Here is a 72089-nt window from a genome sequence, read left to right on the forward strand (position 1 = left end):
CCGAATATGGACAAAGAAAATGTTATTAACAGTTTGCCATCGCACACCGCAGGGACATTTATTTATGCTCTAGAAAAAGAGATGGCAGGGATAACTTTGGCCGTGGGCAACATGAAGAGTATGTTCGCCATCCTACTGGAGGAACAGGCTAATGATGTATGAAGAAAGGCAGTGTGTGAGGGGGTGGCACTAAACAGTGATGATCACAATGGTGCGCTAGTCAATAACTGCAGGACGAATGTGTGGAAGGCACTGGAGGAGTTGTACCCAGACATGACCAAAATGCAGTCTATTCTGGCTCACACAATGGGTTCAGATGAGATCCCCGCACACTACATTCAAGAAAATAAGGAGAAGCAGAGTTTAGAGACGTGACAAACGTGGAATAGGAACATACCTGTTTTATACCACATCCTAGGGAGAAGTCTCCCAGCAGATGTACAGAGAGAATTGGGGAAGGCCTTGGGGATAGAGAATAAGGGGTGGTTAGAGATAAAGGCACACATAGTACATCAGTGCAGGGCTAAAAAGAACGGAACAAGGAGGGGAAGAAGATAGAGGACTCTCAGAAGGCAGACATGAAATTGGTGAAGAAGAAGTTGGCTAAAATCAGTTTGAACGTGGCTGTTCCAAAGAGGGGAGTAATACCACAAGGTTTCAAGCAAAAAGGGGTGTTCCTCCTGCAGGGAGGAGGGGTACCAGAAGGTGGAGCAGTTCAGTTGGGAGGTTTCACACCACGGGGAGTCTTCGTAACACAGGTAGGTTTTGCATGACAAGGAGGGTAGGTGCAGCTAGGAGGATTTGCGCCACAAAGGGGGTTTCCCCAGTAGGAGTGTTTGTCACGCAAGGGTTGGGGTTCCCTTGCAAGGAGGACATTTTCAGAGACCAAACAGGGATTTCATATTGGGAGGGAGTTTGCAAGGGTGTAATATGGGGGACAATGTTGGGCTTGGTTAGGGAATGTAGGAACAGAAACCAAATCATGTTGGCCTTGATGGAACCCTGCCTTACCACACCATGCCTTACTATCCACAGACACAGCAGCTAGCACACGCCATGCAATACACGTTTCCCAAGAACAATCAGAGTATACTGCAGCAGCAGCCACTGTTTGTCCTGCTCTGAATGAGCCAACAATGCCCCAACAGGAGTCCACACCAGGTCCAACTGCACCAGTGGCTCCACAGTTACAATCACCATTTGCCCCACCCCCTGGCAGTGCACCACATGAATACCGATCACCAAATCATTTCCAGGAACAAGCAAAGGCACAGATCCAGGTACAGACACAAGCGCAGACAGAGAATCAGCAATGGGATGCCAAATTGTTACATAAGCGCACAGTATCACACTATACGGGAGCAGCAATGTTGGGGGTAACCCTTAACTACCACTAGGCACAGAAATAAACACTAAACCAGACAGATCACACAGGGCTCTGGTGTGCACAATCCTAAATGTGACTGCAGACCCGGAAGATGAACCACAGCTGGCAGTGACTATAGGCGTCAAGATATTCTCATTTTTGGCCAACACGGGGCTACCAAATCTTGCATAGAGAAGCAAGATTCTCTTTGTCAGTCAGCATAATGGACACACAAAGATTCTCTGGGGCTGTTGTAATGGTTTCTTTCACCAAAAACCTACCCCTTACCATTGGCACTGAGGAAATAGTTGTGCCACTATTGTACCCCAAAGATACACCGATTACCATTTTGGGCAGAGACATTATGAGCAAATTGACCATGACCATTTCGTTCACCAACACATGCATAGTGTGTTCCACTCCTGGGGTGTACTACACCTGAGCATGTGTAGTGCGTCAAACATTTTGTACCCACAACACACTTCAGGGGGTCCCAATATACCCCCAATTATTCCTCTATCGGGTAAAGGTGCTGTTAGGATAGATACCTAGGAAACCACACCTTCTGATGTCCCACAGAATTTCTGTTCAGATCAGCAACACACAAGGAAGTACCACCAGGAACTGCCATCATTATACAGCTAGATGTAGTAATAACACAAAAGGATAAGATGATCTCGCAGTGGTTGGATGAGGCTGGTATTGAATGGAGCACAATCTTGGGCACTGATGCCATCCAGCGCTTGAATTACTTGAATTACTTGACTTAAAAACAATATATTGACAAATATAAGGAGATAGAAGAGATGGTCTTTGAGGTAAGTATATTATATGATATGATATTATATGATATGATATGATATGATATGGCATTTATAACGCACCTATACAAAAGTGTTTCAATGCGGGATGAGGCTAGGGTGGGGAACAAGGGAAGACAGACAACGATCCACCTATTACGCTAAACTGCTCAATGCAGCAAGACCTTACTTAACTACACAAAACTGTCTCACCATTGCCAGGGCTATTATCGGCTCGAGGATTGCCTGCTGCAATGCTCTCCTTGGAGGGACTTCAGGTAAAAACATTGCTAAACTTCAACCTTAGGGCCACTACAGGATTCCCCAGAAGGGACCACATTTCAGACCTGAGGAGACAAGTCCACTGGCTTCCCGTAAAACAAAGAATCATATTCAAAATCCTTTCCCTCACACACAAATGCCTCCATGATCTGGCCCCCCCATACTTGGCTCAGCGGGTTACCATGCCCACCTCCGGAAGGCCATCCAGACTTGCCTATACCAACATGATCACCAAACTCATAACATGCAGAGTACGCGCAGGTGGCTCCAGCTTTCCCGCTATTGCAGCTACCCACTGGAATGCCCTACCAGCGCACATCAGGGGAATTGACTCCCACTTATCGTTCCGCAAAGCCATCAAAACAACGCTATTTGTCTAAACTGCTACTTGTCTGTAACCTGCCAATATGCTGTAACCACTGCCTCCTATGCAATCTTGTTTACGTACACCTTCTTGTAACAAGTGCCTCAATGCCTTTGGGCTGCAGTGCACTATACAAATGTAAAAAATCAAAAATAAATGATCCTAGTAGGCCAGGTGTCATTCAGATCACGAAAGTGCAGGGTAAGCACAGATATCAGGTGTCAAGGGTTGGTTGGTATACAGAAAGAGTCCCCAAGTGCAGGGGTTGCCAGGTGGGCAGTACAGGTGTATGACGCTGGCGGGGGAGGGAGCTGGGAGATCAGAGGGTGTTCAGGTAGCCAGTGAGTTCTGGTTTCAGCCAGGAGGCCAGCAGAGCAGAAGAGGAGAAAAAGCAGAAGCAAAGAGAAAGGTTTTGAGGTGCTTCCGGAGATGGTTCTCCTCAGGGATAAGGGAGGCTGTTCCAGAGGGTGGCACCAGCTGAGGAAAGAGATCTACCACCAACTCGTTGCTTGGAGAAGCAACTGACCCTGAGGGAGTTGGAGGCAGAGGAGCGAAGATCTTGAGAAGGAAGGTGTTTAGGAAGAGAGAGTTCTAGGTATTGAGGCCCCAGGCCCCAGAAGGCCTTGTGGACAATGCAGAGGGGTTTGAACTTAATCCTTGCAGCCACTGGGAGCCAGTGCAGAGATTTCAGTCCCGGAGAGATACGATCCCTGGGCTTGAGGCCAAGGACAAGTCTCGCAGTCCTGTTCTGGATGAGTTGCAAAGGGCAGAGAGTAGAGGCAGGCAGATTTATAAAGAGGCTGTTGCAATAGTCTAGCCTAGAGAGAACCAGAGCTCTGGAGACAGTGAGCTTCTGGGGGAAGGAGAGGAATGGAAGAATATCTCTGATGAGGTGTAACTGATAGTGTGACTTCTTAAAGATGTCGGAGATGTGAGGAGAGAAGGAGAGTGTGGATTTGAAGATGATTCCAAGGTTTTTAGCCTTGACAGTGGGAGCAGGAAGGGGGCCAAGAGATACCATGTACCTTGCTTGTCCAACATAGGGAGGTTCCCCAATTGATATTCCTTAGGAAGGCGATGTCAGCACACTTGCAGGAAGACTTTCAAAAGACACCTGAAGAGATGGGGACCAGCAGGGTCCATGATGAAGGTCTCATGAAAGGGATGGGGCAGTTTGCATCCAGTTAAAGCAAGGGGCCATATTGCTCAGGGTCAAACAGTACCCCCTTGTCCAGGTAGGCGGATGAAGACATATATGACACATTTTAGCAATATGGCAACACAGCATAATACAGCACTCAGACTCCCCATGTAACACAGCAGTGTACCCTGTGTAAAAAGCAAAGGGGGGGGAGTCTTGGAGCATGGAGTACAGGATATCTGACCACTGAATAACATAATGGAGAGGGAGTTTCCATTGGTGCCCAATCCGCCCACCATTTTGTGTAATGTTACCATTTGGGGCAATTTTTATCATGGTGATTGAGCTTAAGAATGCCTTCTTTTTGATATCATTACATCCAGATTCCCCGTTCTTCACTGTGTTTACTTACCACGGTCAGTGATTCCAACATGCCAGACTCCCACAAGAGTACTGTGAGTCCCTGAGTATATTTAATAGGGTCCTGCAGGCAGACTTAGGACATTTACAGACACAGAACACACTGATACAATGTGTGGAACACCTACTAGTGTGCATCAGCACAGAGGAGCAGTCAGGGAGGATTCAGTAACACACTTGATTTTATTGGTAGGCAATGTGTACAAGGTGGATAGAGAGAAGCTGCAATAATGTCAGAAGCAGGTAGTTTACCTAGGGCAGATACTATCATCAAAAGGGAGGAGATTAACGCCTAATAGGACTGCAGCGGTACAGAATACACTCCAGCAAAACACAGTAAAAGAGATGCAGCAGTTCCTGGGCTTGTGCAATTACTGTCGGGCCTGGATATTCGACAACTCCAGTTACACTAAGCCACTACTGCAGGGGCTCAAGGCAGCACAGAAGGGTAAGGGTTCCATTACCTGGATGGCTAAAAGGATAGAATCATTTAAGGAACTAAAAGGCGCACTCACAAATACAAAAGTGCTAGCCACTACAGATTACAACAAATAATGATGTCTTTTTTCCCATTCCAGCAGGGAAGTGATGACTGTTCTCAACCATCAAAACATCACCAGGACACAAGCCCCTGCCTTCTTCCAGTGGTAATGTGGACCCAGTAATTCAGGGACATTTTCCAATGCAAACAAGCACCTGCAGCAGAAGCCTTCACAATTGAAAAAACATCTGCCATAACAATGGGCTGCCCAGTGATGCTCTATGTGGAGCATGCAGTGTTCACTATCCTAGAAAAATCAAAGTCAACCGTCACTACCCAAGTGTCAAGTGTGAAACACCTGAAGGTGTTTCCTGACTCAGTGCCTGGGGATCCCTTATTCAGGTGGCCAGGGAAGGGCCATCGCTATTGGATCCCGATCCAGGGGGTGGACAAGCGAGATAGGATCATCTGGGTAGGGGGTCCTTGGGGAGTGGAGAAGAGGCACTGTTTGGTGAGACATGGTATCCCCCATTTCCTGACAGTTATTCACCCCATATTCCCTCTACCATTATGGCATACTACAACTCCCATAACTCCCCTGCTTTCCTAATCACCCAACTACTGAGAAGAGGATGAGGAAGACTAAGACTAGGAAGATTACCACTAGTTACATGTACTGTCCTCATCCCACTAATAAGGCCAGGCAAGGTCAGGCACTCAGTCACAATGACAAACACCGGAAACCCATGGACCGTTTTTCAAACTATAAAAGGTGGAGTACAGAAAGACACAGAAAGGGAGGCAGGGGCAAGAAGGAAGGCAAGCTGGATGGTGATATGTATGAGCAGCTGAGAGAGAGCTGCCGAGAACCAGGCCAGAGAGAACGGGATGCCGAGATGCTTCAGGCTGCGAGTTGGGGCATTAGAAAGCACGGCCAGGGAACCATGTCTCCAAGAAGCTGGGAGAGTTCAGAGAAGGGAGCTGAGGTGTTGACCATTTCCTCCATTCACAAGAAAATTGATAGTTTCCTCCCCTGGGCTGCGAATCTACCAGGGAGTGTCTGAGGGGCAGGTGGGAATGACCCTGTCCTTGATGAGCTGGAAGCAGAAGGACGTGCAAAAGCAATCACAGCCAGTGAGTACAAAGGAAGGGAGAGCCCAGTTTGTAATAGCTTCATTGTGGAAAGCTACAGTGTTACAAGCAAGGCTACACATTGAAGGATAAAGACATTTAACTGAAAGCTTGAATCTGTTTAGCCGGCCGTGGGAGCCAATGAGAAACACAGTGACGGAGCAGTGCCGTGTGAGAAGGCATGTTGTTGAACGCTTCTTGAAAGATAACAGAACAGTGAATAATGAAAGTGAAATGTGTTGAAAGCCTTTCAAGCAAAGGGCACGAGGGAAAGAGAGTGTGCAGAGATCCTGAAAGGCTAATGTGAAAGTGAATGTATATTTATGTGAAACGAGGAATAGAGTGGCTGGGTGGCCCGTCCTGATGAACGCTATGTTTTGTGAAATGAGGAACATAGTGGCCGAGGGCCTCTTCTGCAAAAACAAGTGCAAGAGGCATGGATATTAAGAAACCAACCCTATTGTCAGATTGGTCACGCATAGGGGTGAGAATACTTTGCGGTTGCGAACGTCTCTGACAGGTGAACATTGTAAACAAGAAGTACAATGGTTGGGGAAGGAAGTTCTCCCTGAGCTCTGTGAAGCAGAGCTGTTTAGTTGGAAAAATTGTCAGCCATGTTTAAGTGTTTGAAGACAGGAAAGGGCAGCCTGTGAAAGTAACTGCCAACGAACTTTGTGAATATTTGTCTGTTTGACAATTGTGAAGTGGGGTAGGGGAAGGCTGAAAGAATCAATTGAAGAGAGCTTTGATGTATATTGAACTGCAATTGAAACAGGCAACGGAATCCTAACAGATTTATGGGAAATATTTGAACTGTGCGTACTACTCACCTTGAAGGAACATTGTAAGAATCCCATTCAAATGAACTTTGGGTAGGGAGTGGTGAGCCACTTTTATTACCATTCTGACATTCTGTTAATACAGTCTTTATTTCCATACACTTTCCATAAGTTAGTTATTGTAAAACGTGAGGGAAAGTATAGGTTTCTCACAAATACTTTTCCTTTGTTTGACTGACTGACTTGGACCATATTGTTTTACTTTGATGGCTGAAACTACTCCCACTATAGAATTAGGGTGAGTTAGGAAGTCTCCAACCCCAGTCAAACTTAATAAAGGTGTTGAAACGGATGTATACTAATTGACCTTTTCACAATTCACCTGGGGAGAATAGACCTCGGGAGAATGTACCTAATTTAAATGTCAATTCGGACATATATAAGGGGGAAACCCCCCACAGCCCCCCACACATTCCAAAACTCCCTGCAACTCCCCACCCAATCCCCTTATATGATTTATAATCCAAAACCAACCCAATACATATATGAAAGAACTAAAATAATATAAAGGTCAATTGTGCAGAAGGTCAATTAGGACCACTATAATTAGGTCAATTAGGACAAAAGGTTAATTGTAAAAGGTGAATTTGGTTAATACCGTTGAAACGTGTATCTTTGTATTTGTGTACTTACTTGTGATATCATCCCTGCCTCACACAGGTTATGAGGTTTATCTTTTCTTACGGACCGTAGGGCTAGGGTTTGCTCTGAGAATATCCGGGCTGAGGATTTTTCTGTGCTATGTGGGGTCCCCCAAGGCTCATGCATGGCACCCACCCTCTTTAATATTTATATGGTTCCGCTGTTTGAACATCTAGACAGACTGGGTGTGATGTACGCAAACTATGCGGGTGACACTCAGTGTCTTTTACCCCTGACTGGTGACTATGCACATGATGCTGTTTCTCCTATTTCCATACATCAAATCTTGCAGGCATGGATGCAAGCAAACAAGCTAGTGCTAAATAGCTCAAAGACTGAGCTCCTGATTTGGGTATGGCAACACAACTAAAAAAACGCCTGCTGACTTCACATCATTTAAAATTGCAGACTGTGTGATCCATACCCAGAATAAGTCCAAGACACTTGGGGTGGTCCTGGATCAGGAATTGAACATGAGAAATAAGGTTAATTTCCTTGTGTTAAGCACATGCTATCATCTCAAACATTTGGCACAGTTACAGCCATTCCTGTCCTAAGAAAACTGTGCCACAGTAGCCCGCACCATTATTGGTGTAATATCAATTATTGTTCAAGTCTGCTGTTGGGTATCTCCAAGCAAGATTTGACTCGGCTGCAGGTGATCCAAAATAAGGCGGTGCGTATTGTGGCAGGGCTTCAAAGGATAGACCATATCACTTCAGCTAGGAGAGCTTTACACCGACTCCCTATTCAGAGTCGGAGCATTTTCTGGGTAATGTGCATTACGCATAATTGCCTTTTGTGGCAAGCTCCAAAGTACCCGGCCAGTCGTATTTCATGCCTACCGGCACATAGTGTACTTAGGTCTAACTCTAGCATCCTCCTCGAAACACTGAGAACACATTTGGCCTATGCAGAGCGTAGATCATTTCCACATGCAGCACCACAGCTGTGGAATATGCTTCCGCTAGATGAGAGGTCATGCACTGATCTGCAACTTTTTAAAAGCAGATTTAAAACACTCTTTTTGAATAAATGCTCATCAATAATCTGGATCTGTACTCCTTGACTCTGAACTCATCCGCTCCGCTGTCTGTTTCTGTTGCAGTAAATTCTTGTTGTCTGTTTGTCTGTTCACGTGGTGCGCTATTATGCTTCTGGGCGTGTCTGCCAGTGTGGTACAAATAAAATAAATACAAATAAATAAATAAATGTGTTCTCAATCCAGCGACCTTCCTCACCCAGTCAGTGCAGGTGGGTGATGATGTTCATGATGGCACCACATACCAAGAGGGACTAGAAGGTCTGTATACACTAAGAGAGGATACCTTAGAGGAGGAAGAGATGCTCTTTGTTGAAAGCTCATCTTCGATTAACCAGAGCATGGGATGTAGACATGCTGTTGTAGTGCTAATGTGCTTTGAGGGGGACACATTTGAGGTGGCATCAGAAGTGAGGTTACCATCACATTACTCTTCGCAAGCTGCTGAATGAGTGGCATTAAACAGCAATATAGATGTGTAAAGGATGCTGTGCTATTGTTTATTCAGATATGGCCTATGTCTCCTCCACAGTACATTCAAGGTTGTCTCCATGGAAGAGGAGAGGTTTCAGGAAAGTATTCGGAACTCCGGAGCAGCATATGAAGTTAATATCAAGGTTGTTAGACATGCTACCCCCTACCTTCAGTTCTGGCACTGGTCAAATGTGCTGCCCACATGGGGGTACATACTTTGTATTTCATGGCAACAAGTCAGGAGATTTGGTGGCCAAACAAGCAGCATATCTGCCATATGTTACCCATTTGCCTCCCATGTTCACAAGCATGTTACAACAGCAGGTGCAGCTAGAAGACTGCTATAATCCTGTACTAGTGACCTAGATAATGGAAATACAGGGTAGGGCCTCCATCTGGAGCATGAATTATGGAAGAAGAGGTGGTACACCCTGTCCCCCACTGATTTCATTTGGTGCCAGAACAGCTCAGGGAAGCTGGTCATCCATGTAGATTTACTTAGCACGGCTGTTGAACACCTATATTACCCAGCCCATACACCAAAATAAAGAATGCATTGCAGATGTTGTACAGGCACAGTGGTTTATTCCAAATTTGCACAAGCATGTTTCCAAGTTCATTGCCAACCGTGTGACCTGTCAGAATTTTACAGTGAGGCGCAGACTCAAAATGATTAAAGCAATTCTACCTTGCCAGTCATGGCCCTTCAGCCATCTGCATATTGATTACCTTGATATGCAACAGAGGTGTGCTAACTATCGCTTTGTAATATTTGTGACCTGCCCATTCTCCCACTGACTTCAGACCGGACCATGTGTCCACCCTGTGTTCACCCCTGTGCTAATTAAGCAGCTAAATTCCTTGTGTGTGAGGTTTTCCCCCCAGTGGAGAGCATGCAAAGAAATAAGGTCCAATAATGGCCTGCATTTCTCCAACAAGCTCTTTAAGGGAATTACATCACTATTTGCAATCAAGCACACACTTTGTTCCTTTTACCACCTTCAAGCCAAGGGTCTTGTGGAGCACCTTAATGGCCTGCTTTAGGAGTGCCTTGCAAAGTTATGTGATACACTTCACAAGAGCTGGCACCACTGCTTGTTGCTTGCATTATTTGCTTTGCACAATCACCGGGGTCCGATCACATTTCACACCTAATGATATTGTGACCGGCAGACAGACGCTAACACCACATGCCCCTTTCCGCAATGCCCTCTCTGTCTCTGATGCTCACAATTCTGTGACATGCTGGGGTAGGAGTTTAGAGCCTTGGGGAACTTGCCAGATCTCTCAGATTTATATCATTGCAGCCTGGAACCAATGACACCACCCAGCACCACCATTCACAGAGGTGTCACAAGAGCAAAAAGAACAGAAAATACTGTCCCCAATGCAACTGTACCCGGGAGAAACTGTGTTGATAAGGAACTTCACCAGGAAAAAGTTGAGCCAGCCATGCCTCATGGAGCTCTACACTGGCATATACACGACTCCAACGGCTATCAAAGTAGAGGGCTGCCACCAATGGATACACTTGACAAATGTCAGCAGGGATAAAGTCAGCACTCCCTGCAGGAGATAAAGGGGAGGCCAACAAAAGGGGAGTGCCTGTCATTTGAGTATTTCCTTTTGGTCCTAGTTTTGCAGCATCAGGAGGTCAAACTGTCTTGCTTGGTGGTCGCAGCAGAAATGAAAGAAAGTATTGCAATATGTGGTGCCTTCTTTTGTGTATCTCTTTCTTTTTCTCTTCTCTTTCTTTCTTCGTTCCTCCTTCTTTCGGTTTACTGGGATGGTTTTTTGTGTATTGTATATAGTAAGAGGAACAGTGCAAGAGCTAAGAGGGACATTTCACACTCTGATCTGTTTTTGGGCAGGCCTCACACTGATTCAGGCAATATGTGGTCCAACCACATGGCAGGACTCTCGAGAGAGAGAGTTCATGGAATATGTTATGTGTGCCCCCTTAACCCATATGTGATGGGGCACCAAGAACATGTATTCCAAGATAGATGCAGGTGCAAAAGGCGAAGTGTTTACTTAGTATGGCACTGTGTAAAGTTACACATCTTTTCCAGGGATGCATATTCATTGGCAATGTGTGGAGGAAGGGGAGATGGTATATGATGCAAACTACATAAAGATAAAAAATATAGCATTGGATCCCGACACAAGGGACAAAGTACTGCACTACAAGAAGAAGGGACCACAAAGCAGGGAAGTTACATTCGCAAGGCACCATACACTTAGCTGCCTGAATGAGTGGGGGCAGATAAATAGAGTATCCATAGACAACACTGTCGCTGATCTCATCCCAGTCCCCCTCGGTGTCCCCCAAGGCTCTTGCCTCTCCCACACTCTTTACAACACCTGCACCAAACCGCTCTTTGACATCCTTGACTCCCTTGGCATCACCTATACAAACTATGCAGATGATACTCAAATCCTTATCACTATCTCAGCCAACTACATTGAGGACTCTTCCACCATAAACAACATCTACAATGCTCTACAAAACTGGATGGCCACACACAATCTTTGCCTCAATGATGAAAACACGGAGTTACACATGTTTGCCTCATCCCAGCTCCTCAAATATCTGGACATCTACTACTTCTTCCACACCCTGGGGCTCTGTTGTTTGGCGTTCCTCACAGCAGCACGTTGTGACTTCAATTAGCTACCCATCAAAGGCCAGATTGACTTTAAGACCCTATTAATTGCCCACCGGTGCATAAACAATGAAGCACCACTTTACCGGAACAACACCCTCACAAGGCAACAAGAAAAATGACTGCTTCAATCCTCCAGTAGCATCTCACTGTACACCCCACGCTTCAAACATGTCAGAGCAGGAGGTGTGAGTTTCTGTGTCATTGTGTCTACCCTTTGGAACGCCTTTCATTCAACCATTAGGAGTTAACCGTCCTTTGCAACATTCAAGAGACTGCTAAAAACCTGGTTATTTGACAAATACGACTACGCTTTGAAGCCGGGCTGAATTTCCGTGATCTCATATGACATATCATTTGCATGCATATCTTTCACCAGACCTCAACTTCTGGTGCATGACGTTTCACTAATATACTCTCACTTACTGTTTTGTTTTGTCTTTACATCTTTTTCTGGTAAAACACTGTGGTACCTTCAGGTTTGGGCATTACATAAATGTTATAAATAAAGAAATAAATACCTTGGTGTAGGACAAGGTCACAAAAGCTTATGGAGGGGGCGATTTTCTTCACAGATGAATGGGTAGAGGGGTTCATGAGCTGCAGGGCAAAGGGTTTGGCGGGGTATGGGTATGTACTGGGGGCCTCCATTAAAACACTTGGTTCAAAGACATGGGAGGGAAATGTGCATGCCCTCACTTGGACAGCTGAAATCAAAACACTGGTGGCAATAGAAACACTCTCCCATCCTTCTTTGCTTTACAGATCACGAGGTACCATTACAATAGGAGAGAACTAGTCACTTACCTCCAACAAACAGAAAAATGAATGTAATTCAACCCTTTCTGATAAGACATCCAAACAGAAAGACTCAGAGCACTCTACTGCCTACGAGGTTAAATTTGCTACCTACAAATGAAATCCTGCACACAAGGGGCCTCTCGCCAACTAATACTTGCCGCTTTTGTAACAACACCGAACAAAGCGAAACATTACGGCACCTCTTATTGCTGTGTCCAGGTACAGACAAATTCAGATCACCATATATTCTCCATCACCTAAAGAATGCCTACCTGAGGGAAGAAGAACTCTGATGGGAGCGTTTAATAGGAGGCTTGAGACCATCTTGGACTATTGCAGCCACTAAAATTTTGGACCAGATCTTTGCTCACGTACCTCCGTGCTAAAGGGAGTGGACACAAATAGATGGTGGGGGTGGGGAGTGTTCTCACGTTGTGCTTTCGCTTTCGCTTTCACCCTCACTATTCTTGTTTCCATTTTTACCTGTATCCTCATCTTCATCTTCATCCTCATCTCGTTTTTACTTTTGAAACTTCATAATTTCTTCTTTCTTCATGTCTTTTTCGTTTCATTTTTTTCGATTGGACAAATATGCTGTGAAATTTAACGTTCATCTTCTTGTAAAAATCACTTTGGTGATTACATACTCGTATAAATAAAAAAAATAGGAGAGAATGAGGACTGCACCAAAATGGTGGAGCTACCCAGAATGTGAGACAGGACCTACACCAATATGGCTTTTTATTTGGCCTGTGGGCTGAATGCATATATACAGTTACCACCACGTTGGGCCAGCACCTGCTTCCTCGTTACCCTGCACACACCAGCATTGGTTGTGCCCATCTCAGACACTGGCTCTTTCAATTCCCATAATGTTGCTGAACTGTAAATTGATGCATGTTATTGTGCTGAACATTCGGATAATGCTTGCTTGTCTTTCCAGTAAAATATCAGACTATCGCAGCCTAGACATTCTATTGGAGGACTATCGAATGCTAGGCACGGAAACTCGCAACCTAGGCACATGTCAGTAATTTTTGGAATTATAGCTATGCTGGTGCTAGGATGGTGAGCAAAGAAGGAGGTTTATGCAATGTGAGTATAAGAAGGAGAAGAAGTGATAATATTCACCGAGTTCAGATGTTTTCTTTGGTGGCTATGTTTTTTGCATCTCTTTTAGCACCAGATTTTAAAGCAGCTGTAAGCACTAAATTGCTTGATATTACATGCTGGGGTTGTTACAATTAGCTAATGCAATGGAGAGGGGGTTATATTCTATATGAGAGGAGATTAGGGCAGTGAGATTAATGACCCTACAAAACAGGGATGTCTTAGACTTGTTGACAGCTATGGAAGCATGGGGTATGCACACAAATTGGCACAAGTTGCTGTAACCTGTAACCAGCTAACAATGATTAGAATGGTAGTTTGACCACAACTATAGATACTTTACATATGTGAAGGGGACTGTATCATTATGTCCAAGTCCGAGTTAAATATGCAGATCTGTGCTTCAGCCTGAAGGAGGTTCGTAAGATGTGGGTGAAGCAGGAGGTAGAGAAAGGTGGGAAGAGGGAGGAGTTGTTTGTTTGTTTATTATTTATAGAGCGTGCCACACCCTAGGGTATCTGGGCGCTATGCAAGATAATTTATGATACAGAAGTACATATGAAAAGACATTAACACAGAGTAGAATATAGACAGATAGTAGAAGCAATGTAAAACAACATAACAGTACAATACAATGGCTGCAGGAGCAATAAGAACTAGGTGTGCATAGGCCGGTAAGGGGCTTTTGACATCTGGTTTATAACATGAGGTTTATGCACTCAAGCATTGTATGCAGTGTCCTTGGTGAGGGGCCATTTTTTGGTGTTGGACCTAAAGCTGTATAGGTTGAAGTCAGTGTGTAGGTTAAGTGGGAGGGCATTCAATGCCAGGGATGCTTCTACCGGGAAGCTGGTGCCTCCAGCTCTTTTTAGGTTGAAGCGCGGCAAAATAATGCAGCAAGAGTAAGCTTATCTCATAGGTCTAGATGATGTTTTTTAAGCTATTTTGCCCATGAGGTATTTAGGGACAGTGTTATGAAGACATTTATGAGAAATGGAAACAAGTTTAAAGTAGATTCTATCCTGGATAGAAAGCCATTTGTGACTTCTTCTAGTTCCAGAAATGTGATCCTTTCTTGGGATGCCCAATTCAGTCCTTAGTGCATTATTTTGCAATGCTTGGAGTTTGTTTAGTACTTGTTTGTTTGATCCTGCATAAAGAGCATTGCAATAATCAAGTTTGGACAAGATTAGTGCTCGTGCCAAGATCATCCGGCTATTGGTAAAGAGGTGGTTTTTACATGCATAAATCAGTTTGCAAGTATAGGCAGTAGCTGACTCAGTGGCATTAGCTTGTTTCTTGAAGTTTAAGGCAGAAACTTGGGTGTAATGATCAGGTTGCCGTCTATGTTGAAGGAGGTGTATTTTGGGTTGAGTTTTTTTAGATAAATAGGGGCGCCAAGTATGAGAATTATAGTCTTGTCGTCATTCAGGCACAGGCTATGGGTGGCCAAACGAGCTTTTATTTAGTCGGTCATTGTCCAAGTCGTAGTTACCAGATAGTGGGATTAGTATCTGGGTGTCACCTGCATAGTTGGTGAAGATGACACCGAAATGGTCCATGATGTCGAGTAGGGGTTTGGTAGGGGTTTGGTAAACACATTGTATAGTGTGAGGGAGACGCAGGAGCCCTGAGGAACTCCACAGGAGATAGGGATGGGGTTGGCTGCGCCTGAGGGGGAGAATACTCTCATCATTCTGTTGTTTAAAAAGGATTTGATCCAGGCTTTAGCCTAAGGTGAGAAGTTTGCTGCCGATAAAAGATGCTTGCAAAGTATGTCATTGTCAACCAGATCGAAGGCATCAGAGAGGTCTAATAGTAAAAGTAGTGTGCATTGTCTGCTATCTTTTATTAGGTCTATTTACATTTTTAGATCTAGTAGCGCTGTTTCAGTTGCATGAAGGGGTCTAAAGGAATTGTCTGAGTCCTAGGAGATTGTTCATCTCCAGGTAGCACTGGATTTGTAGGTAGACTGCTTTATCAATGATTTTGAGAAGGAAAAGGACTGTAGTTATGGGCCTGTAATTAGTTGGGATGGTAGCGTCGAGAGAAGCTTTTTTAAGCAAAGGTAGTACCCATGCGTCTTTCAGGTTGGTGGGAACCTGGCATGATTTAAAGGAGGCATTTATTAGCCTGGTAATGAAAAGGTTGAGATTTCTAGCTGCATCTTTTATGATTTGGGCAGGGCATGATTAGTTCCTCAGGATCTTCAGAGTTATTAGTATTTAGTATTTGTCACAATTCTCTCCCCTTCTCACCTGTTTTTCCTTGCTTGCGACCTTCTTGGGTGATTTATTTCGCACGATCCGGGATTTGTATAGACCCGTGTGCGGGTCTTCGGGTTCCAGCGTGAGGATAGCAGTCCTACACCAGGAGGCGTTCAGATGTCCAGGACCGGGAACCAGGAAGGAAATTATGTCTGAGCTCGGAAGCACGGAACGCCGTGACCCGAGCACAGGCGAGGATACAGGAAGAAGCTAGAAGGTAAGTTCAATGAAAGGAAAGAGAAGGAAGTGGAATCAAGGAATCAGGAAACTGGACTCTGTAGGAAGCCCCGAGCGAACTCCAGCAACACACGTCAGACTACTCTGAGCGGTAGCGTTGAGACGCACAGAGCCACGGGTGCGTGTCTGTTTTGTAGAATGTTGAATGTAGCGCATAAAGACTGGCAAGCTGCGTTCTGCACCAAACGGCCATGTTGGAAGGATCACGGAATTCAGTCCTCTATGGGCCAGGGACCACGAAGTCCAGAATGGAAGCAGGCGGCGGTTCATGACAGTAGGCCTCCTCTGAAACCCAGCTCCTCCGGGTTTACCTGGATGGATGAGATGGTATCTTTGTATCAGCCGGGGGGCATTCATGTTTGAAACGGGTTCCCAGGTGCGCTCACTGGGAGGATACCCTTTCCACTCGACCAAATACTGTAGTTGACCACGTCGGTACCTATATTCACAAATTCTGGAGACCTCATATTCGAGTTGGTCATTGACAATCACTGGGGTGGATCTTGAGCAGTTCGAGAGGGCTGAACATATGGTTTTAATAGAGAAGTGTGGAAGAGTGGATGAATCCTTTTCCATGACTCTGGTAGTCGGAGTCGAAAGGCCACTGGATTAACAATTTATTTTATAGAAAAAGGTCTGTAATACCTGGGAGGCAATTAATTTGGTCGTAGGTGACGAGGAAGGAGTTTTGAGCATAGCCAGACCTTATCGCCAACTGAATCGCCAATTGAATAGGAAGGCCCAGGCCTTCTTTTGGAGTCTGCATATTGTTGCACTTCTCTTCAGGCCTTTTATAGGTGTTCCTTAGCTTCTTCTAGTGGTTCAATCCAGGAATCAACCGCAGGAACTGGTCTTGATAGCAGAATGATCCAAATTGTTGTATGCGAATTCGGCCACAGGCATTAAGAGTGACCAATCATCCTGGACCTTGGTAGCGAAACAACGAAGATACTGTTCCAGGGTTTGGTTTACTCGTTTGGTAACTCCATTCATCTGTGGATGATAACCCGAAGACCATGCCTGCTGAATTTCCAATATACGACATAGCTGTTTCCAGAACTGGGATATGTACTGGGGTCCTCTGTCGGAAATGATTTTGGAAGGTAGTCAATGAAGCCGGAATATGTGTTCAAAAACAAACCCAGCAAGTTCAGATGAGGATGGTAGTTTGTATAGAGGCGTACAATGAGTCATATGTGTGAACAAATCAATGGTAACCAATATAGTCGTGTAGCCTCTGGAAGAAGGTAGTTCTGTGATGAAATCCATGGCAATGATTTCCCTGGGTCTTGTTGGTAGTGGTGGTTGATGTAGGAGACCTGCTGGTCTTTTACTATCATGTTTGTTTTTATTACAGACTACACAAGTCTGGACATGGATGTTGATGTCAGCCTTCATCCTTGGCCACCAAAACTGTCTTTCTATAAAATGGAGGGTGTTGGTTATGCCACGGTGTCATGAATGGAGAGTATCATGGCATAAGCTTGTGATCTTTTGTCTCAATCCTGGAGTAGGGATGACCAGCCGATTGTCCTTCAATAGATATCCGTCTTTTGTCTTGAGATCCCACCGATTGTTTCTCTTGAACTCCTTCCAGGGTTCCGAGGACTGAGTTTGGGCTTGAATATCCTCCAGGAGAGTAATTGCTTCAGCAACAAATATTGTGTTGGGAAATATTTTAGGAAAGGTCCGGTCTACAAGGGTTTCATAATCAGGACATCTGGATAAGGCATCGGCTATTATGTTATGTGTTCCAGGAAAATGATGGATTTGAAATTGGTATTGGGCAAAAAAGAAGGCCCAATGGGCTTGGAGACTGTTTCTACATTCCAGGGATTGTAGGACTTGAAGATTCCGATGGTCTGTGTGTACTTGCCCTGGGTGTTTGGCTCCCAGAAGGAGATGACGCCAATCAGTGAAGGCTTGACGAATGGCTAACAATTCCTTCTCCAGGACAGAATAATGAGTTTCACTGGGAGTCAAGGTGCAGGAGAGATAGACTATGGTGTGTTCTAACTTGTCGCCAAGTTCCTGTTTCAGGACTGCCCCGATGGCGTAGTTGGAGGCATCAGTTTCAACAAGGGAGGATCGGTCAGTGTCGGGTTGAGCTAGGATGGGAGCTTGTGTGAACTCCGACTTCAACCGTTGAAATGCCGAATCTTGGGCTGTTGTGCACTGAAAAGGGGTATCTTTCTTTAATAATGTGACAATGGGGTGCACAATCTCAGAGAATGCGGATATACATTTCCTGTAGAAATTAGCAAGCCCAGGAAGAATTGAATTTGTTTTACAGTGGTCAGAACAGGCCAAGATAGAATGGAATTAACCTTGGATGAATCCATTCCAATCCCCTTTGGGCTAAGAACGAATCCGAGATAGTGAACAGTTGATACATGGAAAAGACATTTCTCGGGTTTGGCCAGGAGCGTGTGTTCTCGTAAACGTTGTAAGACTGCCCTTACGTGCCCTTCGTGTTTCAGATGGTCCTTGGAGTAGATCAGGATGTCGTCTGAGTATACAATGACGAAGAGGAACAACATATCAGAAAAGACCTGATCCATAAAATGTTGAAAAATTGCAGGGGCATTAGCAAGTCCAAAGGGCATGACCAGGTATTCAAAATGTCTGAAGGGTGTTCTAAAGGCTTTTATCCATTCATCACCTTCTTTTATATGAATAAGATGGTAGGCACCCCTGAGATCTAGTTTTGTGAAGATGACTGAACCTCTCACTGCTTACAGGATGTCCGAGATGAGTGGCAATGGGTAACAGTCCTTGAGAGTGCATTGGTTAAGGCCACGGTAATCCAAACATGGCCTAAGCTCCTTGGAACCCTTCTTAGGGACGAAGAAAAGGGAGGCGCCCGCTGGGGACTTGGATGGTCGAATAGTTCCATTTTCCAGCTTGGTGTCCAGGTATTCCCAGAGGGCCCTTTTTTCAGGTTCTGACAGAATAAACATTCTTCCGAAGGGAATCACGGCTGAACAATTGCTGTTGAGAATACATCTGTGTATGCCTGGTAGGCCCTGGGAATCTGGAAGATGTTAGAGACAGTGACCGGAATTTGCTGAGTTTCTTGAGAGTCTTCAGAGGAACTTGCTAAGGTGATTGGAGACAGACAGTGGGACATACAAGGTTCTGAACCAAGAAATAAGGAGCCTGCTGCCAGTTGATGTAGGGGTTATACTTCTGTAACCAGGGCAAGCCTAGAACCATAGGATAATGGGCAGACCTTATGAAGTCAAATGTAATCCTTTCTTGGTGGTGGTTTATAGAAAGAAGAATCTCTTTGGGTGGAATGGTTATGGGTCCTGAAGATAAAGGTCTCCCATCAATAGCTTCAACAGGTTGCATTGTCTCTCATTTTTCGTGGGGGATGTTGTGACTAGTGACCCAATCATGATCTATGAATATGCCCATGGCTCCGCAATCCACTAATGTCAGTATGGGTTAGGATTCTTCTAGGAAGGTAATAGGAATGCCTGTAGAATCACAAGATTGTTTTGTCCAGGAGAGTTCAAGGAAGGAATTGATGTGGAGCAGACACCTTTCTTCCGAAACTGTGCCCCATCTAGGATCGGGAGCTGGCGTTTCCCGAACGCCGTGGTGGAGCGATAGGGCACTCCCTCACAACGTGTTTATCGGAGGCACAGTACATACACAGTCCAGTGTGAATCCGGCACATCCTTTCTTGTGGGGTAATGGGTCCACGGAAGCCCCCAGTTGCATGGTTTCTGGATCTGAGGTTGGAGAAGCTGCGGGCTCTGGTCTGTATGGATGGTCTGTGCTAGCCTTTTGGGATGTGGACTTAGACTTTCTTTTCTCTGCCTTTCTTTCCTGGATACGAAAGTCGATTTGTTGGGAGAGGTCCATGAGGGCCTGGAAGGAGCTTGGGCAAGCTACCCTGGCTAACTCGTCCTTTATTTCTTCATTTAGGCCTCTTCGAAAGAGGGCGAAGCTGGCTTCTCAGGACCAATCAGCCTCTTTTACAAGTTGTTTAAAGCGGGTCACATAGGTAAGCATATCCTGGGATCCTTGTTGAAATTCAAGTAGTCGTTCTTGAGCGCTGTAAACAAGCTCTGGACGATCAAACATAGCTTTTAGGGCTTCCACGAACCCATCATAATCATCCAGGAGGGCGCTGCCCGAATTGACTAGGGGGGTTGCCCAGGTCAAAGCGTTACCAGTGAGGTGTGAGATCATAAACCCCACCTTGGCTCTTGGGGTGGAAAAGTAGTAGGGCATGAAGGTGAAATGCACCAAACATGAATCAAGGAAGGCACAAAGGTTCTTTGAAGAGCCATCATATTTGTCCACTATTCCTCCCAATAAGACACTTTCTTTAGTAGCAGAGTCACGAGACAAGACTACCTGCTTTAAAGCAGCATTCTCTGCCTTAAGGTTCTGGACTTCAGTGGATAATTCCTGCATACCTTGCATGAGGTCTTGAACCGTGGCTTCCATCTCTGTATTCGTATTGTTTTTTAGGCGTCTCAATCTGTCACAAGTCTCTCCCCTTCTCACCTGTTTTTCCTTGCTTGCGACCTTCTTGGGTGATTTCTTTTGCACGGTCCGGGATTTGTACAGACCCGTTTGCTGGTCTTCGGGTTCCAGCGTGAGGATAGCAGTCCTACAGGAAGAATCCAGGAAGAAGCTAGAAGGTAAGTTCGAGGAAAAGGAAGGAAGTGGAATCAAGGAATCGAGAAACTGGACTCGGAAGGAAGCCCCGAGCAAACTCCGGCAACACACGTCAGACTACTCCAAGCGGTAGCGTTGAAACACGCAGAGCCGCAGGGGTGTGTCTGTTTTGTAGAATGTTGAACGTAGCGCGTAAACACTGGCACGCTGCGTTCCGCACCAAACGGCCATGTTGGAAGGATCACAGAATTCAGTCCTCTATGGGTCAGGGACCACGAAGTCCAGAATGGACACAGGCGGTGGTTCATGACAGTATTGGGATTAGCAGGGGGGCTAGTTTTTTAGCTGTAATGTTACGCTTGTTTCTGGTAGGTAGTGGAGGCACAATGGCCTTTGTTTTTTGTGCTGGACGGTTAGCGTTAATGGTAAACGAGATGAAGGAGTGGTCAGTCCAGGATTGAGGTTCAATGGCGGTGATTACCGTGGCAGTTATGGTCTGCCAACCAATCTAATGTTCGTCCTTTCGTGTGGGTAGGTTGGTTAATTCTCTGTGTAAAATTCAGTTCACTTAGGGATTTTTCCAGGGATCTAGCAGACTGGTCGTTGGGGTCAGATAGGCCTAAGTTGAAGTCGCCAAGTATTATGATTTGTGACTTTAGTTTGGTATTGTCAGCAAGCCGTGTGATAATGTCCTCCTCGAAGTCTCCTAGGGGGGCAGGAGGTCTGCATATGAGATGAATGGTCAGGGTGCTGGTGTGGGAGGTTGTTATTTTGGCTGTGAGCAGTTCACATGATTTGAGTGAGAGGGTGGTTGACGGTCTGAGTGCCAAGTTAGATTGTGCTATGAAGGCAAACCCTCCGCCTTTGCCATTTTTTCGGTCTGATCGGGTGATGGTATAAGAGTCTGGGATGGCTAGCATGAGAGAAGGCCCTGCTTCTCTACTGATGTAACAAAAAGGGGGCGTGTTCAGATACAGGTGAACCCTAAAACATGAACACAAGTATGGTCTGAGAAAGGACGTCTAGCAGGGCATCAGGAACCCAGCAGTGACATAGTGTTCACGTACCACAGAGAAAGTACCAGTGCTGATAACTTTAGGTTAAGTAGCTGAGAGGTGGCACAAAATAGCAATAGCAACTAGTAGTATATTTTGTTTTAATAACACAGAGAACTAGTTGCATTATAGCGCCACATAACATTGTATTCCTTGCATGAACTGCACCTCACAGAGAGAACACAACATGTTATTTTTCATTCAGCGCATTGCTGACATCTGCAATTCGCAAGCAGCACATTGACACCATATCTATTACGCTTCACCTATACTACATGAATGCAGAAAAATACATGGTACATGGCACTGCATTCCTGCATGCATCATACTTCACAGAAACCACACAGCGTATTGCCCACATTCACGGACATGGCACTACATTTTCGGGTGATATGACAGCTGAACAGAAGGTGCACAGGACATACAATCATACTTTCACCATATGGCAAATAACACACACAGCCCATTGCGTTATATATTCTTTCATGGCAAACGTGCAACTTTTGTTTTTTGGTATATTTTAGAACACTTCACATGAAACACACAACACTACATTACTGTGTCTTGTGTCTGTAGGGATATTATAGTGTATTGGGATCACTTGATTGAATTTCATCCTGTTCTACAAGCAGGCTAGGCGCTCAAGGGAAGGTCAGGAGGGTATGAGATAGTTGCCAACATATTATTGCAAGGGGAGTGTTTCTCAAGGGATGAAAGCTCAGTCCCAGACAGAAAATGCTGCTGAATTAGATAAGGAAAGAGTACATACAATTTGTGAAGGCCATAATGAGGAGTGGGAGTAGTTCTCAGGCAGCCACAATGTGTAATTGGTTGAATAATACAGATATATTTTCAGAAATTATGGTCCAGGTTCAGTAGTGGATCTGTCATGTATTTTTTCTACAGGACCATTCATTTCAGGGAAGTTACTTTAAGATGGTGCATCAGAACTGGCAACATGCTTACATATAGTTTTTTTCACATCTTTACAAGCATTAACTCCCACTGCTCGATCTTTATGGGCACATTATTTTGTCTGTGTCAGTAGCACTTGAAACATTTCACCGGCTTTTTTCACTAAGCGATACAGCGGTAGAAGTAACCAAGATGAGCTGGACCATACATGCTTTTGGCTTTTTTAGACACCAAACCGATCCTTTCACCCATTCTGCTGGTCCTTACTAACATACTGGTGGCCCCTTTTCACCCCGAATGGCCACAGGAGGGTGCCTTTAGATGGCACATACAATCATCTTTATGTGTGATCTTGTCACCACGCAATTTGAGGAGTATAACATCCATTTCTCACCCCCTTTACAGTGCGTGGTTGATGCTTGAATGTCACAACATACTCCAAGGAGATGATTCTATGACTGTGCCACAGAAACTCTGTACCGAATTAACCAAGGTGCTTCCACTCCTAAATAAGATCCTTTAGCTCTTTCTTTAACCAGTCAGAGAGCAAAATATTACCATAACCACTAAATCTTGGGTGGTTTCCTTCCTTCTACTCCCTGTTTATCCATAGGGACTGGAGATTAAGCTATAACACCCAACAAGGCTCCGCTTTTATAACACTTCAAGCAGGAGAATCGCGATCAACGCATACCGTAGCATACTTGCACATACTGTAAGACCTGTGACCTTTACCTTATAGATAGGTCACTTCATTGCTATATCTAAGCAGCATTGATGTGCCCTTTAAAATGATGCTAATGTTTCTGAAACCCACGCATATTCTAAACCATACTCCTCATGTCATTCCTTGACAGAGAACCATAGGATACCCGAAATCCAACTTGTCTTTCCTGAAGAAGGCCAACCAGTTGCCAGCTACACTAAAGAGCCTATGAATCTGGCCAAATCACAGTAGTGTTGATTACCTTATTTTTGTATATAGTGTACATTGTTCAACACTGTCACTTGGGTATTATTTCCTGTACCACATGCACATGTTATTTGTCTATCAAAATCCCTAGGTTGTGTAAGGGATTATACTTGTTTTTCTGCATCCAATTCCAGCCAACACAGCTGGACTAACAATCTATGTATTATGTACAAAATGTCTGTTATTAATGTGTGTCCTACCCCACCAAATTGATCGTAAAATCACTTTTGGCAACTCCTCTGTCTACTTTACTCAATTATACTCTCAAACGGTACAGAGGAAACTGAACAAATGACACGTAATGTGACTACAGTAAAAGGCGCATGTTTTTTATTACTTACTCACTTTTTGTCAGGCATTCTGAAAACTTACACAAAACCACTTCAGATCACACACTTTTATTATACACCATAATTGAACATCTAACTCCACAACGTCCCATAACTAATGTCGCGTAAGTCATCACTGATTGCATCAATGTCATGCTGGATCCTGAAACAGCCTTTAAACATCTGGAATCAGTGGTTTAAAAGGCATCCATCCATCAGAAACACCTTAAATACTGCGTCTAGTAAATCTGACAATATCTGCACAGCTTTACAAGACATTGACAAGACCACCATTGTTAAATCATTTAATGAAAAAATCTATTATTATGCTGGATGAATAAAATATGAGAAACATTGTGAATGACACACAAGGTGAGCTGTTCGCAGCATGGAAAACTATAGGAAAAACAAGAAAACAAAACAAGTAAAACAAAGAAAATGAAACAAATAATAACTTGGTAAATGATCCAGACTCTGTTGCACTTGTCACTAATCATTCTGGGCACCATGAGACCTCATGGGCAATGGATCTAAAAATAAATCTAATTCTTGTATTAAAACAATCAAAGAAAAACAGCAAAATCTTCTACTTCACACACAAAGTCTGGTAGTAAACAAAAAAGCATGCATTGACGGATCAACAGACATCTGTACATCTTACCCACTATTAATACTGGCAAGCCACAATCATCAGATAAAGCAAAGAATAACATGGTATCCTTAAACAATAACCTCAATAGATCCATAACATATGAAGGTCTTGACCTCATATTTTTACCCAAGGATTGTACTTCCATCCCACTAGCATGCAAGAGTGACTGTTATTCTAAATCAAATGAAAAAATGTCTTATTCAGCAAAGCAGAAAAATGTATTTAGCAATCCCTCCTCAAGTAACTTCTCATCTAGCAAAGTATTGCATAGAAGTAGTATTACGCAGCAAATAGGCATGAACGATATGCATAAAATGTGCATCCAAAATAAAAGAAAAATGTTACAAATACAAAGTATCTTCTGTAACAGCAGAGAACGCTATTTGAAAAGAACAGCAATATTGTGGCTATTCCGTCAGATATTTCCACTATCGACAATTGCATCCTCTGACATAGATGTTGTAGACATACTTGATAAAATGTGATTAGCTACATCATGCATACACTTTTATTCTGATTCTATAATTGATTTTATCTCTTAATTGGATGTTGAATTTGGAGACTTAGGTTATGAATGGTCACCATGTGTACTGTGATGAATCCTAAGGTGTTATCAGTTTTCTCAGAGGGGGAACACCTTGCCATGAGGCCAGCATGCTGAGGACACTACCTGATAGTCAATGGTACTCAGTGTGAGGATCTAATGAAAAGAGACAAAGGAGAACATCTTGTGAGAACACGGTATACCCACCCTCCACTCACACCGAAAACACCTTCATATCCCATCGAACCCAACTCCATACCCCATACTTCCATGTATCTCTGTAAGTCTGATGACTTGGTAACTACTAAAATGAGGAAAAGCATGGACGAGTACCTGGGGTGCAGGCCACACAAACCCATTACATCTCCAGTCTCAATCCCCTTCTTTCCAAACTCACCTCACTCCTTCTTCTAAATCTATGTATTGCTACAAGGTAGAAACCACTGGCACAAGGAAGATCAGGAGTACCAGACTTGGTAGTACTGGGACAAGTTGGATTCACAGAGAAAATGATTACCACGCTGAAAGAATCACTGCTACAACAGAGGTGAGTTGTTTGCAGGAAGATTATTCATATGCCCCACTGGCTCATCAGTCATTGCTTTTCAACCGCCTTTCTGTTCCGCCTTTTCATTCTTGCATTCCATGCTCTACATTACACAATCCATGCTTATCTCAGCATGGAATGTGACATGTAGAGCATCTCCCTTTCTAACATTAAACATTACAAAATCAACAGACCATGGAAAAACTTTGCATTATGGCTAGTTAAACAATATAAAATCAACAAAACATGTGAACATAATATGACAAATGAGTTTGAATTGGAGAATTGAACACTCTTGGTATCTCACTTTAAGAAAACTTAAATGCTAACAAAACTTAAATACGAATATATATACATCCTTGAAGGTACATATACATATAACATCTCTTTTTTCATCCAAACTCTATTTTACATAATCTTTCAGGTATAAAGGTTTACCACACATACGTTTAATCCGAGTGGAACAATTCCTTTCTCTAGTCACTCTCTCCCCCTTCTCTAACCTGACACATACCCTTTCCTTGTCAATGTTCTGTCTTGTTCATGCTATTTTGTTTACTATTCACACACTTGAATACACTGTTGACAATCCAAACTCTACCATCTAACACTCTAATAGCTCCACAAAACCTTTCCAGAACTTCTATAGGCTCACACCAGCAAATATCTCTTCCTGTTCGTATGTGTGGCAGTTTTATTCGTACACAGTCACCTTCCTTAACGCAGCATTTTTTTGTTGCCTTCACGATATGAAAGCAAATTTTATTAACTACTTGTTTCTTTATAATATTTTCCTTGATTGTATCAAAGTCATGTCCTTCTGACATGTTCTGCGCAGCCATGGAGGACAAACTCTGGTATTAGGTTTTCTTCCCATCAAAACCTCAAAGGAGAAACTCCCATAGTGGAATGAGGTGTAAACCTATGCGCTACTAGTATGTTCCCCACAATTCTTTTTCAATCCCCATTCTCTGAAATGGCACACCTGTTCTTGATTACTCTATTGAATCGTTCAACAACCGCATCGGCGGGCAGTCCTCTTTTCACTTTGGTGAGGGGGCGGGCTTAGCCTCCGCTCCCTAAATACAACGGCATTTATTGCTGTGTTTTTGGCCACGTTAGCAGAGAGGTGAGTCAGCTCGATAAGAGCGTGTCACTATATAGCCACTCTACTAGCCACTACTGCATCATTTTAAATTGCACTTTCAATCAGTTTATCAATTTTAACTGTGTTTAATTGTTGTGATTGACTTTGGTGTATTTCACTCCTACGTGGTGTTTTATGATTTAGGACGTCACATTTGCAGGCAGTACTCTTTTCACTTTGGTGAGGGGGCGTGCTTAGCCTCCCCTGCCTCCATATACCGGCATTTATGTGCCATATTACCCTTCCGCACAGCGGACGGCTGCAGCGGCACACCATCAGCATGCCAAAGGCACGCTTAAGGCAAGCCTGTCTGTGCCAATCCGTTTCACGGCTGGGGCGGTGCCTCTATCTCCCTAAGGCACATCTACTAGCGCTTGCCCCCACAGCCACTATATTTCCTGCCAGCTGGAGCAGCACTTCTCCAGAGGTGAGGATAGTCTCTCCCCAACTGCTGTTGACCGAGGCGGCTAATCCCTATCACCACTCACTGATGTTATTAAACACTCGCTCCCTTCCTGCTCATGTAGAAGAAATATGGTCTCTTCTATCTGACCATTGTCCTGCTCTACTATGCCTAACAGAGACATGGTTGCAGGCGAGTTCTACACCTTCTCTTGTTCAGGCAATTCCTCCTGACTTCTGTAACATACATGTGGATCGACAGCCACCACACAATGGTGGTGGGATTGCTGTCATCCACAAGTCCTAGTTTGACAAGGAAGCACTTCTTTTTAGGTGTGTAATCTCGCCTGTGTTTACCTGCCACTTCCTGCTGGTATATCTCCTGTCTGATTTTCAGAGTAACTTCTCCAAAGGCTTCCCTACTGGCAGACCTCCAGGAGCAATATACTCATCTGGTGGTTTTGGGAGTTTTTAATTTGAAGTTTAACCAACCCAGGCCTCCTGCCCTTAATCTGTTTTTTGACAGCTTTTCAGACCTTGAATTACATCAGCATGTGAAAAGTCTTACGCACAAGCTGGGCAAACACGTTGGATCTGATTTTTGCCAAAGAATCTTTTCTGACTGTGGAGTCAATCGAACCTTTATTGTGGTCTGACCACTTTTTGGTCTCTTGTGTACTTAAGGCCACTGTGATACGACCTAAGATCTCTTTGGCAAGAATCTGACAACACTCATGGCGTTTTGCAGACACTCAAGGCATGGTCTCCTCAGTTAGTGCTAAGTGTAGGACAGCCTCAGTGGCCTCACTTTCCCCTCTTTCCCAGGCACTCCTAGAGGCAGTGAATGTGGTATCTCCTCTGCGGTTGGTTCAACCTCGCAGACTGTCATCGTAACCCTGGTTTTCGTACCTTCTGAAGGCCGCTCGGCTTAAAATTTGGACAGGCTGAGCGTAAATTGCGTAGGGCCTATGACCCTATTCTGAAAAAAACAATATAAGGCCTGCTCAGCAGCTTATTCGGCATCTATTAAAACAGCCAAAACATTATCTGTAAAGTCCGTCCCTCTCACACCTTCCATTCTACCAAACTTTTAATCTCCTGCCTCATCTTTTCTCACCTTTTCTATTGTTCTTCTCTCTTTTTTGGTCTCTCAGCTTCCCATCTTGCCCCCTTCAAATCCCTCTAGCACTCTGCCATCCGCACCCTCTGTCTACTCTCTCCCCATGACTCCATCTCCAACTCACTCTCGTACCTAGGATGGCTTCCTTTCCACTCCCAACTTACATTTAAATTCCTTTGTCTTGTCTTTAAATCTCTTCATGACCTTGCCCCTCCTTACCTCTCCCCTCACCTCTCATTCTATACCCCCTCTCGCTCCCTTCGTTCTTCTGATCTTTTCTTACTTTCTGTTCCCCCATCACCTTGTGCCTCTTATTGTTTCTGCTCCTTTCAGCTCCTTGCTCCCTTACACTGGAACTCCCTACCTCTTTCTATCTGCTCCTCCTCCGCCTATTCCTCCTTCTGCTCCTCATTGATTGATATCACTTCTTCTTTACTCCACTCCTTGACACTTTCCCCCTTTCTCCTTTTCACCCTCCTAGTTCTCTTCTCCCTGTTCTCTTTCTCTTTATGTTTTCCTGTCTCTCCTAAGCTCTCCTCTCTCTCTATAGCTTACTTCACTCATTACTCTTTCCTTCTCCTTCCTTCCCCACGCCCCTACTCTCCTCTCCCTCACATTCAAATTGTTCTAGATACCGATTTTATGGCTTGATTCATGTTTCCTGCTATTGTTCTATGTGTTTTGTTGTTAACTGTAAAGCGCCTTGGATTAAAGCGAAATATAAAACAATAATAAATACAAATACAAATACAAATTATACCTAACTACAAAAATGGAGTCCTCTCTTTGCCAACCTAGGGCCCTAGGAGCTGTGCGATGCCCTATCGCAATATTTTATTACGAAGATTAAAACTATCTGCCAAAATATCTATATGGCGGCAAATGCTTCTACTGGCAGTGAAGATAACACCACCCACTCCGCGGCTCCCACTGGCCTGTCAAGCTAGTCAGTCTTTCCTAGGTTTTCTGAAGAGACAGTACTGGTGGCTATCCAAAAAATCAAATCCTGCTCCCCCTCTGATGCCGTCCCTTTGACAGTCATGAAGAAGATCTCCCCGGAACTCCTCACAGAGATTGCGGTGGCCATTAACAACTCATGTCAGTCAGAGAGGGTTCTGCAGGAATTGAAGGCGGCCAGGGTGATCCCTCTTTTGAAGAAGCCATCTTTGGATCCTACTTTCCTGTCCAACTTCCGCCCCATTTTGCTTCTTCCTTTCCTTTCAAAGCTTTTGGAATCACTGGTGTCTCCTCTGCTTTCCACGTTTCTCAAATATTCTTATCTTTTGGATTCTGCTCAGTCTGGCTTTAGGCCTCGCAGAGGCACCAAGAGAGTTCTGGTCACTGTCCAGGATGACATGGCCAGGCTGGTGGACACAGGTGGTGTGGATGCCCTGATTCTGTTAGACCTGTCAGTGGCCTTCGACACGGTTGACCACCCCATCCTGCTGTCCTGTCTTGCCCAGATGGGCAGGTACTAGCCTGGTTCACCTAATTCCTGGCAGATCATACCGAGACCCTCTCTATGCCCCCTTTTCTTTCTGCTCTGTGTCATCTTAGTTGTGCATTCCCGCAAGGCTCCTCCCTGTGTCCAATCTTATTCAATTTCTATATTTGGGCCCTTGTGTGTCTCATCTGCTCCTTAGGCATCAGATGCTACTCGTATACCGATGACACCCAGATCCTGATCCGATTAGATCTCGATTAGGCTGAGATGTCGTCATGCCTGCGGGGGTGTCTGGCCGCCATGGGGGAGTGGATGAACCACAATTGGCTCAAACTGAATGGAGACAAAACTGAGGTGCTGGTGGTGGGTTGTCCCCGGATCCTACACTTTGTGTGTCCTCTTTCTGGCCTTTTTGTCTGGGTCCTCTCCCTTTACTGGTGGGCAATGTGAAAAATGTGGGGGTAGGTTTGCTGCTTCTCTATCTATGGATAAGCAAGTAACAGTGTTTGTCAATCAGGCCACTTCCAGCTCAGCTCAAAGTACTAAAGAAAGTGCTTCCCATGATTCCACCCCTCTTCATCCTCCAGTGGTGGCGGCCATGGTGTTATCGCAGCTGGATTACTGCAATTCTCTTTACTTGGCTCAACCGAAGGGTCTGATCCAGTGACTGCAGCAACTGCAGAACTTGGCGGCACGTGTGGCGACAGGCACTCCCTATGGAGCTCACATATCTCTTCGAGCCCTGCATTGGCTCCCGGTGACCCAACGCTTCAATTTTAAAGCATTGTGCATTGTCCATTGTACACTCCATGATCAGGGTGCAGAATTCCTTCAGGCAAAGTTCAGTCGTTACCATCCAAGTCGTAGGTTGTGCTCTGCTTCGGCTGAAATGCTGGTGGATCCCAACTACAACCAGGCATGGAGTGGAGGACGTGCCTTTTCAATGGCAGCTGCGGTGTTGTGGAATGAACACCCACTGGCTATTAAGAAAATCTCTAACTACTTGGCTTTTTGAAAAGCTGTCAAAACATTCCTATTTTAGGCTGATTCCTCCTCTGGTCCTCGCTGTTGACCTCTCCCTCTAGCGCCAAGATTCCTCAGGGTGACCGTGCGCTATAGAAATTAGCTTACCATAACATAACATACACAGCTTCGTATTAGGTTTATGAACAGTAACCAACAGTGAAACCCACCCAGAAGACTCAACTCTTTCTATCACACCTTGCACCTCCATTTTCTCAAGTTCTTCCTTCACATTGGCTCTGATAGCGAAAGGTATTGGTCTTTCTTTTTGCACAACAGGAACAGCATTGGATTTCATGCAAATTGTATGTCTAAAACTTTTTAGATTGTCGAATTCTTCTTGCAACACAGAATGTTGGTCAAATAGTTCTGAGAATTTGTAATTTTCTGCAGAATAAACCGCCTTCTCAGCATTAGGGTTTAGTTTTATTTTGAGTCTTTTTTGATACTACCAACTGAGTAATGGATGTGTTCCTTTTCTAGAAACATACATTTTTCCTTTTGCTGATCTGTCCTTGAAACTCATGGTAGACCAAGGCCAACCTTCTAAGTCAATGCATTTTCCACCATAGGCTACCGCCCTTACATGTACTTTATTTAATACAATGGGCCTCATTATAAGTTTGCCAGTTCGCTATTAACGGTGCTGGTAAGCTACCGGCACCGTTGCTACCGGACCGGCAAACTACAAGTTCTGCTTGTGGGTACCTTTCTGCTCGCCAGGTCTGACCTGGCGGGCAGAACGGCACCCGCGAGCAGAGCATGTTGCATGCACCGCCACCATTCACGAATGGTGCTGGTGCATCCGACCTCCCCATTCCCATTGAGCCCTATGGGGCTCAAATTGGAACAGGAGCATTTAATTCCAGCATCCGTGAATGGCCCATTACCAGGTCCGGCAGGGCCCTATTCCGGGTAATTGCCCATTCACAGAGGCCGGACATTTTTGCAAGTTTGGCGGCAGCCCGACGGATTTACCGGCAAGGAAACTGCCAAACATATAATGAGGCCCAATGTGTTCTTTTATTTTTATTTTAAATAAGAATCTGGGCAGTAAGGTATATTTGGCTCCAGAGTCGATTACCATGTCCATTTTTATATTCCCAATTACTATAGTTGCAATAGGTTTCTCAACATCGGCGTCTTCATCTTCCACATTGTTTACTTGACCATCACTGACAAAGGTACACTCCTCCAACTCTTCACACAACTCATCCACACATTTGATGTTCTCAGCCTTTGTCTTACAACAGTTGGTAAAATGGCCTCTTTTGTTACATCTCTTGCACAAAGCTCTAATTACAGGACATGTGTTATTGCTGGCTAAATGATATAAACTGTTGCAACGAAAACAGCTTCTTCTTTCATTTCCATCCTTCTTCCCTTTGAACTTTGCTCCAATTCTCTTTGTGATGTTTTCACTTCTAACTCCTTGTTTCCTCCGAGACAAGTTTTTTCTCTTGTACTGCTAGGACTTCTGTCACCTCTTCTTTCTTTATTTCGATTTCTGTCCTTGTCCCCAACTCTTTTACACACTTTGCTCCTCTTCTCTATGTGATGTTTTCTCTTCTAACTCCTTGTTTCCGCCTAGACACGTTTTTCTTTTGTACTGCTAGGACTTCTGTCAACTCTTTTTTCTTTATTTCGATTTCAGTCATTTTCTCCAACTCCTTTCCACACTTCTTGGTATGTTCAACTTCTTTAGTTACTTTGAGTACTTCATCAATAGAAGGATTGTTTTTCGACCATAACGCTTCTCTCACCTTTCCATTTCTGAATTCGAACATAAACTGGTCTCAGAATTTCTCATTCAGGTTGCTGCCAAATTCACACAAGGCTGCTCGACCTCTCACGGCAGTGATCTATTGCTCAACTGTTTCTCCAATCTCTTGTTTCCTTTTCCAGAAGAGATATCTCTCAAGTATGATGCTGACAGATTTGTCATAGTGTTTGTCCATCATTCTAATGCATTTTCCACACTCTGTAAGATTTACTGATTCTTCATTGGACAGTGAAGGAAGGTTCTCAAATTGCTTTTGACCATAAGTGCCTAGGCAGTGCATCATCAAACATTTCTTCCGTTTACTTACAAAATTCAAACCATGGGCTAGGAACACGTAGTGATCAAAACGTTTTTTCCAATGTTTCCAGGGTACATGGGGTTCACCCCTTGTATCTAAAAAGTAGTTAGGTGGAGGTATACCTTGCATGGTTGTTGATGATAAAAGCAACTGTGTTTCTTGATTTGTCGCTTTTATTTCTCCTTGTTTGAGACGATCTGATACAGTACTGTGTTTGGTAAATGTGTTGGATACAGTGGTGACTTGACTGGTATATTTATATAGTATTCCTTTCTGTCTCGTCTGCTCTGTGTAGATTTCTTATGGCATCTTATTGTTTTCTTATTTAATAATGGATGTATACTCTTTGCTGTATATCCCTGGTGTCCCTTTCATAAGCTAGAGAAAGGGGACAGAGGAAGGCGTTCAGTATCATTTAATGAAGACTGTCAATGTTGCCTTGTGCAGTGATGCAATGCAGGTCAATGCTGATCAAATGATTAGTAGAGAGAGTGTTCAATCTTTTGAAACCACTATCTGTGGTTAAATACACAAGCATGCCCTGAAACAATTCAGCTTTGATGAGTTTTCAAAGTGGTTCTTGGAAACGGATGCGCGTTTGAGCATTTCAGAATTTTCAAAGTTATTTTTGGGAATTCCAATGTGCGTTTGAAGAGTCTGAAACTCCGGCAATGTAATGTATTAACAATGTTGATTTAGATTGCTGAGGAAACAAAAATGGTGGCATGCAACGTGACGCTGCAGGGTCCTTTACTCAGAAAGAGGGATGTTGCAGTGGCGTGCGCTTCTATTACGGAGTCGGTTGCTCTTGGGCTGTTTTCACAGGCTGTGACTCGCGCTGGCTCTCGTGCTGCCTTCACAGGCTGTGGCTTGCGCTGGGCTCGCTCTAATCCTAAAATGTATAGCTCCTCCTCATCCTCACTAGATGGAAGAGATATGAAGCATTTGGGAACTCACTTGTGTAGATGTAGCAGAGCCACTTAAGCTTTGGAATCAGGCTTGCTATGCTTCTGATCACACTTGCTTCCAGATCCAGCCCCCTGGATGGTGAGCTCTTGAGGGCTAGGAGGTCTTGCAGGAGCTCAAATACTATGGTTCTCCACTGCGTTGCGCTGTGTAGCTTGCTGGCCCTACTGGAATGTCCCCAGGTTCTTGGGTGAACGGCTACTCGGTGGGGTGCCATTCAATAGCCTCATCAACACTGAAATAATTGGTGCTACAACAGAGGTTAGTTGTTTGGAGGAAGTTTATTCATATGCCCCACCAGCTGAAAGTAGAGATCAAGTGAAGGAAGTCATTGGCCCTGTGCTCAGATGAGCGTGAAGTTGACTGTGAAACCAATATAAGGGGAGAAGGGAATAATTCTCTGGGTTTTGCTACATGTGCAAACAAAGGGCAGAGAAGTCAGGGGAGTATAGTAATTTCCCAAGGATAAAGAAAAGCCACAGTCAAGAGAAGGTAGTCATTCTCTTGACAATTAAGAAAGCCGACCATAGAATCTTCAGCTAGGGGAAGGTAGTCATTCCCCCTGCTTTTGTGTGTGAAACAGCGAACACCATATGAAAACCCACAAAGCCAGAGGAAGGGAGTCATTCCTCCTGTCAGGACAGGTATCGTGTTAGGAACATTTGATTGTGGAGAAAGGAGTCAGTCCCCCCTGGAGGGATGAAACAGAGAACTCCCTGATAACAGAGTGTTATAGTATTGGTTGTCCTTTATTTGTAAAGTACTGGGACCAGGGGAAGGGAGCCATTCCCCTTGGTAATTAACTTACCAGGTAAATCAAAACTAGTAACAGTGATACCCATTCCAGGAGAAGGGAGTCATTTTCCTGGACCAAGCACATTGGCACAACGGTTACTATAGTTATAAGTGTAAGGGACAGAGATATGGAATTTGACACAGGATGGTGAACCCTGTTAGTATTCACATTGAGGCAGATAAACCCCTCTTGGAGATAGGGCAAGTTAGGTTTTATCTTTATTTTCTTGCCTGATTAACATCTATAGCTATCACAATGCCATCTATATGCCAATCACTTCCTCCTGCACCCTTACAGTAGTCTCAGGGTCAGGAGTAATATATTTGTAAAACAGATTATTACTGTCAATCCGTACCTCATTTGGATATGATATTCATTGAAAAAAAGCAGCTTTGGAGATTCTTGATACTATAGGGCCTGTTCATAATATAAAAACGTCACTATTGTCAAAAACAAATATCTAGCGAGCAAAACGGGGGATGAACACAATCATGATGATGAATGTAAATGTTTATGGCTGCCTTTATTTCTTCACACTAATAATGTAAGGCATCCCCAATAAAGCGATTTGTTTATTATCTTAGAATACTTGTGGTTTCTCACACCTTTTTAAACTTAATCTCCTTGCAGGAGATGTGGCTAATCGATGATATTCAATTAGATATTTGAATCAAGATACAGAATCCAGCTATGAAGAGCAACATGGGACATTCCATGGTCATCTTACATATTATTGTAAGGAATTAATTTACTTTAAATTAATTTAAATTCTATAGTAAGTATATTCATGTTGGCATTATGAACTGGAACATCTGTTATGATGTTCGAATTTATTAAATGAAAGGTCTGATTTTACTTGTCAACATTCATGATCCTTTGGGGTGCAGCATCAACAAAGCATTGTTTTCCACTCTCTTACTGATGGAATATACAATCCCTATCACACAGTAAACTCACAGGCAGTCTTGTTTCTGGACCGGCAAACTACAAGTTTGCCTGCCTGGGCTGCTGTGCCGCACAGGTCTGACCCTGTCGGGCACAGCAACCATGGTAGGCAGATTCTTCATGGAAGCACCAGCACCGTTAGCAATGGTACTAGCGCTTCTGAGTCCCGACTCCCAAAGAGTCCTACCGAACTCTATGGGAATGGGGACTAACATTTTTCCAGCGCCTCAATTCCCGGGCCGCCAGACTTATAATCTTCCGGGAAGTTAGGCACTGGTAAAATGTTACGAGTCTGTGGGGAACCCGTCGGAAGCATCAGCAGGGTTGCCGGCGGACTCGTAATGAGGCCCCATATCATTTCAACATGGACAAAATAGGCTCTCCAAAAAATACAAATGGAATATTGGAAAACAGAAACTAGAATTGGTAATGCAATATGACTATCTCAGAGTCATCAACTGGTAGTAGGCTTAGCAGAAAGCCGCAGATGGAAAACATCAAAAACAAGATACGACAACAGCTTAGAGGCATTGTTCCTTCACTAAGAAGCATTGTGGCTACTCACTGAAATGTGTAAATAATGCATATAAGGCTAACATTCCTGTGATCATTATTTACAGAGCATAAATATGAGGACATACATATATCTACAATATACAGAGACTAGAAGGGACCAGTCTTAGAACCATCAAATGAATTCCCAGTAATTTCCCCATTTAACACCTATATGCAGAATTTGGTATTGTCATCATTACCAGCTTGTTAAAAGTGTGATGCCTCAACCTTAATTGGATATTAAAGAACTCTGTCCTTGACACATTAGTATAGTACATTACTAACTCTTATAATAGCAATTTAGGTCGTTTGAGAGACTTTATGTTAGGTATGTTATACCAAGAGGCAAAACATTGGTTCAAATACACTATCCTAGATCCCATAAATATTTCTTTTATGAGAAATAAATACAATCCTAAAAAGCAAGAGTATGCATAGATGTTGAGCAATCTTACTCTAATCTGGAAGGCAAATTGATGAGGAAAGAATATATACTTTATCTTCCCTTGGTTAATAATGCACCTTACATACAAAGGAATTTCCTGTGAATTATACTCTAAAAGAATACTTAAGAATACAATTTAATATCTTCTGCACATTGAAAGTAATGGGAGCTAGTGAGGGACTGCACTGGAAAGAATGTGTTGAAATACGCAAAAACACTTGTTATTAGCATGTAAAGTTTAATAGTAATAGGTTAAAGTACCTTTCTGGCATGTGGCCTTCTTTCTAATCTGAATGAATTATGTGATGAGTTTTATGAAAACTTTCTAAGAGGAAATTACATTCCTACGTTACCACCTGGCGAGGGGAGTGTGGCAGCCTCCCAGCCAATCAGGAGACTCAGAACCTTAACGTGTGGAAAAGCCCCCAGAGTCTGCCATCTTCCCCACTGCAACTTAGGTAAGTGCACTCCTGAGCGTTCCTGTGTCTTCTCCCCCCATCACCCATTTCCAATCCAACCCCCACCCCGGCCCCACTTTCCCGGCACTTCTTTGTCCCTCGCCAGCACTGGAAGCACTCAGGGGGTAATTCATAGAATTTAGCGCACAAGTGGCGCACGCAGCTGGCGCACAGTGTGCGCGTGTGAATCTCTGCGCCAGCCGCATGCACTAAAATCCATTTCCACGCACAGCGTATTCATGGATTTTACCTACCAAAACCAGCCGTGGCGCACAGTGGCGCAGCGACCCTGCAGCAGCGCCAGTTACGCCCCCATGAAGCCCCTCCGCAGGGAAAAGCCATCAAAATCCCCAATCCAGCGCAAAGGGCTGCGCTAACCCTGTACCAGCACGGCAAGCGGGGTATGTGTATTTCGGGGGTGCGCGGGAAGTTCCACACGCGATAGGCCCTGTGCGAGTGGGGTACGTGTATTTCGGGGGTGCGCTGGAAGTTTCACACGCGATTTCAGCAGGGTACATGTATTTCAGGGGTGCGCGGGAAGTTTCACACGCAATTTCAGCAGGGTACGTGTATTTCAGGGGTGCGCGGGAAGTTTCACACGCGATTTCAGCAGGGTACGTGTATTTAAGGGGTGCGCGGGAAGTTTTACACGTGATTTCAGGAGGGTACGTGTATTTCAGGGGTGCGCGGGAAGTTTTACACGCGATTTCAGCAGGGTACGTGTATTTCAGGGGTGAGCGGGAAGTTTTACACGTGATTTCAGCAGAATACGTGTATTTCAGGGGTGCGCGGGAAGTTTTACACACGATTTCACTGTCAGAGCGGGGATGCGCGGGGAGTCCTACACGTGAATTGGCAGTGTGGGTCCTCCCAGGTGTCCCCTCTACCCACTCCACGGCCCCTGCAGGCAGCCCAAACCACAGGGGACTACCCTGCACCCCTGGTCAAGTCCCCCAGCACCCCCACCCCCCAGCAGTGAGGGGCACCTGCCAGCAGGCCCCAACACATGTCCCCCTGCACCCCCACCCCCCCAGCATTGACAGGCACCTGCCAGCAGGTCCCGACACATGTCCCCCAGCACCCCCACCCCCCCAGCATTGACAGGGACCTGCCAGCGTGCCCCGACACAAGCATCTAGCATTCACATCCAAGACCTCTGTATCGAACACTATCATTTCTGTACAGCACTGCATAGGTACCATTACACACTCACTGTACACATCTTGTGTCCTGTGAAAGCACCTTCAGTTAACAGTTCTCCAAACCTATCCAGCTTTCAGTGTCCAAATTCACCAAGAGCGGCACCCAGCACCACAAACTGCTGGTATCAATATTTGTTTTCCTCCCAGCACTCCACCATTTGCAAAAATACAATACTTCAAAGTGCAGTACATTAGTATGTAATCTGTGCAATGCACACTACCCCAGCACATACACTATGCAGTTGAACCGTATGCACTGTATACACACAGTTTCTCACCACATCACTCAGTAGACACACTGCAGAACTTTTCACTCCATAAGCTCCTGCCATACACTGGAAAATGTACCTTGTGCTAACAATGAGCACACCCATGGAATCAACAATGCATGCACAACTCACAAACCACACATGAAATGCAACAATCTGAAGAGTAGTTGCAAGTAACACACGTAGCTGTTAGTGTAAGGCCTCCAGCCATGCATCCAAGACACTAGGGCCTCACCACACACAGCACACCCTAGTACACCCCATGTTTTACTGCTCATGTCATGTGTAATGTACGCCCCATCTGCAATTGCGCCTGCCAACTTTCACCCTGGCCACATCTTTGCATGCATGGCTCCATGATGTTGCGTTGGCTGTGCTGAACGATATGTGAGTGGCTGTGTACATTGGCCATATTGCAACTTTCTGATGCTGATGACTTCCTTTCATGGCACATTACGTTAAAACACTTCATCAAGCAAGGGTCTTATAAAGGGCATCCCATAGCAAATGGAAATGCTAACATATGGCTCCCTAATGTACAACACGTGCAATGACCTACACCATGTGCTACTGAACACATATCACCTCACATTGGTTGTTCCACCAAGTGTAAACTGTTCTCTGCACCGATTCTTCAAAGGTCACCATCCTCGGAGAGAGCAGAGGTAACCCTGCATGGCTGCATTAGGTTGTGCTGGCTGTCGTCAAGGGCTAGGCTCTTGGGTGCATGGGCAACGGCCTACAGCCTTTGGCCATGTACCCAATAGTCTAGGCCTTACCCACATCCAGCACAACATAATGGCTTCATGAATGGGAACATTTACCACGTACTGCAATCCACAAACATAACATAGGATGGATGGTGTAAAGGGCAACCCATACCAAACGCAAATGGCGACATGTGGCTCTCTAATGTGCAAGACGTGCAATAATCTATACCATATGGTATTGTACACATATCAGGTAACTTGTGCTCTTCACCATGTTTACAATGTCCTGCAGAACCATTTTTTAATGTCACCACCATCGGAGACATGCATACTTAAACCTGGATGTCTGCATTATGGTGGCATGGCTATGGTGTAGGCCTAGGTTCTTCTGTGCCTGGCCTACGGCATATGGCCTTTTGCCATGCACCCAACAGTGTAGGCCTTGGCCACACCCAGCACAACATAACAGAGCAATGCAGGTGAACAAGTGGCCAGGTACATGCAGTTCACCCCTAGCCACTTCTAAGCATCCAGTACTTCACCACTGCACCCAGAGGACACACTAGAGGACTTGTCACTCCTTCAGGTCCAGGCATGGACTAAACATGATGCAATGTGCAACCAATCTCCACAACCATGAAATCAGCATTGTATGCAATGATCACAAACCACACACCGTAGGCAACCATGTGAAACCTACTTCACCCAGGGCACATACTTGTCAGTGCAAGGTGCCCACCCAGTCATCGAAGGGGCTACGGGTTTAGCACACACAACACACCATACTACACTGTAGGTCTTTAGTTTCATGTGTTCTTCATTGTACTTCCCTTCTGCCATTGCTCTACCATCACTGACCACGGCAAGAAGTTCTGCATCAGGTATCATGCCGTAACGCAGGCTGCCTGCATTCCCCACACAATGTAGTCACCTGTGGAAAGTCCCCCGATTTGGCACAATACGCACGGATACTACAGGCACACTACTGTCTCCTTCCACCTAATGACATATGTGAAATAAACCACCTCTCACTCCCCACCCTTTCCAACCATTCTTCCCTCCACCACATGGCATATTGTAAGTTTTGCAATGCACTTTGCTTCTACAATTGAGCTGCCACCAGTCCTCATGGTAAGAGATTGCGGCAGGATCTATCGTGCCGTAATGAAGGCTGCGTGCATTCAGCACACATGGTACTCGCCTGTGCAGGGAATTCCGAAGTGGCGCAGTTCGCATGGATACTGCAAGCATAACACCGTCTTGGTCCACCTAATAATCGCATATTTGAGATGAACGACTTCTCACTCCCCCACCCTTTCCATCCCTTCTTCCCACCACCACATGGCGTAAAGTATGTTTGTCAGTCCCTTTCGGCACCGCACTGTCCTCCGATACACCATGGGAGCGTTTCCCAAAAACTTTGACGCACAGCACACTTCCCTCCAGCCAACCACCGGCCATGTCCAATGTTTGCCGTCATCACGGCGTACTGCAAGCCAATGAGACTTCTGTCCACGGAGAGAACAGGGAAATGGGTCAGCGGAGCGGACCCAGATATCACAAATGTTTTGAGATGTACATTTCAGTTCTTTGCAACAAATGTATTGGTCGGATTTCCACCAAACACACAAAAGCATGCTTTCTGACCCAAGCCCCCTCTCCTGCCATACATTTGATGGAAATCCGTCCAGCCGTTCGCCCTGTAGCCGTGTGCAAAGTTTTTTCCCATTCAGTCTATGGAAAAAATATTTTTTTGGAACCCTCCCTATAACTTTCCCCCTGCACGAAACCTCACCAAACTTGCAGAAAAAAATTCAGAGTGTGCCATATACTTTTTTTGCAAAGTCTGGTGAGGTTTCCTCCAGGGGGAGCAAAGTTATAAGACGGCAAAAAAGTGGGCTTCCTATGAGTTTAGCAACTTAACCATAACTACATGGCCGCTACTGTGGGCCGTGTAATTTAAAAATCATCAAAAACTAGGTACATTCTTGCATAATCTCTAAAACAAGAATACCTCTAAGCACATTATGCAAATTTACAAACCATCAGTCTTTTTAATCAGTTCTTGCCCAGCTCTAAAAGGTGTTAACATTTAAAACCAGGTTTTCACCAGAGTAAATGTATGCCCATGATTGATTACCCTGAATGTTATTAAAGTCCATGGCACCCTCATAAGCTTTTCGATATACCTTTTTTAATTTATCGCAGCCAGTCAATACATGTCGAGAGATATCTACATCCCCTTTACATAGTCAACACAGTTGTTTCTCATTTGGAACATTTGTCTAAGCTCATATTCGTGCCAATGTTGGTAAATATTCCAGACATAGCTGTAATATGAATGTCTTCACTTTTGAACTGTTGACTTTAATGATGTAATTAAACTGGGCATTTACCAGAAAGCCCTATTTGACATAATCTACATAAGTACTCTTGTTACTTAACTTTGAGGTGATATAATTTATTTCCCATATTAGAGTCTTTTGCTTAATTTCCTTAGTTGCACTACCCAAATTAATGGGACAGCTAACCCACATCACCAATTTCATAATAAAACAATTTGACTTCCTGCAACCAAGGTTTTAAAAATGTAGGCGGGGGGCAAAAATGAAACATTTCAAAGAAGCAGCAGTACAGATGACTGTCATTCTCTTTTCCTAACATGGGGCCTCATTACGAGTCTGGCGGTAACCGCGGCGGTAAAACCGCCTGGTTACCGCCGGACTCGTATTACCATTCCGCCTCCGTGATTCCCGGAAATACCGGGCATTACAACCCCGGTATGGGACTCGATGGGAATGGGGATCATGGAAACACCGGCAGCATCTCGTAATGCTGCCGGTGTTTCCTCGTCCGCCTGCAGGCGGGCGGTGTTAAACCCGCCAAGTCAGACCTGGCGGGAACATCACCTCCCGCCTGCAGGAGTCGGGATCAGGCGGTCCGGAACCAACGGTGGCGGCGGGTTTACCGCCACCGTTATTTCCGGACCGCCTGAGTTATACTGAGGCCCATAGCCTTTAATAAAAATACACCTGTGGCTATTTTTTTCAATGTCGACAGGGAAGTCAGAAGGAATTCACAACAAATTGCATCAATATGATATGATGTGGCGTTTATAACATGCCTATACACAAGTGTTTCAAGACGCGACAAGACAAGGAGGGGGAAACAAGGGAGGACAAAATTAAGATCTTACTAGGCCTTGTGTCATTCAGATCATGCAAGTGTGCGGAAGGGGGAAGTGTAGTTAACTCACACGTGCAGCCAGCGGGTGGCTCATAAGTGCAGAGAGAAGGGACTGTAGGGGTGCAGATAAAGACCCTTAAGTGCTTGGAATCCCAGAGCCAGTGCGTGGGCAACTTGACATGCAGGAGCCTGGCCCCGTGTTCACAGTGTGACCAGGTGACCTTTGAGCAGAGCAGTCAGCTGCATCAGCAGAGGAGAGGAAGAGAAAAAGCAGAAGCAAAAAGGAAGGTCTTGAGTTGTTTCCGGAACCAGAGATGGATCTACTCAAGTTTGAGAGAGGCAGGGAGGCTGTTCCAGACGGAGGCCCCAGTGGCAGAGACGGATCTGCCCCCAACTCTCTGCTTGGAGAAGCATCTGACCCTCAGAGAGTTGGAGGTGGATGAGCGGAGAGCTCGAGATGGAAGATGTATTGGAAGAGAAAGTTGGAGGTAGAGCGGTCCCAGGCTCCAGAAAGCCTTCTGGACAATGCAGATGGTCTTGAAGTTGATTCTTGCAGCCACGGAGAGCCAGTGAAGAGATTTCAGAGCTGGAGCGATATGCTCCCTGGGCTTCAGGCCAAGGACAAGTCTCGCAGTCCTGTTCTGGATAAGTTGTAAAGGTTGAAGAGTAGAGGCAGGAAGATTTAGAAAGAGGCTATTGTAATAGTCCAGCCTAGAAAGGACCAGAGCGCTGGAGACAGTGAGCTTCTGGTGGAAAGTGAGAAAATGAAGAATAACTTTGAGGAGGTGCAGCTGATATTTTGACTTCTTAGAGATGTCAGAGATGTGAGGAGAGAAAGGGAGGGTGGAGGCGAAGATGACACCAAGGTTCTTAGCTTCACAGGAGGGAGCAGGAAGAGGGCCCAGAGTGGGCAGCCAGAGAGAGAGAGAGAGGAAAGGCGGGAGCGGGTGTCCCAATGAGGAGGATCTCAGTCTTACTTGCATTAAGGCAGAGATCATTGGTGGCACACCATTCCTGAATTACGGCCAGACAGTCTGGTATGAGAGAAGAAGCAGAGATGGCTGAGGGGAGCCGGAAAGAGAGCTGAGTGTCATCCACATAACATTGAAAACTGGAGCAGAAAGTACTGATGAGGTGGGTAAGAGGTGCCAGGTAGTGTTTGAAGAGCCAGGGAGAGAGGATCAACTCCTGGGGAACACCACAAGTAGAGAGGGGGATAGAAGAGAGGAAAGACCTGAGTTGGACCTGAGAGGGTTGGTCAGTGAGAAAGGAGATTAGCCTGGCCAGGGCCTGATCATTAATACCAAGGTTGTCCCATAGACGATTGAGCAGAATGGCATGGTTGACCATGTCAAAAGCAGAGGATAGATCAAGGAGAATGAGGACAGAAGGGAGATTAGAGTCATGATTGGGGAGCACGTCTTCACGGGTGTTCAGGAGTGCAGTTTCCGTGATTCTGGCAGCTCTGAAGCCAGACTGGTGGTCATGGAGGCAATCAATAGATTGAGTATGAAGATTAAGCTGGGAGATGGCAAGCTTTTCCAATAGTTTTCCCAGAAAAGGAGTGATGAGATCGAGCCATAGTTAGCTGGAGAGGAAGGATTGGCTGAGGGCTTCTTTAGAGGGGGGTGCACAAGAGAGTACTTAAGGGGGAAGGGGAAGGCTACAATGTCAAAGGAGTGATTGCAGAGATTGACCAAGGCTGGAGCAAGGGTGTCGATGTGGTCCTTGATAGTTCTGGATGAGCAGGGGAGAACCTGCTTTGATGAGACTTTCATTTATCAGACTTGTCTAGAAACATTGTTAGGGTTGAACAGGGTAAAGGAGGAGAAATGAGGAGGAGAGATGGCCTTAGACGGGCCAGGAGTGATAGAGGAGGAGAAAGGGGAGGTAGAGAAAGAGAGGGTGGACAGGATGACCTTAGTTTTAGTAGTGAAATGAGAGGCCAAGGCCGTGCAGAGGGCCTGGGAGGGAGAAAGAGAGGTAGAGACTGCAGCATGATTGGACAGCTCCTTGCAGATTTTGAAAAGTTCCGCTGAGTTATTAGATGGCGCTGAGATGTGGGCTTGGATGTAGGCTCACTTTTTAGAGAGGACAGAGAGTTTGTACAGCCTTTGAAGCAGGTGGCAGGCCAGTTTGTCAGGGGTCGCACCCCAGGCCCTCCACTTCCTCTCTGCCACCCTAAACTCGTGTTTAAGGGCGGCAAGGTCAGAATCCTACCAAGAGTAGCACTTGGATTTGGGCTTCAAGCAGATCCTCATGCCAGAGGCAAGGACATACAGAGTGTTAGAGATAGAGAGTTGAAGATTAGAGAGGGCTTTGTCAGGGTGTAAGTCAGTCAAAAGTGCAGGAGGAGGAGAGAAAGTAGCAGCGAAAGCCTTAACTGACACACGCTTCATGGGTCGGATGACCGAGAAGGAAGGTGGCAGTACTGGAGTTGGATTGACCTGCAGGGAAGAGAGAGAGAGGTGGGAAGAAAGGAGAAAATGATCACTCCAAGAGAGAGGTGAAAAGGGGATGTCTGAGGAGATCAGAAAATCCAGGGTTTGCCCAGCAGAGTGAGTCAGGCCTGAAGGAAGAAAAGAGAGCGATAGAGAGAAAGCGAATCCAAGAGGTTGTGAAAGAGTCCTGAAGAAGGGCTGGTAGCATCCAGGTCGGTGTTCAAGTCTCAGAGGAGGAAAAGTTGGGAGGTAGAGGCAAAGAGCGAGGAGGAGACGTCAGCCTACTCAGAGAGGAAGAGGGTGATCTGGCCGGGTGGCCTGTACATAGTGTCCCCAGTGAGGGAGAGGCCAGGAGAGATGGATAGCCTGCAGACCAGGCAATCAAATGAGGAGTAGTGTTGCATTGGAATGAAAGAGGCAGTGATCCACTCTGGGAAAATCAAGGTTAAACCCCAAGCGGGACAGTTGGTTCTGGGTTCAGAGAGGATCTTGTAGCCATCTGGAAGGAGAGTATCACAACTCGTGACAGAGCTGGCCATGAATACAGTACATCCAAATCAAGCTCTTCCAGAAGATGGCAGATGTCAGAGGAGTGCTTGACAGCTTGTTAGGCAAAGTTTGTATGCAGTACCCTTTGGGTGCACTAAACACAACTCTGACTACAGGCATAGGAAACCCAACCTTTGGTATAAGCTTGTACAATACAGTTTTGGTAGCGTGTTGAGCAGCCAGGCTTATCTCAAGATGGGTCAATGTGAGATATGGGGGTGTCACACTGAGATTCACAATGACAAGTATTCAAATAAACTCTTACACACAAGGTTTCTTGAATAAACAATGATTAATTTATTTATCAGTTAGTTAGAATAAGCCTTCTTCAGAATGGAGCAATATGAAAAGTAACACACAAATACTCTTCAATATTGTACACTCTTAGTTTCTAAATCAGTAAAGACACTTTTAGGATGGTCCACAGGCACAACCTAAACCCTCATGTGACTTCAATAGCTAGGGTGCTGGGCACAATAATATCTTACTGTTTGCATTTAGAATACTTTTAGAAGTTGGTAAAAGGAAAAGATTATTAGAACAACAAGAGACCACAAACATTCTTAAGCAGGCAAATACCTTTGGATCCCCCAAGAAGATTCATTCAGTACAACCGGCTAAGCCAAAGTCAATGAGCAAAAGTCTGATATAGGATGAAGCACTCCTGATAGGTAAGTAGAAAAGTATTTGCACAATGTTTCAGAAGTCTTTGAAGAAAAGAAGAATCAAATGTAGGGCCACAAGCTTATTAGACCTGTGAGTAGTAGAAGATGCAAGCAACTCTACAGTAAGAGGTAAGTTCTCTCAGACTTTTTACAGTTCCTTTGTATTGAAGAAAATGTGCAGCAGATGACTTTGGTTCTTGAGGAGTTCTGCAGATCTCCCGGTTGCTGAATTGAGGGGACAAGAGGGACGACTTCTGGAGACACCTGCACACCAATGGGACTTCAATGGGATCTTTAAATCAGTGGCTGTTCAGTGTTTCAGCTCCTTGCGTCTACCGCAAATATCAACACAGCGGTTTCTGGCTGTCGAGATGGGCTTTCTTTGCTTCTGGGGTCCCATACTCTGTTGAGTGGGCTCCGGCTTGGTCAGTCCTGCTTCCTGGGAGTGCGGAGGATCTTCCTGGAGCTCTAGGCCAGCTTAAAAGCAACAACCACAATCTGATGTTCCTCTTCCTGGCTATACGATTTCCAGCAGCAACTCTGTGGAAATTTAACCAGCTCCAAGATGGATATCCAGGTGGCTTACTTTGGAGTTGTTTGCTCCACCAACTCAAGTGGAGAGGTCATCCTTGCAGGGGCTTCTCTGTCAAAATGAATTTGAAGTTTCAGCACAGCAGCAGGGCTTCACCGGGCAATCCAAGGGTCCAGGATTTGCAGCAGGCGTCCTCCTCAAGTTCTTCTTCAGTTTCTTCGTCCAGTGGTCAACTATGCCTTCCAAGCTAAAAGCCTCGCCTTTTATTCAGTTCTCTCCCATTTATTCCAGCCCAGCTGTCAGTCAGCCAGCAGAGTGGCTGTCCTTGCAGGACAGTAAGCTGGCCAATCACCACAGAGTGCATTTGGGTCTCCTAGGAGATTAAGCACAGGGAGTATCGGGCACCTCCCTCACTTCCTGCCTACCCCCACACACCCTGGAGCCAGAGGCAGGCTTCTTTTCTGAATGCCGCCAAAGGCAAACAAAGAATGGGACCAAACCTGGTTTGACCCACAGAGTAAATCTCAAGAAGGACCTTTCCACTAAGAAATGGTGAAAAAAGAAAACCGGGCCATTTTGACAAAAATGGCACCCTTGGGTGCTTTACTGCAGTGCGAACGCAGCCCGTGGTAAATGCTCACCACAGTAAATAAAACGAAACTACTGCCACCGCCATTCAGTGAGAAAAGGGTAATATAAAAAGGTTACATGAGAAGCTAGACAAAGGGGATACTAGGTAACCCCTCCAACATCTTATTGTAAGATAGTGTGTGCTGGGTCTAGAAGGTTACACATGTAAGTAAAGTCAATTTCACTTTACTGCTCTTGGAAACAGTAGTTTATCCAAGAGAAAGTATTTAAACCTTTGGTAAATCTGAAAGACTTCCATGTGCCACTGCACTGAAGGTGCTGTGTTACACAATGTAAAAGATGATGCAATGGAGTTTGTCAGACTCCACAACCATAAGAAACACAGAGTTCAAAATCACATTAAAAAATATGAGAGGGTGGGAAAAAAGGGTCTTACTCTCTCCAGGTAGAACAATCAAATCCTCAAAATCCAGCAAGGTTGCAGGGGGTCTCTAAGTTGGAGGGAATTAACACATATTTGAGAATTCTCCCTAACACTCGTCTCCCCCAGACCAAGGGACAGGAGGATTTAATCTACCCCTGGATGAATCTCCTTACTCCCGTCGGTCATACTTTCTGGAGAGACCATCAGCATGTTGATGATTAAAGCCTGACCTGTGTTCAATGGTAAAACAAACCCCTGTAGGATGATTGACCATTTTAACAATTTAGGATTTTCCCCCTTCATCTGCATTAACTATCTCAAGGGTTGGTGGTCTGTTTGAATCACAAAAGTAGATCCATACATGTATGGTCTAAACTTCTTCAAAGACTACACAATGGCAAAACATTCACGTTCTATGTTTGCCACCTTGTCTCAGGTTCCTTCAGTTTCCTACTAATGAAGTTGATTGGGAGTGCCCTGCCTTTCTCATCCAGCTGACTCAGAACTGCACCTATACCTGTATCGGAAGCATCTGTCTGCACAATAAAGGATTGGTTGTAGTCAGGAGCTCTTAAGACTGGAGCTTGACAAAGGGCTTGCTTAAGTCCTTCAGATGCCTTAGTGCACTCCTCATTCCACCTGACCTTCTTGGGGAATTTGGGTGAGGAGATCACATTTAAGGGAGAAGCTATGGTCCCATAGTTCTCAATTAAGTTCCTATAGTAACCTGTGAGACCTAGAAAGGCTCTCACTTGGGTTTGAGTAGTACGGGTGGCCCAGTCTTGTACAGCTTGTATTTTGCTAGGCAATTACCTTGTTTCACCTCCTCCTACCTCATGTCCAAGGTAGACCACTTTACTCTGACCAATTTGACATTTACTTGCCTTTATGGTCAGATTCGCCTGCTCAAGAGCCTGCAATACATATCCCAGGTGGTCAATATGTTCTTTGCAATTATGGCTGAACACTGCAATGTCATCCAAGTATGCCATGCCGAAGTCCTCCATCCCAGTCAGAAAATGACTCACCATCCTTTGGAATGTAGCAGGTGCATTCTTTAGTCCAAAAGCCATAACCCTAAACTAGTAGAGGCCTCCTGGGGGTTGGAAATACAATGTTCTCCTTGGCATGGTCTGTCAGAGCTATTTGCCAATAGCCTGAGGTTAGGAGAAATGTACTGAGGTACTTGGTTGAACCAAGTTTGTGACCAGTTCATATGTCCTAGCTAAAGGATGGGCATTGGTTGTGGTGACTGCATTATAGGCTCTATAGTCCACACAGAATCTCAACTCCTTCCTTTGGTACTAGCACGACTGGACTAGACCATGGATTTGTAGATGACTCTATTATCCTGAGAACAAGCATCTTGTTGACCTCTTCCTTTATGTGGGTTCTTACATGGTCTGATATTCTGTAACCTCTGCTTTTTACAGGTAACTTGTCACCAGTGGGAATCCATGTTGGACCCAAGGGGTCAAGTCTGATGATAGTGAAAACAGAGGGTCATACTGATTTAACAGAGCTTTGCACTCCTCCTGTTGTTCCAGTGTCAGATCAAAAGAGAGATTCACTCCTTCTATCTTCCCATCTAAAGGTTCTCCCCTGAGGAGGTCGGGTAGAGAGTCACTCTCCTCCTCCACTTGAGCAGAGGCTAGAAGCAAAGCTCCTAGTCCTGGTCTAGAGACATAGGTTTTTAGGCGGTTGGTGTGAACTACCGTGGGGGCCTCCTTAGGATTGCCTAAGTACACCAAATAATTGACCTCGCCAAGTTTTCCCACAACCTTGAAGGGCCCAATCCATTTGTCCTGTAAGGCCCTCTGCCTTGTAGGTACCATAACTAGAACTAGCTGGTCTTGAGTAAACTCAACCATGTTGGCCTTCTGGTCATGCCAATGCTTCACCAGAGCCTGACCTGCTTTCAAGTTATCTGATGCTTCTGTCATCATGTGTGTCATTGCCTTTGGAGACCTAACTTATAGTCGGTGACTCTCACTGGCATGTGGGAAGGAGCACTCTCCAACCCTTCTTTGATTAGGGCCAATGGACCTCTAACTGGATGACCATAGAGAAGCTGAAAGGCACTGAATCCAACCCCTTCCTGAGGGACATCTCTATATGCAAAGCAAAGGCATGGCAGTAGAATGTCCCACTTTCTCCTAAGGGGGTCTTCTAAAGCACCTATTATGCTCTTCATAGATCTTTTAAACCTCTCCACCAGTCCATTGGTTTGGGGATGGTAGGCTGCTGAGAACTTGTAGGTCACTCCACAGTGTTTCCGCATGGCTTGCATGTAGAGGGACATACATTTGGATCCCCTGTCAGAGATAACCTCCTTAGGAAATTCTACTCTGATAAAAATACCAAGTAGGGCCTTAGCCACTGCATGAGCAGTAACAGTCCTCATAGGTATTGCTTCAGGATACCTGGTAGCATGGTCTACCACAACCAATAAAAATCGGTTGCCTGAAGATGTTGGAGGGTCCAACAATGTCGATTCCAACCCTCTCAAAAGGGACTCCCACCACTGGGAGAGGCACCAAAGGTGTGACATTCTTGGCTCCACTCTTGCCAGACATCTGACAAGTGTGAGAGCTTCTACAGAAGTTATCTACATCAGATCCCATCTTGGGCCAGTATAAATAAAGAGAAATCCTTTCCTTGTTCTTCTTAAAACTTAAGTGACCAGCCAAAGGAATCTCATGGGCTAACTGTAGAAACTGAGGTCTCAGCTCTCGGTGCACTACAAGTCTTCTGTAGTCTCCTGTGGTAGACTCAATAGGTTCACTGTAGAGGAGGCCATCCTCCCAGTACAACCTGTGTTTCCCTGGCTCTTGCCCTTCCAGCTGTGAAGCTGTCTGTTGGCGAAGTCCTTTAAGAGTAGGACACTCTCTTTGACCTCTGCTGAAGTCTGCCCTAAAGGGGCCACCTTCTGCCAGTAAAGTCTGCAGCTCAACATTGTCTTTAGGTTCCAGATCTCCAACAGGGGGAAGGTCTTCTTACAACTCTGTGTCATCAGTAGCTGACTCAACCTCTTCTGCTTGTACCTCACACTCAGCCTCAGCTGGTGGAGTAGTCACAGGTGTGACTTTGTTCTGTCCTCTCAGGAATGTCCTGGTTTGATGCACAGGAGTGCTATCTTTCTTGTTTCCTGAGACCTTGCGTTTCCCCTTTGCCTCTTTCTTCCTGGAAATAGAAGTTGGCTTTTCCTGTGGACTGGGTGCTATAGGTTCTTCTGAAACAACCCACTGAGAATAATTTAAAGTGAGCTCTCTTGCTTTCCCAGTCTGCTCCTGCTTCTTTTTACTGGGAGGCCTGAGAGTGCTTGATACAACTCCAAGAGTTTTTAAGTCATTCCCCAGCAAGACTCTCCAACACACCTCACTTTGTACACTGACAGGTATTCTTACAGTCATATTGTTGCACTAGATGAGAGCTGGTAGTATTGGAACCATCTTGATAGGACCTCCAGCAAGCTTAGTGGGACATTTGGGTGCCTTAGCAACATCCTCCTGTTTGGAAAAGGTTTCATCCACCACTGTGATGCTGGCCGCAGTGTCTCTAATGGCAGGAGTCTCCTGGCATTTACAAATACACTGTCCGTGTAGTATTCCTTTATGTTATCTGGTGTAGAGTTATACACATCTACATTCTGCTGTTCCCACAGACCCAGGGACACCAAGGAAACGCTCGCAGAGACTTCAATGGGGTCTTCAGCCTATAGTTGAAAGTTTCCATTTACCATATGTACTTCTCCCTCAGGCATGAAGGCTAAGGAGGCACGGTGGACCCCTGAAGGTTTACCCTTGCATCTGGGATCCCCTTTGACATGGTCAGTTGACCCACGCATAACATTTTCCAAATGTTTTGACGAATGAGGGCTTCTGCTAACCTCCCTCTTTTTTAGCACCAGAGGTTTCACTAGACTGACCTGGTTTCCCAAATGACTTACCCTTCTTATGTTTGTGGCCCTCTTTTGGATGGGATGATTTAGAATTCTCTCTGTCATATTTCCTGTGCTGCTTCCCCTCACCCTTTTCATGAGTAGCCCCAGAATGCTTGTGAGTAGCCCTGTTGGCAACCCACAAGTCAGCAGCTTTTGATAGCTTCTTGGGATCAATCTCTTTTGAGTCAGCCAAGTGCTGTCTCAGCTCAGGAGAGCAGGCATCAAAAATAGATTCCAACAAAAACAGATTTCTCATTCCTTCAAAATAGTTCACTCTGTAACCCTTAACCCAACTATCTAGGTTTTTCAAACATTCACACACCCAGGTAGCCCAAGGGTTACCATCAGCCTTTTTGAGGGTCCTAAACCTCTTAAGGTACTGGGAAGGAGTTTTCCCAAATCTAGCTATCAAAGCTAGCTTCACATTTTCATACTCCAATCTTTCAAGTTCCCCACCTCCATTACAGCATTAATTGCAACCTCGGGGAGCCTAGACAAAAGCCAAGAAATCAACTGATTCCCGGTGAAACCCTGAATCCCATAGTTATATTCAAAAGCACCCAACCAGTCCAAAATATCAAGTTTCACATCGTACATGCTCACTGCTTCTTTAGGCATGCAAGGTCTATTTGTACTGGAAGACCTAGACGACTCTGGGATAGAAACATTTTCAAGAGTGAATTTCTCCATTTCAAGAGCATGTTACATTTCCATTTCCCTTAGTTTGATGTCCTGGTGTTTGGTTTCAGCTTGGATTTGTAATCTTTCGATCTCTAACTCAAGCCTCATTTTCTCAAGAGACACAGATTCTGGACTCAATGATGGACCTTGTGGGGGCCCTGTGGCTAAAGTTTGAGGCAAAATGGCCTGTTGAGGTAAAGAGGGGCTCTCTTCCTGAGACTCCTCTGACTCTTCTGACTCTTCAACAATATTAGAGTTGGACTCTGAATTATCCTCCTCATTATCATTTTCCACATTTCATGGGTGTGACAGGCCCACTAACCCAGACTTTGATTATTCAACAATCTTGCAATCAGGTCATTTGATCATCCTTTAACAGGGAGATTCCTGACTTCACACATTTCTTTCAGTTGCTCTACTATTACATTGATCAGGGCTTCCTGCCTGAAGTTATCCATATCTGGCATGTTATAATTGCTTTTCTAGTGGAGGTTAACCGTGTGAAGGTTTTTAGTTGAACAAAAGCAAAGCAAATTCTTAGTGTAACAACTCTACAATATATCCTCACCGCCTGCCACCAGTGTTAAGCAACGTTTGTATGCAGTACTGTTTGGGTGCACTACACACAACTCTGACTACAGGTATAGGAAACACAACCTTTGGTATAAGCTTGTACTACACAGTTTTGGTAGCGTGTTGAGCAGCCAGGTATATCTCAAGAGGGGTCAATGTGAGCTGTAGGGGAGTTACACAGAGATTCACAGTGACAAGTATTCAAATACACTCTTACACACAGGGCTTCTTGAATAAACAATTATTAATGTATTTATCAGTCAGTTAGAATAAGCTTTCTTCAGAAGGGAGCAATACAAGTGGTAACACATAAATACACTCAATACTGTACACTCTTAATTTCTAAATCAGTAAAGACCCTTTTGGGATGGCCCGCAGACACAACCCACACATTCAGGTGACTTCAATAGCTAGGGTGCTGGGGACATTAATATATTACTGTTTGCATTTAGAGTAATTTTAAAAGTTGGTAAAAGGAAAAGATTATTAGAACAACAAGAGACCACCAATATCCTTAAGCAGGGAAATACTTTTGGATCCCCAAGATGAGTCATTCAGTACAACCGGCTAAGCCAAAGTCAATGGGCAAAAGTCTTATATAGGATGACGCACTTCTGGTAGGTAAGTAGAAAAGTCTTTGCACAATGTTTTAGAAGTCTTTGGAGAAAAGAAGAATCAAATGTAGGGCCATAAGCTGATTAGACTTGTGAGTAGTAGAAGATGCAACAAACTCTACGGTAAGAGGCAAGTTCTCTCAGACTTTTTACAGTAACTTTGTATTGAAGAAGAAGTGTATCAGATGACTTTGGTACCTGAGCAGCTCTGCAGATATCACTGTTCCTGGACCTCAGTCATGGGGACAAAATGGAGGAATTCTGGAAACTCCTGCACTGCAATGGGACGGTCACCGCTTGCAACCGGCAATCTTCAAATCAGTGGCTGTTCAGTGTTCCAGCTCCTCAGGTCTACTGTAAATAGCAACACCACAGTTCCTGGCTCTCAAGATGGGCTTTGTTTGCTTCTGGGGTCCTGCACTCTCTTGAGGGGGCTTAGGCTTGGTCAGTCCTGCTTCCTGGGAGTCTGGAGGATCTTCCTGGAGCTCTAGGCGAGCTTAAAAGAAACATACACAATCTGGTGTTACTCTCCCTGGCTTCACGGTTTCCAGCTCCAACTCTGTGGAAATTCAACAAGCTCTGAGATGGATGTCCAGGTGGCTTACTTTGGAGTTGATTGGTGTCACCAACTCAAGGGGAGAAGTCGTCCTTGCAGGGGCGTCTCTGACGATACGAATTTGGAGTTTGACCACCGCAGCAGGGCTTCACCGGGTAGACCAATGGTCCAGGAGTTGCAGCAGGCGTCCTCTTCAAGTTCTTCTTCGGTTCCTTCGCCCAGAGGTCGACTCTGCCTTCCAAGACAAAAGCCTTGCCTTTTATTCAGTTCTCTCACCCATTCATTCCAGCCTAGCTGTCAGTCACCCAGCAGGGTGGCTGTCCTTGCCGGACAGTAAGCTGGCCAATCACCACAGAGTGCATTTGGATCTCCTAGAAGATTAAGCACAGGGAGTTTGGGGTACCTTCCTCACTTCCTGCTTACCTCAGACACCCTGAAACCAGAGGCAGGCTTCACTTGTGAATCCCGGCAAAGGCAAAGCGAACAATGGGACCAAACCTGGTTTGGCGTGCAGAGTAAATCTCAAGAACGACCTTTCCACAAAGAAATGGCGAAAAAAGAAGACCCGGGACATTTTGACAAAAATGGCTCCCTTGGGTGCTTCACTGCAGCTGCGAACACAGCCCGCGATAAATGTACACCATGGTAGTTGAAACAAAACCATTGCCACCAGCCATTCAGTGAGAAAAGGGTAACATAAAAATGTTACATGAGAAGCTAGACAAAGGGGATACTAGGTAACCCCTCCAGCACCCTATTGTAATATAGTGTGTGCTGGGTCTAGAAAGTTACAAATGTAAGTAAAAGTCAATTTCACTTTACTGCTCTTAGAAACAGTTTATCCAAGAGAAGGTATTTAAACTTTTGGGAAATCTGAAAGACTTCCCTGTGCCACTGCACTGAAGGTGCTTTGTGACACAATGTAAAAGATGATGCCTATGGAGTTTGTCAGACTCCACAACCAAAATAAACACAGAGTTCAAAATCACATTAAAATACATGCGAGAGTGGGAAAAAAGGGTCTCACTCTGTCCAGGTAAAAAAAAAAATCAAGTGCTCAAAATCCAGCAAAGTAACTGGGAACTCTAAGGTGGTGGGAATTAGCACATGTCTGAGAATTCTTTCTAGCACAGCTGAACGAGAGTTGAGAGTATCGATGTGGAGCAGGTTGCCACATTTGAAGGACTTCCGGGGAGGGATACAGGCTGGAGGTACACCCTGCAGAAATGTTGGAGGTGCCTGAGGATGGGCAGAGGAGGAAGGAAGAGAGGCAGGATAGTCAGAGAGGGAAAAGAGAGTGCCAGTGGGAAGGCAACAGGGTGGCCAGAGAAGCAAGAGGATGTGGCAAAGAAAGAAAATGGCAGAGGATCCAGAGAAGTGAAAGAAGGGACAGAAGGAGAGGAAAGGAAGTTGATAAGGCACAGGAAGCATCTGTCATAGAGGTGATTGGCCTGAGGGCCCGGACCAAGACAGTGCCATCTAAGTAGACATTAATGATGATCTTAGAGTAATGGAAGGAGGCAAGGAGAGCCTCCCACCGGGTGCCACCATTAATGGGAGAAGATGAAAAAGGAGAGAGAACAGAGACCATATGGGGGTCCATAGGCATGGAGAGGGAATGACAAAGAGTATGTTGGTTATGTCTGTCTGAAGGAAGCATGGTATAGTCATCAGCAATAGGGAGGCCTGGGTCAGAGACCACAATGTCCCTTTTGAACTTCTTCCTGCCAGACTTAGTGAGAGGGATAGGATAATCGATAGAAAAGCAGTTCAAAAAGAGAGGTGAGACAGAGAGCACCAGAGAGGTTGTGGGGAGGAAAGAGAGGGGGTAGGGAGAGCGGGGCCAGGCAGGGGAGGGGATAGGGGAGTTCACACGGCAGATGTAGTACAGAGCCAGGCTAAGCAGAAATCACAACAGGGAACTTGGAAGTAAAGACGGCAGATGCAATAAAGGACGAAAAGTAAAACACAGAGGTCAGCAGGCAACCTAAGTGAGGAATGCAGGCAATTGCAATGTGATGCCACAAAACGTGGATCACAACACAATATCAAGAACCGTAGAGAGCAAACAACAAGTCAATACAATCAACAATACAGTCAGCAAGGCACAGAACAAAACAGGAACCTAGAAGAAGAATGCAGGCAATGCAAAGTAATTCCAGAAAAAGAGTGAAGCATGAGACAGTGTCAGAATAGTACCCAACAGATCGAAGAGGGAAGGGCTGAGATGCAAGAGGAAGAAAGATTCACATTCACTGTATGAGCAGGGATCCAGGCCCTGGGTCCTCCTGGTCCGAACAAGTCCAAACAGGAATTGCCCTTTTCTTCATCTGCCCTTCACCTTGGATGCCTTGGCGAGAGACGCCTTTGATCTAAGAGTTAAAAGCCAAAAGGAAGAGGAAGGGTTGTAAAGGTGGGTGGTGCTTAGGCAGGTGACCTAGATCCACTTGCACCTGCTCCCCATCTGCAAGGGAAAAGAGGCTGGAGTGCTGCTTAAGTAGGGGAAAATAGCAACAACCAGGAAGGAACGAGGTGGGCGGGGCTTAGGCCAGGTGACCTAGATCCACTTGCACCTCTCCCCATCTGCAAAGGAATAGAGGCTGGAGGACGGTTTAAGTAGTTGTTAGGCAGAGTTTGTATGCAGTACCTTTTGGGACCACTACACACAACTAAGACTACCGGTGTAAGCAAACCTACCTTTGGTATAAGTCTGTACTACACAGTTTTTGATAGCAGAGCTGAGCAGCAAAGCTTATCTCAAGAGGGGAATGTGAGCAGTAATGATGTTACACAGAGGTCAACATTCACAGGTGTTCAAATTAACTCTTACACTCAAGGTTTCCTGGTTAAACACTTACTCATTTATTGAACAGTCAGTTATAAAACATTCACTCGAAGGAGGCAGTAAAATATCACACACAAATATACTTCAGTACTATACTTGTTAAGTTTCTGAGGCATTCAAACTACTTTGAAGGAGGAGCAAAATGGCATTCAGAATACTTTGCAGGAGGAGCAAAAAGGAATAGGTTCAGAACATAAAAGGATTGCAATTTCTTAGACAGTGCAGATACTTTGAGCTCACCAGAACGGTCAATTCAATTCAATAGACTAGACCAAAGTCAATGGGCTAACGTCTTGGATAGGGTAAAACGGTTCTGGTAAGTAAACGGTAAAGTCTCTGTAGAAGTTCTCAGAAGTAGTTTGTAAAAAGAAGAATTATATGTTGGGTCACAAGCTGATTAGGCCTGTGAGTTGCACAAGTTTCAAGCACTTTTACTGCGAGAGGTAAGTACTCTCAGTCTCGTTTCACAGTACCTTACAAATGAAGAAAAAGATGCAGCTGAAGACTTCTGTTCCTGGCAGTTCCTGCAGATCTCGCTGTTCCCGAGCCTCAGTCATGTGTACAAGAGGGAGGACATTGGGGGACTCCTGCACTGCACTGGGACTGGTCAAAAAGCTGGCACTTGGCAAATCTTCAATTCCGGGAGCTGTAGTAAAGCAAACAATCTGGTGTCCCTCTCCTGGGTTATTGTCATGGCCACAGGGCAAGGACCACAAGCTCCACTACATAAAGGTTCCAGTTGGACCCAGTCCTGGTGCTTTTGGCACCAGGCTCATGAGAAAATGTGCTCTGCATACTTTTATTCTGGTGCACGTGCTATTTTCTCCCCTGCAGGGCCTCCACGTGCCTCCAGGTCGGGCGTGGCCATAGGAGTGCATTGGGCTGCACGTGCAGCATCTTCTGGGAGTGGCAGGGTGGGGCCACAAGTCAGAACAAATGGGCGTGGCTGGGACCAGGCTATTTAAGCCTGCCCCGCCAGCATGCAAGCGCTTTGCGTTAGTCTGCTTATAGCAGCGTAACGCTCACCGCCGCCTGAAGCGCATCTTACCTGATTCCAGCAGCAACCACAGTCGAAGCGCATTATTACCTGATTCCAGCAGCAACCGCAGTCGGAGTGCATCCTTACCTGATTCCAGCAGCAACCGCAGTTGGAGCACATCCTTACCTGACTCCAGCAACAACCGCAGTCGGAGAGCATCCTTACCTGATTCCAGCCGCAACTGCAGTCGGAGTGCATCCTTACCTGATCCTGGCTCCCAGCCTCAACACTTACTCAAGAGTCCATCTGCTGCCAGCATCCTCGCGGATCCAGGCATCCTTCACCCACAGGCAGATCTTCGGATAACAGCATTCCAGTCTGACTTCACCAGGCCATCCCTGCCGGAGAAAAGGACAAAGAAAGGTTAGAAAAACTATAAAGACATTACGCTAAGGTCGCACGCAAACCAATCCTCGCGCTTGACCTAAGAACCAAACTTACCACTTATTGGGACATCGTGAACTCCCCTGTTCTCCATTGGGGCTCACTTCTTGCACCGCAATTCCGCTGGGCCTAATATCACCTATTGGAGAGAAGGAAAGACATTACAAGAGATACAGACAATAATCAAGGAAAAAGACATTGCAAAAGAATAAGGACAATAATCATTATCGAAGGATACTTACCTTTGAAGTGGTTCAGCCACAACCGGTCTGGGCTGCCACGCACATGGACCAGTGAAGAAACTAGGTCTAACTAAAAGCGTCCCTGCAGTGATAAGCAGGACAGAGAGCTCACCATTATAATTAAACAGGTGAGACTATATGGGTAGGCGCAAGCTCACCACATTCTGGGAAGAAGGGTTTGAGGGAGACCACAGCCATATCACAGCATTCTCACGGCCTCTCGTATTCTCGCAGGGGCAGTGCCAACAACCAGCACAGTCCACAACACAGGAGCAGGGGAAGAAGCCAGACCCAGGGGAGCCAGTTCCAGGGAGTGCAGCAACCGTGCCCCAACGTCCCCGCAGAGACCAGGTGAGTGTTACAGAACGCGAAGCCTCTCTGAATCTCTGCCTGGGCGTTATGGAATCTTTGGAAAAAGATCATTTGGCCCAACTACTACTACTCCAGACAAGAAACCAGTGCCTTAAGAAGGGACCTTATTGTAGCTTGAGAACGAACTGACGACTTAGCAAGACAGATGCTTCAGACCCACGAAGGTCAGGTTCGATTACCTGGGCTTGCACAGCCTCCTAGGCCACAGCCATCACCACCAGTTCAAGTGGTGCTTCCAGGTGCAGTACCACTGGCCCCGCCCAAACACTTTACCGGCGATCCCAATAAGTACGTTATATTCATGAACCAATGTTACCTTCACTTTTTATGCCGACCTGGGGCTTTTCCTAACGATATGCAAGAGTCACCTTTGTTCTTTCACATTTAGGAGGCAGCGCAGCAGACTGGTCGATACCATTAGTAAACCAGGATGATCCTCTACTCCAAAACTTTGGGGAATTCCAACGAGAAATGGAAAAATTGTTTGCTACACACACCCAAGGACAAGCCCGGGATAACAAACTATTGTCATTCAGGCAGGGAAACCAAGATCTGCTGACCTATATCGCTACCTTTAATCGTCTCATATCGCAGACAAATTGGCCAGAAGAGAAGAGGACCACACTCTTTTATAGGGGATTGCGTGGGGAACTACAGGATGTTGTAGCCTAAGTGGTCAATCCTCCTGAAGGTTGTGCGGAACACATCAATCTGACGGTGCAGCTTGACCACAGGTTGCAGAATCAAAAAATGGATCGCACAAGGACAGAAGGGAGGTCGGTCTATATGCGACCCTGGGACAACCAAACTAAAACCCACGAACAAACCGAGCCTATGCACATCGGGGGGTTATGGGCTGCTATCTCCAAGGCAGAGAGAGAAAAGAGAAAACAACAACAACTCTGTTTATACTGTGGGAGAGCAGGACATTTCCTCCAGGAATGCCCGATAAAAGCCCCTACAAAGATAGTTGGTGCAATGGACAATGGCAATGATGAAAAGGAACAAAACCCGTAAAACTCCAATGCCCGACAAGCGTAGGGGTACACTTATCGAATGAAAAGAAGGAATCTGTACATACGCCACATCTGGTCATCCCGGTACTTTTGGTCAACCACCAACAACCGCCAAAGGTACATGCCTTGGAGGCATATATTGATAGCGGAGTAGTGGGACATTATATTGATCAAGATCTGGCTGCACGAATAGGCCTTCCACTCCAGCAAAAGCTAAAATCGGAAAACGTCACAGCAGTGGATGGTTCTCAGTTGTCATCCGGCCCAGTGACACAACATACCGAAAAAGTCATGCTGAGGTGTCAGGATAGTCATCAGGAAGACATCCCTTTCAATCTTATTGGAGCTTCTCAGTTCCAAATGATCTTAGGAATGCCTTTGCTGGAAACCCACAAACTTAGGATCGACTGGCAAAAACGAGTGCTGACCTTCCCTCAAGAATGTGCTAACATCTGCTACCACAAAGATGTGAAGAGCTGGGAACTCAAGACGAAATCTATCCTGGGGCTCTCTGGTTCCCTACCCCCTGAATATCTGGATTACCAGGATGTGTTCCAGAAGGAGCAAGCAAACACCCTGCCTCCACACAGACCTTACGACTGCCAGATCGATCTGGTGTCCGGAGCACAAATTCCCTGCAGTCGAATTTACGCGCTAACGGAGCAAGAAAACCAGCATCTGAAATCTTACCTGGATCAGTACCTAGCTAACGGCTTCATCTGCCCATCTAAGTCCCCTGCCTTCTTGGCTCTCTTTTTCAAACCAAAGAAAGAGGGCGACTTAAGAACCAGAATAGATTATAGAGCGCTGAACCAAATCACGGTAAAGAACAGATACTCCCTGCCACTCATCCTGGAGCTTCTAGATCAGGTGAAGAATGCTCAAATTTACACAAAGCTGGACCTACGAGGAGCCTATCACCTTGTGAGAGTTAAAAAGGGAGACGAGTGGAAGACAGCATTCCGAACCAAATATGGACTTTTCGAGTATCAGGTCATTCCTTTTGGATTATGTAATGCCCTGGTGGCGTTCCAATTCTTTATGAACAATGTGCTTCATGAATTATTGGACATTTGTGCACTCCTCTACATAGATGACATTCTTATTTACTCAACGTCCAAGGAGGAGCATGTTGGCCATGTAAGAGCAGTTCTGGAAAAGCTTCAACAGCATCGGCTGGTTGCCAAATTAGAAAAGTGTTTCTTCCATGTTACAGAAGTTGAATTTTTAGGCTTCATGCTCACACCATGAGGAGTACACATGGACACACGCAAGGTGGATGCTATCCTTCAATGGCCATCACCAACATCCACAAAAGGAGTACAGAGTGTGCTCGGATTTTCCAATTTTTATCGTCGGTTTATTCCAAGGTTTTCACAAATAGTTCATCCAATTACCTCCCTACTGAGAAAAAATAAGAAATTCTTCTGGTCACCCGATGCAGAAAACGCCTTCCAGGAACTGAAACTTGCTTTCACCTCAGCACCAGTTCTTCAACACCCTCGACCGGACCTGCCATATGTGGTCGAAACAGATGCCTCCAACGGAGCCATGGGAGCATTATTATCGCAAAAAGACCCGGACACTGAGCAATTACATCCCATGGCATTTTTGTCCCGTAGGTTTTCTGCGCCAGAATTGATCTAAGCAATCACTGACAAGGAACTGCTAGCAATCAAAGGAGCCTTCAAAACATGGAGACACTATCTTCTGGGAGCAAGACACATGGTCACAGTTATCACAGATCACTGTAATCTGCAATACTTGAAGACTGCCAGGGCGCAATCCTCACGCCAGCTTTGCTGGGCTCTCTTCTTTGCAGAATACGATTTTGTGATTACTTACAGACCAGGAGTATGCAATGGGAAAGCAGATGCTCTGTCACGCATGGGTGAGGACAAAGAAGCTTTCACCACATCTGAGCCTGTGGCCATCATTCCCGAAGAGCGGATCCAAAACCAAATCCCTGCAACTGCTTGTTTGGATGACTTGAAAACCGATCTCGGATGAACCAAACAGCACAACGGGAGAGGCTAGCCGGAGGAGACCAATACACCATCAAAAATGGTCTCCCCTATTTTCAAGGGAGACTATATATTCAGGAAAAGAAATGACAAGACCAGATAATAGCAAACTACCATGAATCATTAGTGGAAGGACACCCAAGGGATTGCCAAGACTCGGGCTAAAATACAATAGGGCTATTGGTGGCCAACCTGGAGAAAAGACATTGCCTAATTCATTGTGACCTATGGTGTCTGCACGCAACACAAATCTCAGAAGATAAGTCCCGTAGGGTTACTACGTCCCCTGACTGTACCGCCAGCACCATGGCAAACGCTGTCTATGGACTTCCGATCTTCCTCCCTGCAACAGGTTTAACACGATCCTGGTTATTGTAGAGTTATTCTCCAAGATGGCCGATTTTATACCATTCAAGGGGCTTCCCTCTGCTTCTGCCCTTGCCACCCTGTATTTGGAGCAAATTGTCAAGTTACACAGTTTCCCATCGGTATTGATCTCAGATCACAGAACACAATTCGTCTCAGCACTCTGGAGGAGGTGCTGCAAAATAGCCAAAATTGACTTCCGGTTATCCACGAGTCATCATCCCCAAACCGATGGTCAAACTGAATGGACCAATCAGACCTTGGAGCAATACCTGATGTGTATGTTACAAAAAACTGATGAGTCCTGGAAAAATATTCTCTGGTTGACCGAATTCGCCTACAATAATTCCATCCACACTAGCACCGGACAGACCCCATTCTACACAGTGCATGGCCGGCATCCTCGAACGTCCAGTTTTGATTCACTTGACAAATTGGAAATGCCAGCAGTTACAAACTTGCACCAGACTATCACTCAAACCCTTAAAGAAGAAGCTGAAAACCTGACCAGAGCCAAAGAACAACAGAAAACATTTTCAGACTGACACTGAAGAGAGGCTCCGCATTACAAAGTCGGGGATAAGGTTTGGTTGGCATCCAAGAACAATCCCTTGAAAGGACCACAAGCCTTCCCTCCCAGGTACCTGGGACCTTACCCCATCAAAGCCATCATTAACTCTGCTGTCATGAAATTGGATTTACCATCTAATATGCGGATCCATCCGGTGTTCCATGTTTCCCTCTTGAAACCAATGAAACCAGATAATCAGATTGAGGTACCACCCGAGCCTCACATCATAGAAGGAGAACAGGAATATGAAGTCAAAACCAATCCGGATTCCAATATAGTGTGACCTAAACTGTACTACCTTATAAACTGGAAAGGTTATGGACCTCAAGACCGTACATGGGAACCTAGTGAATTCATCCATGCCCCACGACTAATCAGACAGTTCCACTGTAACAACCCCAGCAGCTGAAGACCTCTGTTCCTGGCAGTTCCGGCAGATCTCGCTGTTTCTGAGCCTCAGTCATGGGGACAAGAGGGAGGATGTCGGGGGACTCCTGCACTGCACTGGGACTGGTCAAAAAGCTGGCAAAGGCAAATCTTCAATTCCGGTATTTGTAGTCAAGCACACAAGCGGGTGTCCTTCTCTCTGGCTATCCGGTTTCCTGCAGCACTCTGAGGGAAATAAAACCAGCTCCGAGAATGGTATCTAAGTGGTTTACGAGTTGATTGGTCCCACCAACTCAAAGGGAGAAGTCGTCCTTGCAGGGCTTCTCTGTCAAGATGAATTTAGCTATACAGACCGGCAGCAGGGCTTCAGCAGGCAAACCAACGGTCCAGGAAGGAGTTGCAGTAGCCGCGCACTTCAAGCTTGTCTTCGGTTCTTTCATTCCAGTGGTTGACTCTGCCTTCCAAGCCAAGAGAATCGCATTTTATTCAGTTCTCTCCTATTCATTCCAGCCTAGCTGTAACTCACCCAGCAGGGTGGCTATCCTTGCCGCACAGTCAGCCAGCCAATCATACCAGAGTGCATTTGGGTCTCCTAGGAGAGTAAGCACAGGGAGTTTCAGGCACCTCCCTCACTTCCTGCCCACCCCAGACACTCGGGCGCCAGAGGCGGTCTTCAGTCTTGAAGCCCACCAAAGGCGAATGAACAAAGGAACCAATCCTGGTTTGGCCCACAGAGCAAAACTCTAGAAGGACCTTTCCACAAAGAAATGGCAAAAAAAGAAGACCGGGACCTGTTTAAACAAAGGGGGCTCAGACGCCATCTTGAAAAACATGACTCCCGTGATTTAATTTAATGCGGTTGTCACGGTCGGGAAAAATCATGGTAGTTAATTGTAAAACCACTGCCACCAGCCATTTCTAGAGGAACAGGTAGCATTTGACTGCTACATGAGTATCTAGACACAGGGAATACTAGGTAACACCTCCATCACTGTGTTGTAAGATAGGGTGTGCCTGGTCTAGGAATTTAAAGAAACTAGTAAAGTCAATTTCACTTTACTTACTCTGGGAAACAGTAGTTTATCCCAGAGAAGATATTTAAACCTTGGGAAAGCCTGAAAAGGTTTCCATGTGCCACTGCATCGAGGGTGCCATGACATGACACAAATGACATGATGATGCCTATGGAGTTGGTTAGACTCCATAACCAAAGAAAACACAAGAGTAAACACATTTTAAAACACATGAGAGAGTGGGAAAAAGGGTCACACTCTCTCCAGGTAAAAAAATAAAGTCCTTAAAATCCAGCAAAGTTTCTGGGGGTCTCTAAGGTGAAGGGAATTAGCACATTTTTGAGAATTCTCCCTAACACTAAGGAAAAAGAGCGGCAACCAGGAATTCACAAGGTGGGTGAGGCTTAGGCCAGGTGACCTAGATCCACTTACACCTTCACCCCATCTGCCAATAGGGGTAGAATTAGCAATGCCTAAGGTTGGGTAACACAATTTACTCTCCAACCTTGAGAGCTAAGGGGTTTCTTCATTTGTATAGGATTCCATGCCGTAAAGCCCACTCATAACTATACTGGCTCTATAAACCTGTACAAGGCCTTCAGTAGAGAAACTGCCCCTATGTGACGCAACACTTTTAACCTCTCCAAATTTCCTATGAACCTTAGCCATAACCTCAGTTGCAAGAGAGCGAGAGGTAAGGGACTCATTAATACTAACGCCCAAGTACATATATTTGTTCACTACTTCCGTAACGCTCATTGCTTATCTTACATGTACATCTGTGATATACAGCTTATAATGAATGATCACAATTCACTGCATTACATTTTTTATGAAATGGTTCTATTCATGTATTTATCTTAGGTGTTATTATTGTTTCAAAGTGTGAAAAGCCAGAGAAGCTAATATACACACAATAAATACATGACAAACTAAATAAATAAATACTACTTTGAATTTACCAACTATCAGGTTTTCTTTCTGTGCTGTAATTAGGTCTTCAGTTGAAGCAACTCCACTCTATTTAAGAGTACAGAGCTCATGTTCTGCTGTGATCGAGTTACTTCTGTTATCCATATTTCTCCAATGAAATAACCATATCAATGTATTCTCCATGATTTTGGCGAATTGATCAGTAAACTCTGTTCCTGTATTATCACAACCTTTACATTTTGAGGGCCCTTTCATGTTCTTCCTGAATAAAATAATGTTGTTTAAAATCACTAAATCTTCTCTCGTCCAGATTAACTTCCTGTTTTTCAGGGGCATGTAGTTGCCACAAAGCATACCTCGCCATTATTGTGACATCCTGAACTCCCCTGTTCTCCATTGGGGCTCGCTTCTTGCAGCGCAAGACCGCTGGGCCTTACATCACAAGAGATATGGACAATAATTAAGGAAAAAGACATTACAAAAGAATACGGACAATAATCATTATCGAAGGATACTTACCTTTGAAGTGGTTCAGCCACAGCCGGTCTGGGCTGCCACGCACATGGACCAGTGATGAAACTGGGTCTAACTAAAAGTGCCCCTGCAGTGAGAAGCAGGACGAAGAGCTTGCCATCATAATTAAATAGGTGAAACTATATGGGTAGGTGATGCTCACCACATTCTGGGAATAAGGGTTTGAGGGAGACCACAGCCATATCACAGCATTCTCAAGGCCTCTCGTATTCTCGCAGGGGCAGTGCCAACAACCAGTGCAGTCCACAACACAGGAGCAGGGGAAGAAGCCAGACCCAGGGGAGCCAGTTCCCGGGAGGGCTGCAACCGTGCCACAATGTCCCCGCAGAGAACAGCTGAGCATAACAGTTATTTGGTTTCCTGCAGCACTCTGAGGAAAATACAACCAGCTCCGAGAAAGGTATCCAGGTGGCTTAGTATCGAGTTGATCGGTCCCACCAACTCAAAGGGAGAAGTTGTCCTTGCAGGGCTTCTCTGTCGAGGTGAATTTAGCGATTCGGGCCTGCAGCAGGGCTTCACCGGGCAAATCAATGTTCCAGGAGTTGCAGCAGCTGTCCTCTTCAAACTCGTCTTCGGTTCTTTCGTTCCAGTGGTCGACTCTGCCTTCCAAGCCAAGAGACTCACTGTTTATTAAGTTCTCTCCCATTCATTCCAGCCTAGCTGTCACTCACCAGCAGGGTGGCTGTCCTTGCCGGACAGAGAGCCAGCCAATCATAACAGAGTGCATTTGGGTCTCATAGGAGTCTAACCACAGGGAGTTTCGGGCACCCCCCTCACTTCCTGCCCACCCCAGACACTCTGGCACCAGAGGCGGTCTTCAGTCCTGAAGCCCACCAAAGGCAAATGAGTAAAGGGACCAAACCTGGTTTGGGGCACAGAGCAAAACTCTAGAAGTACCTCTCCACAAAGAAATGGTGAAAAAGGAATACCGGGACCTGTTTAAACAAAGGTGGCACAGACGCCATCTTGAAAAACATGGCTCCCGCGATTTAATGCTACCGGTGTTCGCGGTCGGTAAAAATCATGGCAGTTTGTTGTAAAACCACTGCCACCAGCCATTTTGAGATGAAAGTGTAGCATTTGACTGCTACATGAGTATCTAGACACAGGGGATACAAGGTAACCCCTCTATCACTCTATTGTAACATACGATGTGCTGGGTCTAGGAATTTAAAGAAACTAGTAAAGTCAATTTCACTTTATTTACACTGGGAAACAGTAGTTTATCCCAGAGAAGGTATTTAAACCTTGGGAAAGCCTGAAAAGGTTTCCCTGTGCCACTGCACTGAGTGTGCTGTGTGACACAAATGAAAATATGATGCCTATGTAGTTGGTTAGACTCCATAACCAAAGAAAACACAAGAGTAAAATACATTAAAAAACACATGAGAGTGTGGGGAAATGGATCATACTCTCTGGGGTCTCTATGGTGACGCGAATGAGCACATTTTTGGGAATTCTCCCTATCACTCGCCCACCACCCCAGACTAAGGGACAGGAGGATTTAACCCACCCCTGGATGAATCTCCTTACTCCAGTCGGTCATTCATTCTGGAGAGACCATCAGCGTTTTGGTGATTACACCCTTACCTGTCTTCAATGGTAAAATCAAACCCCTGTAGGCTAATTGACCATCGTAACAATATAGGATTTCCCCCTTCATCTGCATTAACCATATCAAGGGTTGGTGGTCTGTCTGAATCACAAAAGTAGATCCATACAAGTATGGCCTAAACTTTTTCAGAGACCACACAATGACAAAACAATCACGTTCTATGGTTGCCCACCGTGTCTCAGATTCCTTAAGCTTCCTGCTGATGAAGCAGATTGGGTGTTCCCTATCTTTCTCATCCAGGTGACTCAAAACTGCACCTATACCTGTACTGGACACATCTGTTTTCACAATGAAGGTTTGGCTGTAGTCAGGAGCTCTTAAGACTGGAGCTTGGCAAAGGGATTTCTTAAGTCCTTCAAATGCCTTAGTGCACTTCTCTTTCCACCTGACCTTCTTGGGGAATTTGTTTGAGGAGGTCACATTCAAGGGTGAAGCTAAGGAACCATAGTTCTCTATGAAGTTCCTAAAATAACCAGTGAGTCCTAAAGAGGCTCTCACTTGGTTTTGAGGTGCACGAGTGGCCCATTCATGTACAGCTTGTACTTTGCTAGGTAATGGCCTTATTTCACCTCCTCCTACCTCATGTCCAAGGTAGACCACTTTGCTCTGACCAATTTGACATTTGCTTGCCTTTATGGTCAGATGGGCCTGCTCAAGAGCCTGCAATACATCTCCTAGGTGGTGAACATGTTCTTTCCAAGTAGGGCTGAACACTGCAATGTCACCCCAGTATGCCATGCAGAAGTCCTCCATCCGATTCAGAACTTGATTCACCATTCTTTGGAATGTAGCAGGTGAATTCTTTAATCCAAAAGGCATTACCTTAAACTGGTAGAGACCTTCTGGGGTCGAAAACACAGTTTTCTCCTCAGCATGGTCTGGCAGAGCTACTTGCCAATAGCCTGATGTTAGATCAAATGTACTGAGGTACTTGGCTGAACCAAGTTTGTCCACCAGTTCATCCGTCCAAAGTAAAGTATGAGCATCAGTCTTGGTGACTGCATTTAGGGCTCTATAGTCCACACAGAATCTCAACTTCTTGGATCATGTCCTTTGGCACAAGTACAACTGGACTAGACCATGGACTTGTAGATGGCTCTTTTACCCCGAGATCAAGCATCTTGTTGACCTCTTCCTTTATGTGGGTTCTTACATGGTCTGACATCCTGGATCTTCTGCTTTTAACAGGTAAACAGTCACCAGTGAGAATATCATGCTTGCCCCAAGGCGTCAAGACTGGTGATGTTGAAAACAGAGAGGCAAACTGATTTAACAGAGCTTTGCACTCCTCCTGTTGTTCCAGTGTCAGACTAGAAGAGAGATTAACTCCTTCTATCTTCTCATCTAAAGGTTTTCCCCTGAGGAGGTCAGGTAGAGGTTCACTCTCCTCCTCCTCCTGAGCAGAGGCTAGAAGCAAATCTCCCACTTCTGCTCTAGAGACATAAGCTTTTAGACGGTTGGTGTGAAAGACCCTAGGGCCTACTTAGGATTTCCTAAATCCACCAAATAATTGACCTCTCTAAGTTTTCCCACAACCTTGAAGGGTCCAATCCATTGTCCTGTAAGGTCCTCTGTTGTAGGTTCCATAACTAGAACTTTATGGTCTTGAGGATGGACACAGTCCTGGCGCCTTTGGTGCCAGGCTCATAAAAAAGAATACGCTAGAACACACATTTGGGACAAGAAGAATACTGATTGGACAGAGATTTGCACTCCTCCTGGTGTTCCAGTGTAAGACTAGAAGAGAGATTAACTCCTTCTATCTTCTCATCTAAAGGTTGTCCCCTGAGGATGTCAGGTAGAGGTTCTCTTTCCTCCTCCTCCTGAGCAGAGGCTAGAAGCAAAGCTCCCACTTCTGGTCTAGAGTCATAGGCTTTTAGACGGTTGGTGTGAAAGACCCTGGGGACTCCATAGGGTTTCCTAAATCCATCAAATAATTGACCTTTCCAAGTTTTCCCACAACCTTGAAGGGTCCAATCCATTTGTCCTGTATGGTTCTCTGCCTTGTAGGTACCATAACTAGAACTTTCTGGTCTTGAGTAAACTCAACCATGTTGATATTCTGGTCATGCCAATGCTCCACTAGTGCCTGATCTACTTTCAAGTTATTAGAAGATTCTGTCATCGTGTGTGTCATTCTCCTTCAGAGACCTAACACATAGGGCCTCATCACGAGTTGGGTGGTAACGCCGGCGCTAATAGCGCTGGCCCTATCTGCCCTACCGCCAAACCCACCGGCGCTATTAGAGCCGGATCATGGGTTTGTCGGATTTGGAAGTCCCCATTCCCCATTGAGCCCATTCGGGAATGCCCCATTCCCCATTGGGCTCAATGGGGCAATTTCACGCTCATACCGCCGGTGGATTTCCTGCCGGCGGTATGAGCATGAATTTTCAGCGGATTTACCCCAGCTCAGAGTTGGGGAGAAATCCGCCAAAGCCCTGATTTGGCGGACCTTTAAATCCGGCGGTAACAGCGCTACCGCCGGATTTATGGGTTACGGCCAAACTCGTCAGTGACTCTCACTGGCTTGGGGGAAGGAGCCCTCTCCAACCTCTCCTTAATTATGGCCAACAGACCTCTAACTGGATGATCATAGAGGAGCTTAAAGGGACTAAATCCAACTCCCTCCTGAGGGATATCTCTGTAAGCAAAGAGATGGCGTGGTAGTAGAATGTCCAACTTTCTTCTAAGGGGTTCTTCTAAAGCACCTATCATGCTCTTCATAATATGGTTAAACCTCTCTACCAATCCATTTGTCTGGGGATGGTAGTGTCATGGTAATCCAGCCAAGAACGCAAACCTTAAAAGGTCACGTACACAGGGGGCTCGGATGGACACAGTCATGGTGTCTTTGGTGCCAGGCTCATAAAAAACAATAAGCAAGAACACACATTTGGGACAAGAATACTTTTATTGTGAACAGAGTACCTCATTTTGGGTGTAAAGTGTATTTGACATGGGAACCTTCATCTCTAAAGCAGCGCCACGTGTACTCTTGGGTGGGGCTGCTGCTAATGGGTTGCCTTGCACATGCAGACTCACTAGGAGTGGCAGGGTGTTGCAGGCAAGCCAGGCCTACTGGTCCTACCTACGTTCACAGCTATATAAGCTGCTCCAATCCCTGAGTCAGACGCTTTGCATTATTCTGCACTTCCATGCAGCGTAACGCTCACCGCCACCTGGGATTACATTTACCTTTGGAAATCCTGTTTCCTGCTTCCATACTTACCATCTGGGGATCCTTCTCTCACCTGTGCGCGTCTTCGTTGGCATCGCAGCTCATCTTCAAATCTTCTGGAACGCTGACATCTTCCTCTTGGCAACGTAGCTCCCCTTCAAATCTTCTATGACACTGAAATCTTCATCTTGGAACCACAGCTCATCTCCAAACCTTCTGGGACACTGAAATCTTCATCTTGCCACCGCAGCACACGGGCTCCACCCGCGCCGCAGCACCTGCAAATAAAAAGGAAAGGCAAGGTTAGACACTTAACAGACATTGGGCCTCATTACATGGTAGGCGGTAAGGGTTTACCGGTACCGGTAAGGGTACCGGTACCAGTAAACCCTTACGGCCTTACTACGAGTTCCCTTTGTGGGACCCGACCTTAACGGCTGGTTTTATGAGCCGTTAAAGTAGGGTGCCGCAAAGGGACCTCGGTGCTAATTACGGTAGGGGAAAAGGCTAACAAGGAAGTGTGGACCCCTGAAGGTTTACCCTTGCATCTGGGATCCCCTTTCACGTGGTCAGTTGACCCACAAGCATAACATTTTCCAAATGTTTTGACAAATGGGGACTTCTGCTGATCTCCCTCTGGTTTGGCACCAGAGGACTCACTAGACTGATTCAGTTTCCCTTGTGGCTTACCCTTTTTCGTTTTGGGGCCCTCTTTTGTACTGGAGGCATTAGCATCATTTTTACCATCTTTCTTTTGCTGCTTTCCTTCATCCCTTTTCTTAGTTGCCCCAGAATCATTGTGGGTAGCCCGGGTGGCAACCCACAAGTCAACAGTTTTTGTTAGCTTCTTGGGATCAAGCTCTTTAGAGTCAGCCAACTGCTGTCTTAGTTCAGGAGAACAGGCATTAAAAATAGATTCCAACATAAACAGATTCCTCATTCCTTTAAACGTGTTAATTCTGTAACCCTTAACCCATCCATCTATGTTTCTTAAACAAGAACACACCCAGGTAGCCCAAGGGGTACGATAATTCCTTTTGAGGGTCCTAAACCTCTTAAGGTACTGGGAAGGAGTTTTCCCAAACCTAGCAATCAAAGCTAGCTTCACATTTTCATACTCCAATCTTTCAAGTTCCCCCACCTCCATTACAGCATCAGTTGCAACCTGGGGGAGTCTAGACAAAAGCCAAGGAATCAACTGATTCCCTGTGAACCCCTCAATCCCATAGTTATACTCAAAAGCACCCAACCAATCCTAAATATCAAGTTTCACCTCATACATACTCACAGCTTCTTTAAGCATGCAAGGTCTCTTAGGGCTGGAAGATCTAGAAGACTCTGGGATAGAAACATTTTCAAGAGATAGTTTCTTCATTTCAAGAGCATGTTGTGTTTCCATTTCTCTGAGTTTGATTTCTTGATGTTACTTTCAGTTTGAACTTGTAGCCTTTTGAACTCTAACTCAAGTCTTATTTTTTCAAGAGAGACTAATTCTGGACTCAGTACTGGACCTGGTAGGGTCCTGTGGCTAAA

The sequence above is a fragment of the Ambystoma mexicanum genome, chromosome 5q (genome assembly GCF_040938575.1).
Source record: "Ambystoma mexicanum isolate Mex_15411 chromosome 5q, UKY_AmexF1_1, whole genome shotgun sequence".
Lineage (NCBI taxonomy): Eukaryota > Metazoa > Chordata > Amphibia > Caudata > Ambystomatidae > Ambystoma > Ambystoma mexicanum.